Consider the following 72,089-nt stretch of genomic DNA (forward strand, 5'->3'; position numbering starts at 1 on the left):
CAGGTGTCCCCCATTCATTAGTGGTCTTAAAGGAAAAGTGAATAGCACACTGACAAAATTTTCATCTGATAGATTTTTAGGAGGTAGTAGAACACCACTGAGGACAAATAAATAATGTAGACTCTCTGTCAAAGATATATTAAGTTCTTTTTTTTAAATAAATTTTTATTTAAAAAAAATTAAAAAAATAAAAAATAAATTTTTATTTATTTATGATAGTCAGAGAGAGAGAGAGAGGCAGAGACACAGGCAGAGGGAGAAGCAGGCTCCATGCTTGGAGCCCGACATGGGATTCGATCCCAGGTCTCCAGGATCGCGCCCTGGGCCAAAGGCAGGCGCCAAACCGCTGCGCCACCCAGGGATCCCTGATCATAGTATTTTAGATTATTATATCTTCGGGAAATATCTTGCATTTCCCTTCTAAATTAGAACTTAATATATCGGGATCCCTGGGTGGCCCAGTGGTTTGGCGCCCGACTTTGGCCCAGGGAGCGATCCTGGAGACCCGGGATCGAATCCCATGTTGGGCTCCCGGTTCATGGAGCCTGTGTCTCTGCCTCTCTCTCTCTGTGACTATCATAAACAAATAAATAAAATAAATAAAATAAAATAAAATAAAATAAAATAAAATAAAATAAAATAAAAACTATGATCAGAAGAAGCAAAATAAATTTGGTCATAAAATAAAGACACAAAGGCTAGGAAAATGAAAATATATTTGCCGTAACCAATAACTAAAGAAGCTTCCAAACCAGGCAAATGCCAGGAAAAGTTTGATATCATATAACAGTATCCCATGAATCAAGGCCCTGAGTAAAGCCAGTAGTAAGAGGACAAATGACTTCCAGCCTAAGAACCAAGAACAGGTTAACAATTTGGGGGTAGAAGAAATAGTGAGGACACTTGTAATTGTCAAAGTGATACTACTGCTACTACTAAAGACGACAACAATAATGATAAAAATAATAAAGCAATCTGTCTGATTAGCACTTTACAATTTTGAGAGCACTTTCACATACATGATCCTCAAAACAACATGGTGTGGTAAATAAGAAAAGAATTGTAATTCCCTTTTCAGGAAAGAAGATTAGAAGTCAAGGTGGAAAGTGATTGCTACATGGTTCTTTAATTCATGAAGACAGTACCAATACAGAATTTCAGAATGTGATGGCTCGTTAAAAGAAACTAATCCAATACCCTCTTTTACATATTGGGGAAACTGAGGCACAGAAAGATTAAAGTGGCTTTCTCTAGGAGAATGGAGTTAATTCGTTTCAAAGTAAGCATTTAAACCCAAAGGTAAGTGATATTTTCACCAAACTCTGTTGCTTCCAAGATGGCTTTGAAGGGAAAGGATGATTAAACAGGTCCGGGTTGGTTATGAAATTTTGCAGGAAGAGTTCAGGAATGGCTTTAATGTTAGATGAGAAAGATTTTCACTAAGGTGTTTGCAATGATAGTGACACTTGCAATGGAATAAATGAATGCAGTTTTGAACATCTCTGAATCAGAAAGATATAGATCAAATAGGCAGAGGAGCGAAAATGACACCAGCAATGTGGGCATTGATTTATGAAGAGTCTAGGAGATTAAAAGTGCTAAATATGCATGACTTGGCTAATGACTGAGGAAAGACAAGGAAGTCTATAAATATTTGAAGGATACAAATGCTACAGAGGAAGCAAAAATATTTTAAAAGCAAGAGGGAGAAAGCTAACACTGCTAGATTAATAAAACCCAGTGAAGAGCAGGAAAAAAAACGAGTTGAACATAAGGAAATACTTAAAAGTGAGATTTATTATTTTTCCTAGATTTCTTTTCCAAGATCAGAGGTGGAATCTGTCATTTGGGATATTTAAAATCTGTTTGGGCTCGAAATGCCTAAGCCAGTGACACAGGAAGTCATGTTCCATGGGTACATGGGGCTAGAGCCTATGCCCTCACAGTGCTTTTCACAGTTCTCAGTTTTGTAATCTTGGAACCACAGAAGATTTTTTTAATTTTCATTCATTATGAAGGCTGAGGCTGTGGAGCTGTGTGTGGGAAGAATAATGGACTCTATGAGTGTTTATAACTTCTCTGTTCAGTGCAGGGCCCTAAAGATGAGTTTGCCAACTCAACCAAATAGGGGGAGATTCAAATTATAAACATTATAAAATTGCTTCCCAAATAAATGAGAAAATTAAACACAGCAGCTTCATCAAGTAATAGATACGTATGGCTTGTTTTCATTTAGTGTCACCCACATGCCTTCTCTCACATGAGGAATCAAGTAGGACTAGCTCTTACACCAGCAAAGAGCATATAAGAAACACCCTGAAGGGTCAAAGGTTGTGTTACTATCATTGCCCCCTTGCTGGTATTTTACATATATTGCCTAGTTTGTTAGCTCAGGTTCCAAGATCACAGCTTTTTTATGCTCATCAATATGAGATGCCTGCTTATCCTAGGTGTTTCTTCTCTTATTCTGAACACCTATGCCCATCTGGATCTTTATTCTATGGTCGGCAATTGCTCTGTCCTACCTCTTAGTATTCACGTGATTTGATACTGAAATGCAGCTGATATAATTATTGTGGTTATAAAAATTATAGAACTGTGAATTAGCAATATGCCTAAGTGAGGAGACAAAATAGTTAAGTATTCTGGACTCCCTGCATGTTCTAAGCTTGAATGGCTTCTGTCTGCCTTTCCTAAAGCTACGACTCTGGCTACCTGCTTACTCTCCCTTCCCTGGACAGTATCTATATTGCTCTATATTGTAATATATACTTATGAAGCACCAAACCTGACTTGGAGTGAATGTTCAGTAAATATTGGTTAAATGAATGGATGAATTCTAGACTGTTTGGTTCACTGAAGCTTAACCATCCTCATCTTTGTATCTCCAGATCTTGGGGATCTTGTCCCATATCCCCAGGCAGTAGGGGAATCCTGACTGTACTACCTGGAATATTGACATTCAACTCTCTTTAAATAGCATTATTTCCCAGAAATCCTAGTAGTTAGGCCCTACTTACCATATTGGAATTGTGCAGACTCTGACACTAGCCTTCATAAAACCCTAGCTTATCTCATTACTTTAAACCATGTAATTTGTTATGTGGCCACCTCAAGGTTCCCTGTGGGTTAATACTCCAGAGATGACCCCTTCAAACTTCTTCCTCCTCCCCAAATACTTCAGGAATGCCACCCTCATCTCCCAACAGAACCCATGTCTCATATGAAAATTAAACACTTTTTCTTTTTGAAACTTTCTTTTTTCCTTTTCTTCTTCTGGAAACTCATTTGTTCTTTTCCAAACAAAAGGATTACTGAGATTCTCAGTCAGAATTCTGGTTACCATCACATCTCAAACAATTCATTAACAATGTGGTATGGAAAACCACTGAAGATCATTACAGCTGTATTTGGAAGCCAATGTGCCACGATAATGGAAAACAATTCTGCAGTTCCCCATGCTCTGTTAGTTGTGTTTGTCATAAATGAGTTGTGGAGATTTGGAGTGAATGATCCATATCATATTGAACTGTCCTTTTTTATCGCTGACAATTGAAGGTGACTGAGAAGCATGGCCAGTGTCAGACTGTATCTAATTGGAAACCTTCTCCCATTAATGCCCGATGTTGACTTGTATTACTTGATGAAATTAGGACCACAGTAGAATAGATTTTATTATACAGAATGAACTGGTTGAGCTCTCTTCCATTTCAGTGTTTTTTTAACCTCACACCGCCTCTAATTCTGTGGCAGAAGGGGCCCAGTAGAGCAGGAATTTTGAATAAGGCAAGTCTGAGCACAAACACAGCAAAAATGGTCATGTAGTAAAGGAAATTGAAACCATATGGACTTTTATGCCACATATGTTTGAGTAGTTCTCGGGGACTGCCGAGGAACCACAGGACCAAGGGGACTTCTGGGAAGTCACCTTGCCCCAGGACTCGAGGTGGAGGTGCCCCTCACCCACCCCAGGCAGGTAAGAAGTTACCTTGCATGTAAAGGATATAGTATGGAGAATGCCTATATCCTCCCTCCATCCTTCTCCGTCCTTGGCTGCCCTGATAAAATAAAATGCACTTTTGGAAGTTCCCTTTGAAGGTCTGGGTCTTTAGCTGAAGTATTATTTCCAAGAAAAAAATATTTTGATCAAGGAATGGGAATTCTACTGTAGCTATGTTCCCTCTTCCCTGACCCTGAGATCAGAGGAATCAGGGAGAGATGAAAAATCAGAGTAGACTACTCCAGATCCATGGGAGGAAAAACTTCAGACAAGAAAACAAAGAGACAAGAAAACAAACTTGCTTTGAATAATGAAAACATAGCCAATGTTCACAGTATGTTTTTTTATTAAGTGTATGTTAGTGTCATAGAGGTTAAAGGGCTGCAGTCTGATTTTTGGAGACCCGCAGATGAACCAGTTGAATTTTTTTTTTTCAAAGCTCTGTCAGCTTACAGTAAACTAAGACTGACAATGTCACTCACTTTCTGAACAATTAATTGATCATTTTGCTAATGTAAAAATGCTTTCAAAAGCTTAACAACTAGGAAGTTCAAGAATTTTCATCTGGAAACATCACAAATCATTACTTACATATTTATTTATTGTCTCTAAAACCCCTGATCTTAGAAACATGGCTTTTTAGAATATACATTGTATTGACTCAGATATATACACAGTTATTTTCAGTTTCAGAAGATAAAGTAATGGCTGATTTAAGCTATTTTGATGCCTAATTAATACTCAGAGCTTTTTTGGTCTTTGATCCTTCTAACCTCGAGACACTATGATCTAGTAGAATTGAAGAGAGAGAGGGGGCTTGGTCTTAACAAAACTGTGACACCAGTAAAGTTATTCCTGGGAACCCTTCTACCCAATGTCTTTCCATCCCTTTCCACCCAATGTGAGTCAGCAGCACCAACCCCCCACTGTCCCACCACTATGGCAGTGTATAAGAACCACCTTTCCTATCTTAAGTCCTTTTAATATTTCCTATGTCCACTCTCAAACCATATTCATCATATGTTTCTTGGTAAGAGTTAAACCTCTTAACAAACTCACTTCAGAATATCAATGGCACTATCATATGTAATACATTGCCCACCCTAGAAACACTTGGAAATAAACAGAGCTGCTAATTCATTGTGCAATGTCTTTTCTTACCTCTATGGAATTTCTTCCTCAAGCAGCAATCCGAACTCAGTGTTATAACACTGATTATATCGCATTGATCATCTCCTGGGTTTCAGCAAATTTCAGATTGTTAGAACTCCAGCTGTATTTCATCATTTTTCAGGCAAGGAAATGGAAGCCTAGAGAGTTAAACTGATACCCAGGTCACTTAGAGAGTCAATGAATGAACTGGCCCCAGTGCTCAAATCTTGATTTCTTATCTTGATTTCAAATCTTTCTTATCTTATCTATGCCACCATAGCACACTACTGACTTCACTGTGCTTCACTCTGTGCTACCAAGAAACTTCTCTTGGACAAAGGAGAGTTCTTTGGCTAAGTAAAAGATGATAGAAAGGGACACTGCCATGCTAGCACAAAATCTTCACTGCTATATCTTAAATCCCAAATGTCTAACTGATAAGTGATATATGCCCTAAAGAAAACTCAATGCAGGAATAACTTGTGGAATATTCAATACCATGAAAATATACTTAAATATTGTGCTCATGCTAACACATTTTTACATTGCTAGTAGAATCCTGCCATAGATATCTTTATAGAAAAGAGACTCAAACAGGGCCATGAAGACATTACAGAGTAAGCAAAGTAAGCAGGATTCCATCTCAGAATCAAAAATTTATTAATATCAGAACTTCCTATAAACTAGATGTGATTGAGGGCCTCAGGAGAATGCCCTTTTAAATGATCTACTCACACAGTGCTTAGTTGATACCAAACATCTGGCCAGAGAGAAAACCATTCAGTCAATCAACCAGATGTTTAGTCTACCCTCTGCCAAACATCTGGGCGATTGATGGGATCATTTCCTTTTCATTAGGGAGCTTGGCCACAGTGACCCAGAGGTGCAATCACAGTATGAGAACACAGCATGAGGATAATGGATATCTTGACCCACCAGGATCCCCAGAGTGGAACATTTTTCAAGTCTGTGTGGATCAATTCAACATCACTTTAGTTTGAGATTTGTTGGCTGTTTGTTGTTCTGAAACACTTTGATACCAGCACATTTTTAAATCCCTACTTCATAAAAAGCAGAGGCCCTGAGTTGAAAAAGAACACCTATTGACATTCAAGGATAGGAGGCCATTGACTGAAAGCTATACTGGTTTCCTCCCAAATTGTCATTAAGTGACCTTCCTCTGCTGTTTCAGCTGCTGTTGGGGAAAAGGTACAGACATTTTGTTGGCACTGGCCTGGAGAATCATAATGAGTATAGAACTTGGCTCCATTATAAAACATAATCCATCTGACAAAGGGAAATCATTTAATGGGCACTCTCTTAATTATAACAATTTGGAAGAGAGAGAACTTGAGGACAACAGCAGAAAGCATAACAAGGCCACTTAATTACAATTTTGTCTTTGGACTTCCTTCTGGTAGACCAGTATCCTCAAGGGTTGGAGAGGAAAATCAACATTTACCAATATTTTCTTCATTGATTCTAATCAAAGGCAAGAAGGAAAAAAGGAATAAGTGAATAGGGACAAGTGAAAAAAAGGAAATAAAAAACTTAATTCTCTTATATACTGAGAAATAAAAGGATAGCTATGACTATTGTAAATAATTATATTATTCTCTCAAATTTTCTTGTCAGGGCAGAAGGATTTCCCGGGGAAGATCATAGGCAGTCAGCCATGGGTCACATCTCATTCAGGAATGTTACAGGGTCTGATGCATATCTCTTCAGAAAGTTAGATCTACAACTTTGCTGACAGCTTCATAGGGAGACTGTCTCTCCAAAGAGTAGAGTACTCTTAGTTTACCTTCCTTGCTTACAATAATAATGGTAATGCTTTACAGGTGTTCAAAACTCTTGTTTTCAAAGTGCTTTCATACAGATGAAAGATCTTTTGATCTTTGCAGTTTAACGTGAAAAATTCAATTTAACAGAAACAGAAGGAAAAATATACTCAAATATGTACTCTATGCTTATTACTTTCCAGACACTTTCCTAAGCACTTTCACATGGTGCTGTATTCAGCTTATGCAAGCCAGGGCATATGTGTTTTTACTTCCTTTTTAGCCAAAGAGAAGCCTAGGCTCAGAGAGGCCAAATAATTTGCCCAAAATCACTCAGCCAGTGAAGGCCTAGATTGGAATTTTAAGTCAAGTCTCTTCTCAAAGCCTATGCTTTATTACACTATGTTGTGACCATGGTTAATACTTTAAATTTGTCAAGACAAAAAAATGCAAAAACCTTCACAACAGTATTCATAAGCCAAAATCTAATTTAATTTAATTTAATTTATTTAGTAACACACATACACACATATATATGATTAGACCATATCTGACATTAGACAATGGAGAGTTAGCCAATCCTTGAAAATCTGTAGAACAATCATCATGTACTTAGTAATGTATATTGTGTTAAGAACAAAAAAAGAGATGGAGGATTCCTGTCTTTAAGAAACATGATTTGCCTAAAGAGGCTGCTTAATATCCTGTATACAGTGGTATTTAATACTTGAATTTTTCAAATTGACATATACACAGAGTAAAATGGACTAGGAATATAAATTTCAACTAGTTTGTCAAGGTAATAATTACCCCATGAATAGTGATAAAATCAAAAAGTATAGAAGTGAGATCTAAGGAAAAAGAAAGTAAATTTTTAAAGTTCTGTCCCATCTGGGAATGTCTCTAGGATAAAATTGGAGGAGGTCAGTTCTAGGTCACATTCCAGTGCCTATAGGTAATCAATTCATAGCAACTCTGTGAGGGTGATGTAATTACCTTTATTTTACAGATGAGGAAACTGAGGTAATGTTAGAATTCAAACATAGGTCTATCTATCTAATTTCAAATATTGGACTCCTCATAGTCTCAAAAAGGCATAGAATTTTAAAAGATTTTTTTTAAAAAGGAAGTATGGTTTGAGTGAAGGTTTCAGAAAATCTGGGAAGCCTGAGTGAGGCATGTTTGTTACACAGAAGAGTTAGCTGGATTAAAATAAGGGCTTATACTTTGGGAAAATAATGTGGGCTAGTTAGGCCATATCCAAAATTTGGAGGGCCTGAAAGAAAAGCAAGAGTTTGCTATAGGAAATAGGAAAGCCTTGTCAATTCTTGAGCAGAATCTTACTTTATTAAATTGGCAATAGACAACAGAATGCATTGGAGTGAATACAGAAATGAAAGAAACCAGTTTTTGTTTGAAGGCTATTGTAATACTAAATTCTTCTTAATAATGAGGGCAGTCCATTCAGAACAGAGCTCTGCCCACATGTAATACACAACTCAGTCCAGAAGCCTCACTAGCCAGATCTGAGGAGGGAGGTTGGGGGGAACCTCACTGCTGAGAGGAATTGATTAGTATCTTTTAAGTCAGGTTTACTGAGGCATAGCTTATATATAATAAAGTTCATTCTTTTAGATGTAGATTATTAGTTTAAATTTACTCAATTACATGAATGGGAACAGCTTTGTTTCTTTGTTATAATTTTTTTAAATCTAAATTCTAAGTGAGGATTTGAGTCTCCATGTCCAGGAAGATGTTTTCTGAGCACCAATTAGCATGTACTATGAACCCAGGGCAAAAATCGCTGAAGCGAAATCTCCCCTTGACGTTTTTATTTTCATTTTTCTATTCTTTTCAGAACTACCTGGACAGCCCATTACAGCTGGCTTTCAGAGACCATCCCTCAGCCCTCAAATGTTCTGTGATCATTTATTTGTGTAGTATATGTATCCCCCACTACAGTGTAAGCTCCACAAGAACAGTAAAGATATTTTGCTCATAGTTGTATCCCAGCATCTATGTGCCTGGAACATATGAAGCACTTAATAACTTTTTGTTGGATAAACATGAATGAATGAACCTGACCACATTTGACTTTTCACCCCTGTGTTTTCTTACTACTAAACTGCAACATCATGAGTTGGAAGATCTGTGCTGTCATCATGACAAAGAAAACAATGAAAAAAAGGCGAGTGAGACTGGAAGAGTTGACAAAAGAGAAGAAAGAAAATCACATTATTTCTCACAAGTCTTTCAAGGGTCACAAAGGGAGGCCTCAGATAAATACTGAGTGAAGTGGGGCTGGGTTATCGCAGGGTCACTGAACTTGGCCTCATCAAAAGGGTCTCATATCCAGATAGCAGTATTCTCTGTTACTGGAGCAAAGCAGCAGGATCAGCTGAGGAAGGAGGGTTTAACAAAGTTGTTTTCTTCTTCTAGTGCTTTCTTTCTCTGGTCACTGATCTTTCTTCAGCATCTAAGGCATGGTCTGCTTCTGAATGGCAGGCATGATCTGCTGATCACTAAACTGAGAAGAGAGGTGAGAAGCAGGTAGATGTGTTTGTTCTTGACCCCAGCAGGCACCTCTTTATTTGAGATGAATTCATTGCTCCAAGAACATAGGCAGGGCTTCATTCAAGTAACAAAGAGAAAAAAGTTCTTTGGGATGACCAGGAGAGAAGTCTGTACTAAGAATACAAAAGAGAAGTGCTTTAGGATAAGACCCATTAGTGTACCTTCAGCTTCACACGGATAGTTGATACTCCTATTCAACATTGTATTATAAGTCCTAGCTAGAGCAATTAGATAAGAAAAAATTCACCCAAATCAGAAAGGAAGAAATAAAATTGTCTCTATTTGAAGATGATATGATCTTATATATAGAAAACCCTGAGACTCCGCTGAAAAACCTGTAAGATCTAATAAATGAATTCAGTAAAATTTCAAGATATAAAATCAACATACAAAAATCAGTTGTGTTTCTATACACTAACAATGAACTGTGTGAAAAAGAAATAAAACACTCCCATGTACAATAGCATCAAAACAATGAAATAGGAATAAATCTAATCAAAGAGGTGAAAGATATTAAATATTTAAGTCATTGATGAAAGAAACTGAGAAAGACATAAATAAATGGAAATATATCCTGTGTTCATGAATTAGAAGAATTATTATTGTTAAAACAGTCAAACTATCCAAAGTAATCTACAGATTCAGTGCAATCCCTAACAAAATTCCAATGGAATTTTTCACAGAATAGAAAAAAACAAACCTAAAATTTGAATGGAAACATGAAAGACCCCAAATAGATAAAATAATCTTGAGAAAGAACAAAGCTGGAGGCACCGCACTTTCTGATTTCAAACTTTATTATAAAGCTGTAACAATCAAAACAGCAGGGTACTGGCATGGATCAATGGAATAGAATCAAAAGCCCAGAAAAAAAAAAAAAATCCATACATATACAGTTAACTAACATTGAACAAGAGAGCCAGTAATGAGTATTCCCTATTCTAAGTAGGGAAAGGATAGACTCTTCAATAAATGGGGTTGGGAAAGCTAGATAATCGATAATTGTATGCTAAAGAATAAAATTGGACCCCTATCTTACACCACTCGAAAACATTAATCCAAAATGGTTTAAAGACTTAAATGTAAAATCTGAAACTGGAGGCGGCAGCTCTGCGGAGGGGGCTGCGGAGCCCTGGGAGGGCGATTCCAGCAGCGCAGGCCCTGGAGCCCAGGGTGCCGGGGACACAACCCAAGATCCAGCGCTACCCAAGAACAGGCGGAGGCGGGGAAGGCCCAGGACAGTGAGGACACTCCTGCAGCCAGGCGCCCGGAGCTAGGCAGACCAGCGCCCCCCATCCCCAGAGCATCCAGGCCCCTGCGGACTGGGAGCTGCGGTAGTTACTACGGGAGCTGACTTCAGAGTTGGAGAGCTGGCCACCACTACTGTTGTTGTCCTTCCTGGGTGATTCTTGAATCACCTTGTGCCTGGGACTGGGCGGGGCTGCCAGGGAGCAGGGGCCTCACAGGATAAACAGCTCCCACTGAGCCCGGCAACCAGCAGGGGGTGGGGCATCTCCCCAGGTGCACACACCTGAGAACCGGCACAGCAGGCCCCTCCCCCAGAAGACCAGCGGGAAGGACAGGGGAAGAGCAAGTTATTGACCAAGCAGCTTTCCCTGGAAAGTTCCAGGGGAAGTGTAGGGACTTACAGTATATAGAATCAGAGGATAACCCTCCTTGTTTTTTGTTTTGTTTGTTCCCCCCCTTTTTTCTCTCTCTCTTTTTCTCCTTTTTCCAGTACAACTTGTTTTTAGCCACTCTGCACTGAACAAAATGACTAGAAGGAAAAACTCACCACAAAAGAAAGAATCAGACAGTACTATCTCCCAAAGAGTTACAGAATTTGGATTACAATTCAGTGTCAGAAAGCCAATTCAGAAGCACAATTATAAAGCTACTGGTGGCTCTGGAAAAAAGCATAAAAGATTCAAGAGACTTCATGACTGTAGAATTTAGATCTAATCAGGCCAAAATAAAAAAAAAATCAGTTAAATGAGATGCAATCCAAACTGGAGGTCCTAATGACAAGGGTTAATGAGGTAGAAGTAAGAGTGAGTGACATAGAAGACAAGTTGATGGCAAGGCAGAAAGCTGAGGAAAAAAGAGAAAAACATATTAAAAGATCATGAGGATAGGTTAAGGGAAATAAATAACAGCCTTAGAAAGAAAAATCTACATTTAATTGGGGTTCCCGGGGGCACCAAAAGGGACGGAGGACCAGAAAGTGTATTTGAACAAATCATAGCTGAGAACTTCCCTAATTGGGAAGGGAAACAGGCATTCAGATCCCCCTAAAATCAATAAAAACTGTTCAACACCCCAACATTTCATAGTGAACTTGCAAACTCCAAAGATAAGGAGAAGATCCTTAAAGTAGCAAGAGACAAGAGATCCCTAACCTTTATGGGGATAACTATTAGGTTAACAGCAGACCTCTCCACAGAGACCTGGCAGGCCAGAAAGGGCTGGCAGGATCTATTCAGGGTCCTAAATGAGAAGAACCTGCAGCCTAGAATACTTTATCCAGCAAGGCTCTCATTCAGAATAGAAGGAGAGATAAAGAGCTTCCAAGATAGGCAGAAACTGAAAGAATATGTGACCACCAAACCAGCTCTGCAAGAAATATTAAGGGGGACTCTGTAAAATAAAGAGGAAGTCCAAGGAAATAATCCACAAAAACAGGGACTGAATATGTATCATGATGACACTAAATTCATATCTTTCAATAGTAACTCTGAATGTGAATGGGCTTAATGATCCCCATCAAAAGGTTCAGGGTTTTAGACTGGATAAAAAAGCAAGACCCATCTATTTGTTGTCTAAAAGAGACTCATTGTAGATGTAAGGACACCTACAGCCTGAAAATAAAAGGCTGGAGAACAATTTAGCATTCAAATGGTCCTCAAAAGAAAGCAGGGGTAGCCATCCTCATATCAGATAAATTAAAGTTTACCCCAAAGACTGTAGTAAGACATGAAGAGGGACACTATATCATACTTAAAGGATCTATCCAACAAGAGGACCTAACAATCATGAATATTTATGCTCCGAATGCGGGAGCTGCCAAGTATATCAATCAATTAATAACCAAAGTAAAGACATACTTATATAATACACTTATACTTGGAGACTTGAATACGGCACTTACTACAATTGATAGATATTCTAAACACAATATCTCCAAAGAAACAAGAGCATTGAATGATACACTGGACCAGATGGATTTCACACATATTTACAGAACTTTACATCCAAATGCAACTGAATACACATTCTTCTCAAGTGCACATGGAACTTTCTCCAGAATAGACCACATACTGGGTCACAAATCAGGTCTTAACCGATACCAAAAGATTGGGATCGTACCCTGAATATTTTCAGACCATAATTCTTTGAAACTAGAACTAAATCACATGAAGAAGTTTGGAAAGATTTCAAACACGTGGAGGTTAAGGACCATCATGCTAAAAGATGAAAGGGTCAACCAGGAATTAGAGAAGAATTATAAGGATTCATGGAAACTAATGGGAATGAAGATACAACTGTTCAAAATCTTTGGGATACAGCAAAAGCAGTCCTGAGGGGGAAATACATCACAATACAAGTATCCATCCAAAAACTGGAAAGAACTCAAATACAAAAGCTAACCTTGCAGCTAAAGGAGCTGGAGAAAAAAACAGCAAATGAAACCTTCACCCAGCAGAAGAAAGTTAATAAAGATTCAAGCAGAACTCAATGAAATTGAGACCAGAAGAACAGTGGAACAGATCAACAAAACCAGGAGTTGGTTCTTTGAAAGAATTAGTAAGATAGATAAACCATTAGCCAGCCTTATTAAAAAGAAGAGAGAAAAGACTCAAATTAATAAAATCATGAATGAGAAAGGAGAGATCACCACCAATACCAAGGAAATACAAACGATTTTAAAAGCTTATTATGAGCAGCTATATGCCAATAAATTAGGCAATCTAGAAGAAATGGATGCATTTCTGGAAAACCACAAACTACCAAAACTGGACCAGGAAGAAACAGAAAACCTGAACGGGCCAATAACCAGGGAGGAAATTGAAGCAGTGTTCAAAAACCTCCCAAGACACAAAAGTTCAGGGACAGATGGCTTCCCAGGGGAATTCTATCAAACATTTAAAGAAGAAACCATACCTATTCTACTAAAGCTATTCGGAAAGATAGAAAGAGATGGAGTACTTCCAAACTCATTCTGAGGCCAGCATCACTTTAATTCCAAAACCAGACAAAGACCCCACCAAAAAGGAGAAATATAGACCAATATCCCTGATAAACACAGATGCAAAAATTCTCAACAAGATACCTGCCAATAGGATCCACCAGTACAGTAAGAAGATTATTCATCATGACCAAGTGGAATTTATCCCCGGGATGCAAGGCTGGTTCAACACTCATAAAGCAATCAATGTGATAGATCATAGCAGCAAGAGAAAAAACAAGAACCATATGATCCTCTCAATAGATGCAGAGAAAGCATTTGACAAAATACAGCATCCATTCCCAATCAAAACTCTTCAGAGTGTAGGGATAGAAGGAACATTCCTCAGCATCGTAAAAGCCGTCTACAAAAAGCCCACAGCAAATATCATTCTCAATGGGGAAGCACTGGGAGCCTTTCCCCTAAGATCAGGAACACGACAGGAATGTCCACTCTCACCACTGCTATTCAACATAGTGACTCTTATGAAGCACTTTTCATATTCTGCTTATTAGGAGAAGTTATACATTGTTTCTTCAGACAGCCCATTTTACTGATCAAAGCTAAAACCCAGAGTGGTTGCTGGGGATTTACCCCAAAGATACAGATACAGTGAAATGCCAGGACACCTTCACCCCAATGTTTATAGCAGCAATGTCCACAATAGTCAATGTGGAAGGAGCCTCGGTGTCCATCAAAAGATGAATGGATAAAGAAGATGTGATCTATATATACAATGAAATATTACTCAGCCATTAGAAGCTACAAATATCTACCATTTGCTTCGACGTGGATGGAACTGGAGGGTATTATGCTGAGTGAATAAGTCAATCAGAAAAGGACAAACAGTATCTGGTCTTTCATGGGGAATATGAAAATTAGTGAAAGGAAATAAAGGGAAAGGAGAGAAGATGAGTGAAAATATCAGTGAGGGTGACAAAACATGAGAAACACCTAACTCTGGGAAAGGAACAAGGGGTAGCGGAAAGGGAGGTGGGCGGGGGGTTGAGGTGATGGGCACGGGGGGGGGGGGGCATTTGGTGGGATGAGCACTGGGTGTTATGCTAAATGTTGGCAAATTGAACACCGATAAAAAAAATTTTTAAATAAAATAAAATAAAATCTGAAATCTGAAACTGTAAAATTCCTAGAAAAAATATAGGGGAAAACTCTTTGACACTGATCTTAGCAATAATTTTTTGGATATGATATACAAATCACAAGCAACAAAAGCAAAACAATAGGAATACACCAAACTAAGAAGCTTCTGCAGAACAAAAGAAAAGATCAACAAAACAAAAAGGCAACCAATTGAATGAGGCAAAATATTCGCAAGCCACATATCTGATAAGAATTTAATATTCAAAATATATAAAGAACTCATACAATTAAACAGCAAAAAAAAAAAAAAATCAAACACTCTGGTTTAAAAATGGGCAAAGGGCCTAAATAGATGTTTTCCCAAAGAAGGCAAACAAATACCAAAGAACATGGAAAGGTGTTCAATGCATCAAACATCAGGGTAATTCAAATCAAAACCACAATGAGATATTGCCTCACACTAGTTAAAATGGCTATTTCCAAAACAGACAAGAAATAACAAACGTTGACGAGGATGGGGAGAAAAGGGAACCCTTTTGCACTGTTGATAGGATCGTAATTTGGTACAGCCACTATGGAAAGCAGTACAGAGGGTCCTCAAAAAATTAAAAATAGAACTAGCTTATGATCTAGCAGTTCCAGTTGTGGATATACGATCAAAGGAAATGAAGTTACTATCTCTAAGTGATACCTGCACTCCATAATTCTTTGCAGCATTATATACTATAGCCAAGATATGGAAAACGATCTAATTTTCCATTGATAAATGAAGAAAGAAATGTGAGATATATTTATAATTTAGCTATAAGAAAGAAGAAAATCCTGCCATTTGCAGCAACTTGGATGAACCTTGAGGGCATTTGTGCTAAATTAAGTCAGTCAGACAAAAAAGACAAACAGTGTTTGTTATCACTTCCATGTGTAATCTAAAACATTCGAGCTCATAGAAACAGAGAGTAGATTTGTGCTTGGCAGGGGCTGAGGAAGGCAATGCAGAGATAAAGGTCAAAAGGCAAAAACTTTCAGTTTAAGATGAATAAGTTCTGGGGATCTGCTATACAGCATGGCAACTATAGTTAATAATACTGCATTAAATATGTGAAATTTGCTAGAAAGAGTAGATCTTAAATGTTTTCACTGCAAGAAACAAAAACAAAAACAAAAGCATGGTAACTACATGAGATGATAGATGTGTTAGCTAACCTTATTTTGGTAACCATTTCACACCTCCATATGTATATCATATCATCACATTGGGCCTCTTAAATTTAAATATTATTTGTCAATTATATCTCAGTAAATCTGGGGAAAAGAAAATATGTGGTTGGTGAAAATTGTGGTGGGCACCTGGGTGGCTCAGTGGTTGAGCATCTCCTTCTGGCTCAAAGTCATGATCCAGAGGTCCTGGGATCAAGTCCCGCATCGGGCTCCCTACATGGAGTGTGCTTCTCCCTCTGCCTGTGTCTCTGCTTCTCTCTCTATGTCCCTAATGAATAAATAAATAAAATCTTTAAAAAAGAAAAGAAAATTATGGCAATTTTCCTTTCTGGAGATTGTGCCTCAGACATTTCCATGTCTCCAGTGATGGTTGTGAAGACCCAGGGAGAGGAATGGAGAGTTAGAGCTGAGTGTGGTCGATCACAAGCATTCACTGACACTGACAGGTGGTACAACCTTGGACAACCCCTTTCACATAAACAAATCTCAGCTTCAAAATTATAAAATGAGACAAATATGCCATGTCTCACAGAGTTGCTGTCAGAATTAAGCAAAATCACATAGGAGAAATGTCCTGGCACAGATAGGCATTCAACACATATTTGCTAAAATGTTGAAATGCTCCTCAGTGCTGCTTCAAATCCTACCTGCATTAGGTGGAGCCACTGCTTCCCTCCTGTGAGTTACACCCTCCCAGTACTTAAGTGTTTCCTGTTTCAAGGGAACAGGGGGGGTTAGGGAACAGGTCTGAGAGGCTGATAAGATAATAAACAGAAATGAACGTGAGTGAGCAGGAGGTGGGAAGGGAAAAGGGTGTCAAAATCTGCACCTGCGCATTGTCTGTCTGGGAAGGCCTACTCCCAGAGGACAGAGATAAAGGCCTCTTATCTTCCTTCCCTGTATTGCTACTCTGCACCAGGGTCATACAATACATGATGCTACGTCTCCTACTCCTCTCCCTGGGAATGTGAGGACACCTTCCTCTGACATGTTTGGCTTCATGTGAGACAAAACAGTCCTAGCTCCTGTCTCTGGGACACTGGGCAGGGTGGGTTGGGAGCAGCTGTGGGCAGAGAAAGGGAGGTGAGCTGTTGGTAAGCTGTTGGTAGCCTTCCCACTGCCAGCATCTCTGGGTCCCTGTGGAAAAGAAGGTTTGCATTCAGTGGAAGAACAGCCATGGGCCAGGGCAGGAGCATGGAAACCTGAGGACTCCCCATGGACTTCCCTACCCGATGGCAGAATCATTTGAGGAAAGGAGGAAGAGGCTGGCCTACCGAAACACCAACGCTATGACAAAGTTGCTTAGCCAGCAAAAGACTCTTCCTAAATGTGTTAGAATTTCCCAAGATTACTTACAGGGCTTTAAGAAATCAAGGAGAGAGAGGGATTAAGAAGAGAACTGTGTTTACTGGATACCCAGTGTGGACCAAGCTGGTTAGTCCCAGCTTGACATGCAGTCCCCATTTAGTCCTTTTAACTCCTCTGTGAAGTAAGGAAATGTGTTAGTCAAATTTTATTTGGAACTCACGGGGTTTAAGAAACTTGCCCAACTCCCGGTGCATGGAGCCTGCTTCTCCCTCTGTCTGTGTCTCTGCCCCTCTCTCTCTCTCTCTCTGTGACTAACATAAATAAAAAAAAAAAAAAGAAAGAAAGAAACTTGCCCAAAATTACATAATAACTGTACTTTTTTCACCTCAGCCCATCACTCAAAAAATTCAGTATCCTTCCTATTACAGTGAGTCATGTGCTACTCAGAGCAGGCCATGTTGCCTTCTGATGCAGGCCTTTTGGCTGGACTGTTTGCGTGCCACTGCTTGATAATCAAGTGCATCAAAATGGCATCATGAATGGATATACATGGGCAAGTGCTGGGGTCTGCCCCCACTCACAATGGTGGAGTAATCACTAAGAACAAGAAATGCAGAAGAGCTTCTTCCTGAGCATGGGGCAAATTGACATTGTGAAAAAGATGATGATAAAGACACCATCAAAATCTTATGAACTAGGATTCCTTCTTGGGAAAATCTACAAAGCATAAACAGTGGGCAGCTAACCCTGTTAACTGTAACAGAAGACAAGGTCATGCTTACAATACCCTAAGCTCACAGACCCTGAAGGAAATTCCCTTGCCTGCACAAAATGTCACTAGTATAGTCTATGAAAAAGACCAAATATTTCTGATGGGGGAGAGTTCAGTCAGAAAGAGAGTAACAATCTGCTCTCTCCTCCCCGTCCCCAGCTCCACAGCCTTCCACCAGGTACCCCCTCAGGCTCTTCCCCCTGGGTGCATGCTCCATGGAACATAGCATTCAACTACCACAGATTTCAGTGCTGCCAGGCACTACTCTTTGTAGTGGCAAGAATACAGGCCTTGGAGCGGCAGAGCTTCAGTTCAGTCATGGCACCCACCTTCACAAGGAAGGAGAGCAAAAACAAGTCATTTATCCCTCTGAATTTCAGTTTCCTCACCTGAAAGAAGAGGAGATTTCTAAGATAATTAAATGGGATAATACCAGAAAGGCATTCAACACACCTGCTCAGTGAATGGTCTCAGCTATTACACAGGGCTCCATGATCCACGTTAGCTCTGAAGAAGCAGGTCCAGAATTACGCTTGCAGGTAGGTTCCCACCAGATGACTATGGCAATGGGCATGGAGAGAAGAAACAAAGAAATGTTTCCAGAAATTGAGGTAGACACATCATGCACAGCTCCACAATAGCCTGGGTGCCAGTGTGATGTCCAGACTTTGGCCAGCTCCACCATGCAACATGCTGTGAGCTACCAATCTATGGTCTCGCTGTCAAGTGAGACCTGCCTTTTATTCAAATATCTAGGTTTGTCTAGGGCACCAACCCAAGAAAGATCCCTCAGGAACTTCCAGCCCCTTAAGACTACACTAAGTCTGCCTTGTGGATGGAGTGAAGGAGGTAGAAAGAAGCAGTGAAGATAGTTACTAAGCCCCAGATACATTAAGGTAAGAAACAGAGCTCTACTGGAATTCAATAAAATGGGTTCAATTATCAGCCCTCCCACTTACAGGCTGGCTTAAGTCTCTTGAGCCTCAATATTCCTACGTATAAAATGGAATGACTACAGTTCCTTCTACTTCTAAAATTTAGTGAGTCTTAGGGGAAAAAGAATGATAAAATATAAAAAATAAGTGAGTAAGCCAGTTTATAAGTAGTTTTCTTTATGTGTCCCACAGGATTACCTGCCCTGTATCAGAGTATATCAAAAGAAAGACATTGCCTTGGTCCTCAGTTTATAATTCCAACCTTGTGTTAAGGACTGATAGAATAGTCTACTACAATACACAATGACAGAATGAAGTCTGGACTAGGAATCAGAACACCTGACTCAGAAACCTGGATCCTTTTCCTCCAGCTATGTATATTTTGGCAAGTCACCTGAGCATTACTATCCCCTTTTGACTACTCCTCAGAGTTTTATAAAATGCAATCATGCACATATTTTGTAATCTGTAAAATCCTATACAAATGCAAGATTTCACTGTCATCATTATCATTCTTCTGTTGTGGCTTACTTACCAAATCATACTACAATGTTTCTACCAAGACTGAATTATAAAATGTCCCATACCATTCTACTTTAATTGAGCATAACATTGCAGTCAAAGATCAATCTACCTCAATCTCGGACAATTTTCTTAGTTTCAGAGCTGTGAGTCTAAAATGTGACGGGTAGATGAAGTATAGTTACAGGAGAGAGTGGAATCCACTACCCAGGGACTGCAAGTCTATTGAGTAGCAGAGGAATCAACAGAATTCCCAGTTAGTTTGGGCCATGTTTAGAGGTGCTATGCAGCTCAGATATCCAAGAAGTATCTAGTCCCAGTAAGATTTAGACAAAGAGATCATAGTGGTTTGGTCAATGGACATTAGGGAATTCTTGTCAAGGTGGGAGACTGACACTGAACAGCACAATGAAAAACTCTGCCCGTCCTCCTACTCCCAGCCAAGATGCCAGCATGAAGCTCAGAAGCAAAGAAGTCCTCATGGAGTATTGAGAGTCAGGAGCTTTGTTGTACTGAACTTAGAAAACTGTGTATGTCATCCTGAGGTGGTCCTGAAGTGGTCCTTTGCTCTGGTACCAATGGCAAACCTGCTGTCCCTGATAACAGGGCCCCATTAGCTAATCTTGCTCCCTTAACACTGGAACTGGGTGGTGGCCCTGCCCCATCAAGTAGTCAAGTAGCTTATAACTGTAGTTGTGGTGCAGGTTAGTTCACTCAGGTCAAAGACATGATCCAAAACCAAAACCAAATCTATACATACACTAAATCCATAAGCTGGGAAGCTAGTAAAAGCCAGGTTCCTAAAGCCAAGAGGGAAATTCAGCAACTAGCCAAGGAAAACACACAAGCCAAATTCAAGAGCTGAGAAGATAAATTCAATAGCTGAGTTGCCAAACCAATATTGCATTCAAAGCCAGCTGAGGCCAATAGCTGGTTGGAAAGTTTAGATCATCACAGATAGTAAAGCTCTACCACAAAGAGCAGCCAAGAGAGCAGAAGGAGTTATTTTGAAGTTGCCATGTGTTTAGCGTCCCCAAGCTTGCTTTCATTCACTCCTTACATTCATGATTAAAGAGATCAGTAAGAAATGTTGCTATGTGACCAACTCCATTTTCTTCTCTTCCTCCATCACCAAAACCTACTATTCCTAGACTGGAAGGAAATGTATGAAAGGGTTGCCAGAAGGAATGGAATACTATTTTTCATAATGGATAAAAATGTGTAATGTACTTTAAATAAATAAAAAGAAGAATGGTACTTAATGGTAAATACCATTAAGTATGTTTCCCCTGCTAGGTAGATCCAGTAGATATTTCTATAAAGTACTATGGGCAGTACTAACGTGCCCAATTCCAGTGTCACATACCTGTCTTGACTAAACACTGCAATGACCTGTCTCTCAATAATGGTGATTCAAGCTACTGTAGGAAGCTGGCAGGATTGTTATTCTTAAGTAAGCAGGACTTTGGGATCCCTCAAATTGTACTCCAAGGGCAGGTTCTCCATTGGCTGCATATACTCCTTCTCTCAGATTCTTCAGAGGGAGGGAAAAAGGAAAGAAGAGAAATCAAGACATAGTGTCAGTACATGCTTGACCCAACTATGTACTCATGGGATGAATATCTCCACTGAAGGAATGCATCTCTGCAACCCAAAGCATAACTTGAGAACACATGGAGAAGAGCCTGGAGAGCCATTCCTTCATTCAGCAACTGCAGTTAACTCTACGTGTATGACCAATTCCGCTAAAACTAGCTTTTTGAACACTCAAATTTGTTCCAATGTGATTGATATAATCAGGAACAATTCGAGCATAACATGAATTTCACATTTGCTTATGTGTGACTTTACAGGCAAGTAACACGAGGTAAATGCAGAAAACTGTACCTAACTGAACCAAGCATAGGAATACATGACACACACATAAACATACACACTCCTCAAACATCTGCTCACTAGCAGAGTTCATCGTATGTTATGAGCCACACCCACACACATCTGTTGTTACAACTTTCATCCTATTTCTAATCACTTTTCTTCCATCACTTCCACAGCTCACAAGTTGCAACTCTTCTAATGCTCAACCCCAGAAGCAAACCCTAGGTCTTTTTCAAAGTAAAGGGTCATATTTATTATGGTATTTATATGCATCTTTATTAGAGTCTGTGTAAAACTGTGCTGCTACTACTTTATTTGGTTATCTTTCTTTTATATGTCACTGATGAAGTTTTTTAATGTTATATACCTGTCCCCATTCTTCTACAGAAGCCCTATGGTTTTTCTTCCATGATTTTGCAAATTACAGCAATTTGGGGGAATGTAGATGTCACATTATATAACTGTACAAGGCTTTGCTCTACACATGATGGAGAAAACAGACATTGCCCAAGGAGTATGTCCGTGCCGAACTCCTTCCTGTCATTATGTAGGAGATTTATGCTTTTCTGAATGTCAAATCTCAAGAAGAATCAGTTGAGAAATTGGGAGAATAAGAGAAAGTATTATAATTCTTCTGTGAGAATTAAAACTTAACAACTAATTTGGAGACATTACTGACTCCATGGAACCCACTGACACATGGAATCAAAAGATAGCATCAGTGTTTCTAGGAACAAGAAAAATAAAATACATGGGAAAGAAAGGGCAAGGTCTAAACTCTTGGTCCTGCTTGTGGCTGTTGACCATGTTGTCAGAATGTGTATCACTGTCTAGCCACTTACATAAAAATAAATATAAATATTTATATTTATTTAATATTCATTAAGCACAAATTATGCCTGAATGAAAATAAATGTCAGTAAGTTTATATAGGCAGTGTAGTTTATACAAATCCTATGAATGGTGTTCAAAGAAGGAAGTTTTGGAAGAAAAATAAGTCCTTAATTGGCAATTCACTCTTTATGCTGCTAGGAGACACATATACTGTTATTTGAATACTACATGTTAATTGTGTTACTGGTATTTTCCAGTGTTGGGTTATTCATTACAGGTTATATTTTTTTGTAAGTGATACTAAAATATGAGAAATAATATATATGTATTCTAAGAATAACTTATGATTTTAGGCATACCTGAAAATGTCTCTGAATTCTGACTTTTCACTCCAAAATCTTAAAGATTAAAATCTGTATGAAATTTAGAAATCTAAGCCCAGGCATGGTCCTTGGCAACAATAAATCCTCAGTTCTATGAAACCTGACATGTTCCTCTGAGATACATTATGGCCTTGTAATCTGGGATCCAGTGTCCCAGGAACCATATGGTATACCCTATCAATGTTCTGTTTTTCTTGGTCAGTTATCTGAAATAGCTAGGGTTAGAATTCAAGATCTGTTTATTAAAATATACCATGTATATACATGTGTGGTAGCAGGGTAATCTCTGAGGATTCCTCTCGGTTTTGTTGTGAATCTAAAATTATAAAGTCTATTAAACACACACACAATCTCAGGCTTGAAATTTAACGTACAATACACACACAGAGAGACCAAAATTATTAAAATTTCCTTGGTATTTTAAAAAGCAGCTTCCCTTGGTCCACATGTCCCAGTCCCAGTTTAAATGATGGATGGAGGTTTCCATTTCTCACTCACAAACACACATCCAGCTCTTTATCAGTGCCCCTTAATCTCAGAGGAAGGAGGCATTTCTCAGCAAGGCCCTTTTGAGGTTCACAAAGGCTCAGCTGCCATAAATCAAACATTGGTGGCATTAGTAGAGTCGAGGAATAGTGCCACAGGTAATATTTTCCCGACCTTGCTGAGAGAGAGTCAAGTCTCGAGTTTAATGAAATGAAATCTCTTCGTGGGGAACACGAATAAGATTGCTGGGGTAGTTCTCTCTTGAAGTGACATTCAACTGGCCTTTGAAAAGTTTAAGCCCCTTCCCCAAATCCAGAGGCAGAAGCAGGTTTCATGCCCTACCTAGAGAGATAACCAAAGGAAAGCTGTGTTCTAAGCCCAGACCTCTGTGCACAACTGACTAAAGCTGTGATATCCTGAAGACACTTTAGAAAGAAAAAGAAAAGAAAGAAAGAAAAAAAGAAAGAAAGAAAGACAAGAAAAGAAAAGAAACAAACAAACAAATGAACAGTGACTTCAAAAAGAACCAAACCCATTTTTGTTTCCTTGGCAGTACTTTCCCTCCACGGGGAAACGGAAAACCCATCACTGGTGATGAACTGAGAACAGGGTAACATGGTCTGTCTTCAGTAGTCTGGATTCAAAGTTGATTCCAATTTGAAGATGAATTAAATTGTGAGTGGATGGAAAGATGATTATGGTTACCTGAATGGTACAATTATCTGGAGAGATGTTTCAAAATACCCCAAAACAGACAATATGCCCATTGAATTGAACTTAAATTTCAAAACTCTTATCAAAGATGTCTTTATTTATTTTTGTTTTTTAGCCAACAGACAATTTTGATCCTGGATTATTAAGAATTAATGAGGTACAAAGGCAGAGGTGGCTTCTATAAAATATATTTTCTTTTTTCTCCCTTTCTTCTCACTATCTGGAAAATAGTAAAAGAACAAAGAGGAGGAGAAAGATCATATCTAATGTCTGTGACACTACTATTGGTTAAGAAAGGAGTCCCCAGCCTCTCAATGTTCTTTCTTCTAAGGTTTACTGGGCTGGTCCTAATGGTTTTAGTGGGTTTGTAAAATAAATATTTCTGAAGTCAAATAGTCCACCTTGGGAAAACTTGCTCCAAGTTTTTATCCTCTCTTTAGGGTATATTCCTGACCTATGAACTCTATACAAATGGTTCCAGATGTTGAACTCTGTGTGTGGGTAGGTGGCTTCCTATCTGCCTCTAATTAAAAAAAAAAAATTGATTTATTTGAGAGAAAGAGAACAAGCAGTGAAAGGGGGCAGAGTGAGGGAGGGAGAGAGAGAGACAGAGAGAGAGAAGTAGACTCCCTGCTGAGCAGGGAGTGCAATGCCCAATGTGGAGTTCAGTCCCAGGACCCTGATATCATGAACTGAGCTGAAGCTAGACGCTAAACTGACTAAACCACCCAAGTGCCCCTGCCTTTAACTTTTGATAAAGGCTATTTACCTTAACTAATGGTACTTGGTGACTTTTACAGATAATTTTTCTCTGGGCACTCTCTTGACTTCTAACTACATTTAACTTCTTTGTCATCATATATAAATAATAGAAGAAAATTGTGTCAACCTTGAAGAAATCATCAGCTCTTTTTAGAATGCTTCCTAAAACTTTCTTGTATCTAAGTGTTATAAACAATATTGATGTTACTAAAGACTTCTTAAGAGAGATGGAGAATGAATATCATGCCACTAGTTCAATATTGTGCCCCATACAAAAATAAGATCCCCTTTGGGCAAATTCTTCTCTTCTGCTTACCTGGGTCTCCTTCTTCTTCTGCTGGTTTTGCCTGACTTCTCTTCCCTCTCCAACCTGTATTTTAAAAATGACTTCTTCTGAGTGTTAGGGATCTGTGTACCCCTCAGACTTACCCCAGTACATGCTTTCTAACCCTTCTTTTTTACTTTATTCATCTTTCCTCAGAAAAGAGTTTTCATACTACTGCTAATAAGATAAAGATTTCTTCATGTTAGCTCTGATTTATTTTTCTTCCCAATTGGTGATACTTGCCATAGAAAAAGAAAAATATTAAAACCCCAGTCAGCAATCTGAGGCACAGATCTGTGTCTTGAAACTTATAATTCTCTACTCATGGACCTTAACACAATTTCCCAAATCATAAAATTGTGAACTATTGCAAGAGAAAATACACCTAGACCAAAGGAAAGAATGACACATCTGATGCCTACTGTAATAAAAAACATTTAACAATAAAAAACCCAACCATGTGATTTATGAAATAGAGTCTTCACTAAGGCTTTTTAAACTCTAGAGCCTAAGATTTGATGGTACATTTTGCTTTAGGGTTTGGATTTAGTTCACAAAAATCAGATATGGCTGTTAAAGCATTTGAAAAGTTTTTGTTTGTTTATTTTTTTCTCTTGAATTGGCCCGATGGGACTGGATATATACAGTGAAAATTGCTTGTTTGATTGGCCAGCATTCATATTCTCTTTGTGCAGCAATAATACTTTGATTTCTCTTTGTGGCATTCACCTCTTCTCCCACTTTTTGCCATCGTTGTATGGAAAAGAATTGACAAAGGTAAACCTGATCTGAGCCAATTTGCTTAGCCCAGCATGTTGGCCACAGGGATTAGTTCAGAGACTAGCACATAACCCAGTCAGAGCCGATGAGACATTTGTAGAGGCTTCAGGGGAAAACAAACACTCTCTCCTCAGGCCATAGTAAAATGAGTGTCTGCTCTAGCCAGCTCTATCCAATGAGGGGACTTAGGCTATGGATAAAGCCAACACCTAGAAACATCAGAACTCACATATATCTGCTGGCCACTTGGTTTGAAACCTGAATCAAGCCACACCTGAAGCCAGACTTCCCCAGGTTTTTCAATTACATAATCAAGAAATACATTTTTGGCTTAAACTACTTAGAGTTTATCTTGCTTGCAACATAAAGAGTCCTCACAGATACAATGTAAGTCTGTAGAATCTAAGAAAAGAATTCATTTAGTACATTCTTCTTACTCATTTATTTTTTAAGTTTTACAGTCTACTTATTAAGTACCAGGAATTGGGAATTTAAAAAAATGAATATTTCCCAGAACTTGGCCCTCAAGAAGGGTAAGAGAGAGGTGTGAGAATATACAAAATGATGCAACATGGGAGATGGAGGAAGGTGCTATGGGCAGACAGAACAAAGAAACTAATTCAGCTGAAAAGTGTCAGTAAAGAAGATTAGCAGGCAAGGAAGCAACATTCTAGGAGGAGCAAACTGCATGTGCAAAGGTCCATTGGCAAGAGGCAGTATAGATTTTCTGGGGAATTTGTATATGGGTTACCACACTAACCACAGAGAACTGTGGATAAAAAGGCAGTTTGGAATTCAATTATGAATGGCTTTGTACAACTGATCATCAGAGGATGACATGGTCAGACTAGAATTTAAGAACAATGCAGGCAACATCCACAAGTGGCATGAGTGGGCTTTCTTTGTCTAATCTCTCCAAAGCTGCTGGACTCCTGGAGCTTCTTGCTGGAGCTGGAGTTACCCTTGTAAGTAGGCCTTTCTGTCTCCCTTACTCTGCTGCCAAGAGGGATTATAAGGTGGATGCTGACAGTGACCTGTGCTATTGTGCACTTCAGATATTCATCTGTGCTCTGGATAATGGTTTGAAATTCTCCATGGAGAGTGCAGACAGAAAGGTCAACAATTATGCAAAATGAATAATGGGCTTGGAGCAATCAGGCCACACAGCTGCTGCAAGGGATTCTCTGAAACCCTCCTGCCAGGTGTCTTGCATCCCTGCCCAGTGGCCCAGCCAGGTGCCGGCAGCAAGCCTTTAGGTAACTAGTGTTCCTAGACATCTAGGGGAGATCCTGAATGAGAAAAGAAAAGCCAGAGAAGCCACAGCTCTGAGAATTGAGAAACATCTTTTTAAAGTTTCCTCTAAATTTCAGTGAATGACCTGTTCTTCAAAGAGGAGTGGCCAAACAAGGAACGAAGAGTCAAAAGCCAGCCAAGGATGAGCCAAGCTTCAGTCTTCAACCACAAGCTTCTGAGGTAGCTTTTCTTCTAGGAGGACAGGACTTAGCCACAGCTTTTCCTTAGAATGCCAGTCAATCAGGATCACATTGTTGAGAGCCTCCTATGTGAAATATGCTGAGGAAATGCAGAGATGAATCACTCAGTGCATGAAGGCATGAAGACTCTGTATTAGATAAGCCTCAGCACACCAACCACAGTTTCTGGAGTTCTACAAGAGCCCCAGTACAAAAAAGGGCACATCTTTCTATGTTACCTTTACTTGAAAAAGTTACCATGTAATTCTGATGGCCAGTCCAGGGACCATACTTTGAGAGCCACTGTCTAGACAGCAGACAATTAAGAGCATAGCTTTGAAGCCAGCTAGGTTGTTTGAATCCTGCCTCTTTAGGCTACACCCTGAGTAACCTGGGTAACTTCGTTTCTTCTCACTCATCTAGAGAATTAGTATACCAATAGAACCAATTTCACAGGATTGTCCTGAGTTAAATGAGTTAATGCATTTAAAGTGCTTAAAACAGTGCCTGGCACATGATCAGCCCTCAAAAAAATGTTAGGTTTTGTTAAGTGTTAGCTAATGTTGCCTCATTTAATTCTCCCAACAACCTAGTTAGGTAGATCTGCTGGAGAAAGATGGGGCACGAGCTGTGCCCACAGCATAGAGCTGCTCAATGGCAAACTAAGAATGAAGCCCAGGGCCCCAGAATTGAGAGATAAAGCCTTTACTCTCAGCTCAGTTCCTCCTCAGCACTCAAACAGTGTCTCCATGAGGCCCACAGGAACATAAGCATTTGGGAAGCAGGACCTTGTTAGCCTGGATCCCTGCTGTATCCCCGGATCTTTGCCAAGAGCTCAAGTGGGAACCATGCTCTTCTGACTCTAACACCCTCCCATGCTTCCTCTGGCCACAGTGGTGCCAAAGAACAAAGGAGCCCTCCATTTCCATCCAGACCAAGTTACTCATGTTCTTTTGGAAACCCTGGCCTGCACGTGATTACCCTGAACTCGGTCGGGAGGTCTTATGAAAACATTTACTAGCAATAGGTTAGGTGTTTCACACACATTTTCTTATTTAATCTTCAATATAGTTCCATATGGCAAGTGCTACTATTATCCTCATTTAACAAATGAGGAAACTGAGGATGAGGGAAGTTGACCTAAGTCATGAGCAGGTAAAGGAGGATGCCAAGGCAGAGGCAGGTTTGAATGCTTTCCACTTTTATTCTTTCCAATTCCATCATTTTGCCTCTTTAAAAGGTATGAGAAGCAAAAGATTGAAAGGGAGCACTAGAAGTTAGTGCTTAGAGCAAAAGACTTGAAATGCCCAAAATGTGATTTTATCTCCTTGGCAATTTTGGTCAATTTCTCTGAAAAAATATGAATAAGCTTAAGTGAATCACACCATTTATGTACATATGCATTTGCAAATGTACTCTTGACAATTTGAAAGAGGAAAAAGCTATGCAAGACTTGCTTTCATGTGGGTGGCTTTTATTAGAAGAGGGAGGGAGACTTTTATGAGAAGAACGGCAGAGCTGGAGTGGCTTTGACCCCTTATCCTTAAAAATAAAAAGGAAGAATAATCAAATGTACGCTGAAAATGTAACAGCAAACAAGCTCTGAGGTGACATTTGGACTGTGTGGTTTTCTTCTGACTGTGTGACAATGAGTGCCTGTTCAGCTGGCTTTTCCCAAAGCCAGAGAAAGGTCTCTTAGCTAAAATGTCACAGTGCATCTTATTTTCCATTTTCAGCAAATGTTTCAAGGGGAGACTGACACCCTATCCTGCCCTCACGTACCACCTTGAAAATAACAACAGCAAATCACAAAGAAAGGTAAGAAGGAAAGGGACAGGTTCGAACTAGCTCAAAGCATCTGACTTTCATTTGCAGAGGGTGCCAGCTCTGGGTGGAGAGGAGGCAGGGAGGATGAAAGACTGTGACATAATCTCCAAGTGAACACTCCTGACAAATCACAACAGAGACATTTGACCTTTTTTGGCACAACTATGTGATACTCTGGAAAGTGACTGTTGGACTTAAATTTAGAATTTAGAAGATTTTTACCACCCAATTTAGTGGTTATTACTAAAGGTCTTTGGTCCAAAGAAGAGCCAGTAACCCAGACATTTAAGACCTGCCTCAAAGCAAAGTATGGCCCTACTTTCTTCTGACATTGCCCAACCCCCCAATTTGGACATCCAGGACCATGTGTAATCTTGGCCCCTGCCAACATCTCCAGCCTTCTCTCTCACTAGTCATTCCCTGTTCTCTCTGTGCTCTGCTGTTGACTTTGTGGTTTCATTATTACCAACAGAGCATCTACCCACGTGGTTGCTTCTTCCTGGAATATCATATAAATACCCCACCTTCTACTACCTTCATCTTCTTAATTCCTACTCATCTATAATCCTTGTGAATCTGAGCCATGTGGTCTAATCTCACATGTATTTGTGGTCAGGGAAACAGCCCAGAACCAAAACGTATTTCCAAAATTACTTAAGTTTTTCATTTACACAACAAACCCTGATACTGTCATCTTCTTCCAACAGAATTATTACAACGACCAACCAATTGGTTAATCCATGTGCCAACTTCCCCTGTTTTATTCTATATGTGACCATGCTGCCTGCCACTGGAATGATCTTTCCAAATATGAGTCTCATTTACTGTTTTTGAGTCTTATCACCCAGCTACACTAAACACATTTCAATCTCCAAATATTCGATCCATTCCCTATGCTTTTGCTTTTGTTGTTTTCTTGAACTGGATTAACATCTTCCCTTCTTTTCCTGTCCAAACCTTAATCTTTAAAGACCCAGTTCAAATGTTTCCTCCTTTGTAAGCATTTCAACATCAGACATTGTTACTTTCTCCTCTGTTGTTTCTGTTGTCCTCTCTTACAGGGCTTGCAGCATAATTTACAATACTGTCATTTGTCTGTATGTCTCCCTCTTTCACTAGAGGAAGAGTTCCTTAAAGTTAGAGGTTTCTATTTACTCATCTTTGGGTCTCTAGGAAAGTGGCTTGAATAGTTGTTCCTCATTATATATTTGCTAAGTTTAAAATCATATAACATTTTATTATTTACATTGTAGTCTCACATATATTCACTCATTTTTCATTCTGACAGCTTTATTAGAAGTGTAATATTTTCCCAATTTTAAGATGAGAAAAATGAGGCTTAAAAATTTAAGTGACTACTCTGAGACATGGCTGCCTTATTGGGGGCTGACCTAGACATGAAGTAGATTACTCTTGCAGTTTTGAACTTCTCTGATTCTATAATTTTATTCAAAATTGTATGCCAGGAAGGAGAGGAGTATAATTATTTCATTATAATTCTGCAGAGAAAAAGAAGGCTGGCAAATAGTCTTCTCTTATTTGCAAGGTTGTATTATGCCCCATTGGAAATGAACACTATGAACATTAGCTCCAGCAATGCAACATAACAGAAACTTCTTTTATTATCATTGCTTAAACATTTGGATAGTAAGCAGGTACACCTCAACCAACATATGTTCTCAACCAAACATATATCCTCTCTGCAAATTTTATGAGGTTATCTTCATTGGGAGTTATTTATTCTAATGCCAACAAGTGCAGAAAATAATGAACAATACCGACTGTGGAAAAAACAGTTTAATTATGTAGGCAAAAGGGTCCTTAACCAGACAGACAGCCACAAAGTCTCAGTAGCATTCAAAAGCTACTTTACAAAAATGGGCGGGGTGGGGGGACTGGCAGAGGGATATGCATATATTATCTCCTGGTATATTAAAACGAGAACTATTATAAAACTATCTTACACAAAGTTTCCAAGATGGCAAGACCGTTACCTGCAGCTTGAAAATGTCAAAACCAGCACAATAAAGAACACGTTGAAGTATGACAAAAATTTTTCTGTAATCTGCTCATCTTCATGTGAAACCCATCTCTGCTGCCTACCATCTGGGTGAACTGGGACAAGTTAGTTCATCTTTCTGAGTTTCTTCATTCTCATCTTTCTGTGAAATGGGCATAATATTGAACCCACTGAATGTTTACTACTGAGAAAATCAACTAATAAAATCTAAATGACAAGAAAATTCAGAATATAGTACATAGTCATTTAATTAAGACACATTATTCTCACTCTTGTTGCATAGGGATGTAAAGCTCTCCTAAACATGGGTTTCCAAGGGAAGCTGTGGGTAAGTTACAGAAAATTTGAGAGGACATATTCATTCTCTGTTTCATTTCCAGACTGGATACTTCTCATCCTGAGTACTCTTTGGATTTAATTTTCCTTGTCTCTCAAGAACAAAAGTCCTAGTATCTCCAGATACTCACTTCTGCTATATTAGGAACAGAGATATTCAAGATAAGCAGGATGGAGGAGGGGAGGAATTAAATTACAAAGGACCTAAAGCAAATATATGTATCAAGAAATGGGCTTTCTCCCTTTTTCCACTATATAACTCATCCGATTCAACTTAATCTAGATCCAGCTAGATCAGTATTTCCCAAGAGGAAGTGATGTGGTTCCCCAGGGAATGCCTGGAGATATATTCAGTTGTCTCACCAAGGGGTGAAACTGATTTCTAGTGGACCGAGGTGAGAGAGGCGGCTAACCACCTTACATTGTGTAGGACAGCCTCCCTTCCATACCCACAATACAGAATTATCTGATCCAAAATATCACTGGTGCCAAGGGGGAGAGACCTTGAGAGAACAACTATGATTAAACTGGACATGGGAAAAAGTAAAGGGCCTTAATCCAATCCAAGCAAACCTATTGGTAAGTTTTCTTCTACCTGTAAAGACCCTTACTAGGAGCTAAAAAAAAGTGATCTAAGAGGTTCAGAAAAGCTTAAAAGCAAGAAAGGAATTTGGCAGTTGGGGGTCAATATTTATGTGGAAAATTCTTTCCTGATCAGGACACTGATTCCCCTAGAATTAGATTCACAGGATTCTTTTGCAAAAGGATACAGTAACAGTTTATGTCCGAGGGAGTTTATAAAAATTGCAGGTTTTAAGGAGTAATTAAAAGAAGTCTTTATATGCAAATTACCAGCTTCCATTAGCTAGAAGCTATCTCTGGGTAGAATTGCCTAGAGGGGGAACTTTTAACTGTTTTAAACATTAATTGGAAAGGTAGCTACTTCTGAATAGGAAGTAAAAGGACAAGAAGTTTAGTATGAGGTTATTGTCTTATGTGGGAGGATGGGGTTTGGGGATTTATTTTTCTATACTCTAATCCCCAATGCTGTAATGTGATGCTTTGTTTTTCTTTTCTTTAGCTTCTATCACGTTAAAAAACAAAACAAAATAAGTTAGTAAAGGGTGAGAAATGGGAAGACAGCTTAAGTGCAGGTGGTGAGTCTCCATTCCCCCTGGGGAGTTATTTCTCCAGGAACTGGAAGAGGCTAAAAGAGATTTTAAAGATAAATAGCCCGAGGTGCGTCTCTCATATTCCCCAGACTCTCCTAGCTTCAGAACACAGCATCAAGGTGACATACACATAGCCAGTACTACTACCAGCTAGTAGTCTTGGTTAAGGAAGAATTTTGGAGTTAAAGAGTAGGACCTCAGAGCCAAGAATAAAAGTTCAAGTTTTTAAAATGCCAATGGTTGTTCTCAGAAAGCAAACATCAAATAGGCTAGGTATAGTTAGTCACAAAGCACATTCCAGAATCACATTAGGACAGTGTTGGACATGGAGTATCTAAAGGCCTATAGCATCTACAATGGACACAAAAAAGCAAAACACTACTGCCTGCTGGACCTTCTCAGCCAAGCATGCACATGAATGAGGAGGAGCTTACAGGACAAAGTTACAGGAATAAAGGTGTGGCAGATGGACATTAAGATCTGAGCAAATGTTAGTAGAAATGATTTGAAGTTGAAATGGTGTGCAGCTGATGGGATGAGCACTGGGTGTTATACTATATGGTGGCAAACTGAATTTAAATTTTTTTTTTTTTTTAAAGAAATGGTGTGCAGGTAAGAGGCAAACAAAATCCATCAATAGGGCAGACTTGTATCAGATTTGGAGAGCATCTTGGGAGGACAGTAAGGGCCCCCTCCTGTTGCAAGAAGGCCAGCCTGATCAACACTCCAACTGGCCACTGATCATTAAGGGCTGGTGGAGGAAGGAAATGATTATGGGACTCCCACAGAAACCTGAGATATCAGGGGGCTGAGTGAGACCATATCTAGAGACAGGAATTATTAGATAGCTGGGATCCAGAGACCAGGCAGACAAACAGGATAAGTGGCTGAGGTATTTTGTTCACTGATTTAACAAATTCCCAATACTGATGAATACAATCAGATCCATAGAGGACTTCATAGAACCCTAAATATATTGGGTTCTGGGGAATCCCCAGCCTCTGTCAACAGGAAGACATTCAATAGGCAAACAATATAAAGAGACCTAGAAGTAAACCTGTATCTAATCATGGCAGATGGGCAATCTTTCACATTTATTGAGCAACTACAATGTAAAACTCACATAATAATACAATTATTCCATTATACTTCTTAAAAACACTGAAGGTCAGAGACATTAAATCCAAGTTTTCACAGGAGAACAGAGGCAGGAGGAGTTCAACTTACTTTACCTCCAATGTCTATTCTTTCCTTTCTCTGCATTGAACTGCCACTATGGTTCCTTCCATATGAAGGCATCAGGGAGGCATGGAGGCAAATGATAGGGACTCACCCAAGGGATTTTATTTGGGTACAGCATTCCAGTACCTGAGGCATGAGTAGGAAAGGCCAACCCCAATTTTTCATAGAACTAGGATATTATGTAAAGAATCAAAAGTCACTCAAGAAAGTGTGGGACCCAAGGAATTTAACAAAAATCCCCTACCCCTGGACAAGCAGAGCAGGATTAACTCCATTTTGTGCTACACCCGCCACCTCCTGTATGGCCCCCACATGACCTGGTTATTGCTTAAGGCGCTCCCCCACCCTAGTCAAGCCGCTGAGCACATCCTTACCAGAAACCGCTTCATTAGAATGTAAACCCCGCCTTTTGCACACCAAACCTGCGCACCAATTCTGACCAGAGTGATAGGCTAGTTCAAACGGTCACTATAGGGTAAATTGTAATTCATTTGGCCACCTGCGTGTGGACCAACATGACTGTGCAACTTTCTGTGTGTGTTACAATCTCATTGGCCACTGGCCCCTATAAAACTGCTACACCTCTTAGCCTCAGAGTCCAAGTCCCTGCTCCCCTGTGTCGGGTATACTTGGACCCAAGCTGGAGCTTGTAAAAAAACCCTCGTGTACTTGCATCGGTGTCAGCTCCTCGGTGGTTTCTCGGATTCGCAATCTTGGGCACAACAGAAAGAGGGGACAAGGCATGGTCCAGTTACTGAATGAGCCCAGGGGAAAGCCAGCAGAGAAGCAAGAATAAAGCTAAGCCACTAACCTCGTGGCCTAAGTCTTATATCCACTTGAGAGCATAATTTTCTAGGGTTTCCAGATAAAAGGATGCCCAGTTAAATGTGGATTTTAGATAAACAATAATTTCTTTAGTATTAGTACATTTTTAATATTGCATTGGACATGTAATTTAAAATTGTTTATCTGAAGTTCTAGTTAAACTGGGTATCTTGTATTTTTATTTGCTACATCTGGCAACCCAAGTGACTGAACCCAGATGTGGGCTGAGCCACAGATGAAGATAAGGGGCCCCAGCTCTGAAGGAAGTTGAGGCATAGGGATAAGGAACCTAAGAGAACAGCTATTAAAATAACACTCCATCCCCATTATCTTAACAAACATTTCTCCACCATTATAGTTTAATAATTACAAAAAGAAGACATTTGGTAAAACTCCAAATGTATTCTTAATGATTACAAACAAAACAGAATAAAATTTTTTAAAAGAACAGAAAAAATTACCAGTAGAATAGGAATGGCAGGCTTTAGCATATAAGTAGGATGAACATTGATTTGAACAACAGTCAACTCATATTTGGAATCACTATGGAGGGGGTGTGCACTGGAGCTTTTAGAAGTGCAAACTGTACAATGCCTGTTCTACTGAAACTATAATCTGTGATGATATGGCTGTAGTCATATTACAAGTAAATTTTTGCAGGTTGTCCAGCTGATCATATATAATGTTTTTTCTATGCATAAATGTTTTCCAAGATTCCTGCAATAATCTTACAAATAAGTTTTGACAATATGGTTGTCAAAATATACAACTTTGCACAATCTGGTGTGTATTCTGCTGTCCAGCCCCTCCCAGGCCAGGCTCCCCTCACTTAGCCCACTCTGGTCATGCTCTCCTCTTTCAGTCCTAAAACAACACAAGATCCCACCAACTTAAGAGCATTTGTCCCAACTATCCACCTCTGTATCACTCTCTGCCTCTTGCTCCTGGCATGGTTCCTTCTTTTCCTACAGGTCTCCCCAAATAGATCTTCCTTAATAACTGCATTATCTCAATATTACCCATCTAAGAACCCTGAAAATTACCTTCACTTTTATCAATTTATAAACTGATATTGTCTCCACTAGAATATAAACTCTTGAGGGCAAGCACCATCTCTATTTCACTTTCCACTCTATATTCAGAATCTAACACAGTGCCTAGCACAAAATAGATTTTTATAAAATGAATACTATGTGTAAAATGAATGAGTGAATGATCTGATGAGTTAGTGAGTCAATGAATGAGTGCATGTATCTTTCCCCTACAAACTACGTTTTATTACTAATTTATGATTAAAACAAGATCTCAGCTTATTTTAGCGTATCTTAATTGCATTCAGGCATGATCAATTTATATATTCATTTATCTTTCCTTCATCTGAGAGCCCCTCAGATGAGACACTGTGCATATTCTGTCCTCTTGAACTGTGACAAACCAAATTCAACTCAAAGTAATATCAGAAAACATGTAACATGATGGCAAACATCACAGGCTATCATGGGTCAAAACACATTTTACATAAATCAATTCCTCTTCCCATACACACTTCATAAAATCCAAATTCATTAATTAGAACTTTTGCCTCCAGCACCACATGCTTTCTGGCTCTAATTTGAAATCCTTTCAGAAGATAGAATTGCCATAAAAGGCTTCAAGGTAGAAATGTACCAAACAGAGGAAGGAAGTGTTCAGATGAGAGATGAAGAGCAAGTGGAAGGCTAAGTTCCACTGGAAGGAGCTGTACTGTCATTTGCTGGAGCCAACGTGATCAAACTAGCAGCCACTTTCCCCAAACACTCTCTGCGATCACAGAACCTGAATTTGCTCCTTTCTTCCCTCGTGTTAGCTTCCTGGCAACCGCTGAATGTACTGACTGTCTCTAGCCTAATTTGTAGAAGTAATTTGCGCTTCTGTTCTCCCAGCTTTTCCAAACCTGCTGGCCCTCAAATGCTCCTTCTTAGAAGAACTGTAATGGCTTAACTCTAGCCTGCTGCCTGTTGACTTCAGCATTCCGTCAAATAAAGCTACTGCCTACCTCTTGGAGAAAGTTTCCAGGATAAACAGGACTGGCCTCTTAATCTGTCTGAGTCTTTATATTCTAGAATAGGTGATTCAGAACAGAAATGAAAAAGAAAATTATAGAAAAGAAAGTGACAGGGGAAAAATAGAGCTGCTGTCAAGGTCACCAGCATATTTTTGGTGCAGCATCACCCTAGGTGAAATTATTTTAATTTACCAATTTGCAAAGATAAAAAATATCCCACTGTGAGAACCACAGTATTCACAGTAGTGTGTGGCACTGATGAGTTGCACCATATGATAAAGCAAATTGAGATCAGGCATTTGCAAGACCATTTCATGGCAGGGGAAAATCATGTGAAGAGTTATAATATGGTTAATGGCATTGCAAGGCTGATCTCACTAATTTTACAATTCTCTTTTACGCATAGGTTATCATACTAATTAGCTACATCTGGAATATTTGTCATTTTAATAGAGTGATTTTGCATTTCCCTTTGCTCTAGTTCTGCAGCCTCCAACCTGATGTTCAGAGGTTCCAATAAGTTTTAGCACATCAAATGCTCTGGATGATTTGAAACAAATCACCTTGGAGTGAGAAACCTTAGAGGATGCATGGTGGAAAGAGGCTTGGAAACCACATGTGTCAATTATGATGGCAGTATAGATGTCAGCAATTAATCTCTGAAAGTGTTTCATTAGAAATGGAAATACAGAACTACCTGCAGCCTTCTTAAAAAAATTAAAATAATCTCTCAACATACCTAACATATATTTCAATAAATGGTCCACATAAAGTAATAATAAAGCATGATTCTTTTTTTTCTGTTCTTTTGATGGTTGCAAAGTTCATGTAAGTAACCTAGTAAAGAACCAGAAAATTCAGATCTTGGTAAAAATAACTCCATGTCCCAGAAGTCTTAAACCATTCTTTTCCTTTCTACTCCTCTTGGGTAAATCAGAGGCTTTGCAACTAATGGCAGTGTAGTAGAAACTGATGCTTCTCAAAGATATAACAGAGGAAGCCAATAATTTGCCATAATGAGAAACAGAACTTTTAGGTGAGAAAATAAAAACCACTGACCTTGGTTTCAAATCCAAGGCACATTTAAATATGTTACTATGGCCTAGACACTTTATGAGAAACGAGATCCAGGAATTATCTTTTAATCACATGTTCATGCAGGTGGCATGCATAATGGAAACGGGAGAGGTTAGAATGCCAGCCTATAAACCTGTATTGCAATCTGTACAGTGTTCTACTAATGTCAGATATTATTATTGTTGTTGTTGCTATTGTTATACTAAAGATGGAATCTGGGAAATCTGCCAACAATAACAATGATTATTATTCCAAAAGCACTAACAAAAGCAGGAGGATAAAACTGCAAAAATGTGGTTCACTTACATAAAATTCATGCCAATTACCATTATAACCATCTGGAAACCTTATCATTTATCCTTAATATTTCCCTCCAGAAATTAATACCAGCATGTAATCTGAAAATTTGATACAATAAAATAGGGACTGAGCTAAATTCTCAACAATGGTTGCTTATGAAAATCTTGAAACTTTCTGCTGTCTCATCCTGAGACACCACCTGTCTCAGTATAATGTGGATACCCAAAAGCTCTCATCTCTATTTTTGTTCAGGTGTCTCCACCAGGTGCTTATTTTCTTTTCTGGGGAAAAAAAAGGTTAACCAAAAAAAAGAAAAAAAAAAAAGGTTAACCAATGTCCCTTTTACCAAACCATTAATGCATATCTCCTTACATTAAGATAATGGACAGAGTTTTAGAAACATAGCATAGAAACAATATGTAGTAAACCCCAAATGGAGTTTTCTAGGCTAAAAGGGATTAGTATACAGTCTAAGTAGAATGGAACTAACCACTAGACACAAAGATCCTTTATGATTTTGTCCCTTACTGCTTCTGCCTCATGTATTTGAACTCTTGACAGGTCCTGAGAAGCATCCTCCTCGATTCCCCCACCCCCAGACATTTGAATAGACACCCAGTGTTAGACCATTCTTTCTCCTTTCTCTTCAAGTAACTCTTATCTATCCTTCATGTTTCAGCTTAGCTATTCCTCTAGAAAACCTTCTTGAACTACCCCCTCCCATCATTGACCACCACACCAAGACTGGTTTTATTTAGTATTCTTCTATGTGTTCCCATAACAACTATCAGAAAGAATCTAAATGACCTGTTAACAAATCTATTTCTTTTTCTAAACCATAAACTGCTGCGAGCAAGGCTTGAATCTGCCTCACTGTTTTGTTTCCAGCACCTTGCAGAGAGCAAGCACTCAATACATATTAGTTGAGTTAATGAGTTTTAAGAATCCTATCTTGAAAGCTTTTACAACAGATGAGCTGATTCTCCAAGAATACAAAGCAAATTGTTCATCATCCAGCTAATTTCAATGATGTAGGCTACCTAAAAGGATAATTTGGCCTTGAATTACAGTGTTTGCTTTTGATAAAACTTATCAGCCATCACCTTATCACAACTTTTCTTTGCTATGTAGACACTGCTCTGACATTATCTTTTTATGATTTAGTTTCTGATCAAAATAGGAACAACCAAGATATGAGAGCAAGAATGTGCTGGCTCTGCCATTAACCTTGGTGGCTTAGCCAACACCACCAAGCCTCCACATGCTCAGTCACTGTCAGCCCTCCCTAGAGTGTTCCCAGAAGGCAGATGAATGAAAGAATGTAAAGATTCAGAGTGATCCCATGGGGCCATACATAGGACTATTGTGGGGATACATAGGATTATTTTTATAGCTAAATATTATTGACCTTCAATATCACAACCTCTTCACATTCAATCACTTCCCTTGAGAAATATCACATTGGCTCCTACTGTTCCCCTATGGATCTGAGAGGCAGGTTAGCTCTCTGTTTAGATTTTATAACCTCATTCACAAATTCCTGCTAAGCAAACCCAGAAGGTCAGTATCTTTTGAACCCAACTTCAGCTTCTCCCCTAGCAGGCCAATTACAGAGCCCACCTGCTGTAGATTGTGTTGCCTCCCAGAATATGATAACATTCGGCTTCTTTAAAGGGGTGGTGGGGGAGTGATGAATGGCAAAAACACATGTTTATACTTAAACCTGTTATGCGTAAGAGCTTTCAACTCTTGGGTAAGAGAGTTTCAGTGGGGTAATGTAAGTGTCTGCTGTCTGTAAGAATGATTGTCTCTCAAGTGGTTTTGCAGACTGCACAGATTCCCTAAAGGCAGTAGGGAAAAAGCAGAGGGATTGTAACTTGGAAACCAGAACAAGTTGAGGATTCATTCTCACCTTATGACATCTGCAGTCTGGGAAATGGGAAGGCTGCAGAATGATCTCATTCACTTGAAGCCTGAGACTCACACCTCCTCCCCTGCCCCTCTGCCTATCGTCTATTTTTAAAGGCAAAGAATCTGAAATGTACTTCAAAAGTCTCTGGTGATGTTTGCAAAAGCCAAAGTCCCTGGTTCAATGACTGGATCTCCAGACTGGAGAATTGCAGTGCTAGCTTTGCTTTCTGTGTCTTCCACAGCATTCAAGAAAAGGTGTTAATAGCCATTTGAGAACTACCATCAGGGGTTTTTTTCAGCTACTTTTAGTACCTTCCTTCAGGTTCCTGAGAACAGTCACTTTGGTCAGGGGCAGAGGGTACTTGGTCTTTTTAACTAACCCTCTGAGCCTGGTTATCCTAAGTGGGTGATCCTTAGTTTTTTCTTCTCACAGTAAGTTCATCTTGTATTTTGCATAAACTGTGTGCTTTATATAAGTACCCAGATCTACAACTGAGGCAAATCTTTAGTTTCTGCAACCAAATCTATAAGAAAAAAAAAAAAAAAAGCATAACAGCTTTACCTTACCTTGCCAGCAGGAGAAACATTATATAATTTAACAGTTAGATCCACTTTTTCCCCTACTTCTTTTTGAAAGCAGCTTGGAATCTGTTCTTAAAATAAGACAAGTATTTGTTAGGGGAAAACAAAAAACAAAACAAAAAATTTGAAAATTCTAAATAGGAGGTTATATGAATGAATGAAGATGGAGAGACAGAGTGCCTTCCAGTCCCCAGCTCTTCCATTTCCTGAAATCACTGGCTCAATGTCTCAGCCTCATGGTGCCATTGAGGTCTGAGAATGAGTCTCATTTTCTTAATCTATAAGCAAAGGGAGTGAGAGTGGAGGGACTAGCTGGTCCTTAAGGAGCATCCCAACTGCTATACCATGGCACTCTGGTATGTCTCAAATAGTCATAAGTGTGCCAAGACTTTTATCAACCTTTATGATGACTGAGCATGGTCTTGGACAGCAAGAGTCTCTAGACCAGGCATTTCCAACCTCAGGCATGCTTCTTCATTTATTCCAGTGTGTTGTAAAATTATCTTCATTTTATATGTTTGCCATGATGAAAAAAAGAATGTTAGAAAATGCTGGTTTAAAGTATCTTTTAACTATGTTAATTATTCCCTTCAAGGACTCATTTTCATGGAAACCTAACCAGATCTCTTGTAGGAAACAGACATAACACAATCAAATATTAGGGGAAATAAGGAGGAGACACAAAGGCTCCCACTTAACTCTCAAGAAAGTTCCAAGTTGGGCAGGCATCCTGCCCTATATAGAATAAGTTAAGTGAGGAGCCCATGTTCAATAGAAAGTAAATGTTCTATTGCAAGAGGAAAAGATCATTTGATTACAGAACTATTTGGATACTTAAGATTTTGACCCAAGCATCAGGGAACTGGATTTCCTCAAAAAATAAGGGCTATAGGAAATGAAAGAACCAGTTCAAATTAAGAGTTGAAAACACTAGGAGCATTGTAAGAACTGATAATAGAAAAGCACCTTATTCCCAGTAGAATTGTACCCCCAGAGGGAAAAAAGGTGCCTGTCATAAGCAAGAGGAATTGCTAGAGCAGAGATGTGAATATGAGAGAAGGGATATCAGGGTGAAAAAGCAAGTGTAATGAGTTGGAAGATTCACATATGTGCCAATGGGATGAGGTACATTCAGAACTTTGGTGGTCCTCAGTTCAACACTAGCCATCATGAACCCAAACAAAAAAGCTAAAGGCATAGAAAATATTAATTCTAATTATTCTATGGAATTGTTTCAATCTGTTTATTTGTTAATAATTATTACTTTGCTTGATTTTAAAAGTCATGTATACTTATTGTGGGAACCTTAAGAAGGAATGCCTGGGTAGTGGTTGAGCATCTACCTTTGGCTCAGGGCGGGGTCCTGGGATGGAGTCTTACATCAGGGTCCCAAGAGGGAGCCTGCTTCTCCCTCTATTATGTGTCTGTCTCTCATGAATAAATAAATAAAATCGTTAAAAAAAAGAAACCTGAAGAAGATGGAAAAGTGTAAAAAAGAAAAAACATTACCCTTAATACTACACAAGGAGACTGTCATTCTTAATATTGCATGGATATACTAAAATCTATTAGCCAGTTCCCTATGATACTGAACCGGGCTCTGGACTCTAGACAATAGAAATTGATGAGAGGCCAAACAGAGTTCCAAGGCAAAGCTTTATCAGGGCTTATATTCCAGCACAAGGGAGGCAGCACAATAGAAAGTATTCTCAGCCTGGCTCTCTTGAGGAGAGGTCAGGAAGAGTATTTTAAAGAAATTTAGGTGGGAAAGGGGTCATGTCTAAGCCTCCTATAGAGGCAGGATTTATTAGCACATGTGTCCTTAAAGGTCATGCTTCTTCCTGTATCTCATGTCTAATTAACAGGTTAAATCTCCACCCTTGGGTGCAATTTTTGTATTATAATGAGGGGGAAAGTCCTTGAAAGATCAATGGTGGGTTCCAACTTGGTTCAGACTGCTTTGGTCTGGTTTTTGTGAAGTCTTTGTAGTAAATATCCTTCTTTTAGTAAGCATCCTCCTTCTGTATTCCTGTAAGATATGCTACTCAAGAGGTGTAGTGTTTTTGCTTTTTTGGTTTTCTTTATGGAGACACTCAAGGAATACTGGATTTTTTTGTCAGGCTTGAGGGGACACTAGTCCAACCTCTGCTCTGTCTCACCTATGGTTGGACATTAGACTCAAATTTTTTATTATTTTAAATAACACTTCCATAAACATAATTCCCCCTACCTTTGACCATTAGGAAACAACTATCCTTTGCTCCTATCCCTGGTTATTTCTTTAGGATGAGTTCTTTTCTAAAATAATCTGCAAGATTACTCATAATTTTAAATCATAAAAGACTATGAGCTTAAAATCTTTGAGGTATACAAATAAGTGAAGTCCTTTCTGGAAATGTACCAATTTTCCACAATGTGAGAGAGCTCTTTTTGAAGTGTCCCCGATTTAACATAGATTGTAACCTCTTCTATAACTTATCTTTGCCAAATTGGTGTGACATCTTGTGGTTTTAGTTTGTTTCACATTGAATCTTCTTTTACATGTTAACTACTAGGAATGGAATTTTAATGGCAATAAAGAAATGCACTGAGGCCCCTAAAGCCCCTAGGGGAAGGAAGAGGTTGTGGGAGAGGGAGTGAGGAAGGAAGAGCTTGGATTTACTAGTCAGTAAACTATAGCCTTAGAACCAAAATCAGCCTGCCCATTGTAAGGCCCAGAAGCTAGGATGCCTCTTATATTTTTAAGTACTTGAAAAAAACACCAAAAAGGAATATTGTTTTGTGACATGTGAAAATATGAAATTCAAATTTCAGTCTCCACAAATAAAGTTTTATTGGAACACATCCATGCTCATTATTTATGTATTGTCTATAACTGTTTTCACACTGCAACAGCAGAGTTGAGTAGCTGTGGCAGAGACAGCATGGCCCACAAAGCCTAAAATATTTACCATCTGGCTCTCTACAGAAAAAAGTTTGCTGACCCCTGGTTTAGGCAATCACTTGCTGCCTGCTAAGAAGCACAACAATGTTCCAGTGAGTAAGAAATGGTTGGGTTCTCAAGTGTCTGTAAAAACATTGGTTCATCTAAGATACTCCTACTCTTCACCTTTTAGGAGTACAGGATTGCAAAAGAGCAAACTAAGCAGAGGTAAGCATAGTTCAGATGTACAATGATGAAATAAAGAGGAAAACTGTATTTTTCTTACTAGGTTGTTACAAAGCACAAAAGAATTTGAAACTCACTCTGAGACACTGAATTATTTGTTTGCCTTATTAACATAAACGTTCGAATTGAATTTACATCATAAGTCTTGCTAGAAAGTCACAAACATATACATACATATGTAATATATATTACCATAATTATTATTATATTCTAGAAGAGAAAAAAGCAAATCCATAAATTTGCTGAACAGCAGAGCAATGAATGTAGAAAGGTCCCAGTCTAAGTGGACATTACAAAATTTAGAGTTTAAGGTAGAGTCTGCCATTAATTTGGCGCGTAATGTTGGGCAAACCATCTGACATATCTAAGAGGGGGCTGGAGACATGTTCATTCTTCCTCCAACTCCAACATACATGGATTTCTGTGGGTCTAATTCAGCTCTGCCTGGACCAGCAACATCAGCATCATCTAAGAACTTGTCAGAAATGCAAATATTTGGACCACCACAGTATCAGGAAATCTGGAGTGAGACCCAACATTCTATCTTGAGTGCTCCAGATGAATCTGTTGTATGCTGAATGCTGAAAAGTATTGATCTAAACTCTGTGTTTCTCTCTTAAAGAAAACTTTCTGACTCTGAAAAGAGCTTTGGAAGTTTGATTTTAAAATCTCAGTGACACATTTTACATTTGCAAACAACTTATCCCACAAAAAAAAAAAAAAAACTCCTCCATATGATTCCTTTTTCTTCTTATATAGGAAGTATTGATTTATTTGAAAACCATACCAAGAATATTCTGTTAAGCAAAATCATCTCACCTGAATAGAGACCATGGTCTATAAGGAGGGACAGAGAGAAGAAAGAAACCCCAACATACCTCACACACTTGGTGCACGTACCACTATAAGGTTGCCACCTAAGCAGAGGCAAACCCTGCTGGTAATGGGAGACCAGAATGAAACCTATTATTCTGGGTGGCTATTTATATTTAGCCATGAAAAGTCTCTATCTCAACAGTTATATGAGCTTTATTCTGTGGGTTTGAACTGAGAGTTGGTGAGACCATGTGGGTAAACTTCTGTTTAACTGCAAATATGCATACCTCCCTATCAGTTGGTGGTGTGGTAATGCACTGTACGAGAAACCTGGACATGTGGGTTCATGTATCACTTTGCCAAAGACTGGCTATGTGACCCTGAGAAAAATCACTCATCTGTCAAAACTTAAATAATGTCATTCAGAAAATGAGAACAAGGGGCACCTGGGAGTCTCAGTTAAGTATCGCCTTTGGCTTAGGTCATAATCAGAGGGTCCTGGGATCTAGCCCTGGGCTCCCTGCTCAAAAGGGAGCCTGCTTCTCCCTCTTCCTCTACCCCTCTGCCTGACTCATGCTCTCTCTCTCTTGCTCTCTCTCAAATAAATAAATAAAATCTTTCTTTAAAAAATGAGAAAATTACCAAATATTCACTCACCTCAGAGTTTTGGGGAAGATCAAGTTTAAAGGGGGATGGTGAAGTCTTTGAGCTCTATCAAAATGCAAATTATGATTCATTAATGCCTAATCATATTTAGAATATATTGCTTGTATTAGTTGGGATTATATTCAGTTGAATATAAGAGAAACTCAACCAGCATGGCTTAAACCAGACATTTTTTTTTTCTTTTAACAAGTCCAGAGGCAGGCAGCTTAAGGCTAATTCCATTGCTTGAGGAATTCAAAAGGACATCGGCTCCTTCTAGCGTCTTCTACTATCCTTAGCATAGTGACCCCCACCAACAGACATCTGTGTTCCAAACAGGAAGGAGTTTTTGTGCCTTTACATCAGGAAAACAACAACATTCCTAGACACTGCATCTAGTAGGAAGCCTATGCAACTACAATATTAGTGAAAACAATTGCAATGAAATAGCACAGTTTAAAATAAATATTAAATTTCTGGTAGTAAAATAATATAGTAAACATAGAATTCCACTTTTTAAAATGGGGTGAGGAGGAGGGAAGTAACATAATGTCAGAATGGACAAGGCTACTGCATAATCTAGGCAAGAGTCATGTACATGAAGACCAGGAAACCTGCACAGGTCAATACTGTTTTCAAAAGACACTGGTCACCTGAAAAGCCAGCACTTGCATCTTTTTTAAAGTGAGATAAGGGCTCTGACATCAAGGAAAATGGCTGAGAAGTACATCTAAAATGACTGCTGACTACTAGGCATTTACCCCAAAGATACAAATGTAGTGATCTGAAGGGGCACCTGCACTCCAATGTTTATAGCAGCAATGTCCACAATAGCCAAACTGTGGAAGGAGCCACAATGTCCTTCGACAGATGAATAAAGACAAAGAAGATGTTATAATATATATCATATATATATATATATATATATATATATCCATCCAATGGAGTATTAGCCAACAAAAAATGAAATCTTGCCATTTGCAATGACATAGATGGAACTAGAGGGGATTATACTATGTGGAATAAGTCAATCAGAGAAAGATAATTATATGATTTCACTCATATGGCAATTTAAGAAACAAAACAGAGCATAGGGGAAGAGAGGGGAAAATAAAGCAAGATGAAATCAGAGAGGGAGACAAACCATGAGAGACTCTTAATCGTAGGAAACAAACTAAGAGTTGCTGGAGGGGAGGGGGTTTGGGGGAACTAGGTGATGGACATTAAGAAGGGCATGTGATGAAGTGAGCACTGGATGTTATATGCAACTGATGAATTCCTGAATGCTACCTCTGAAACTAGTAATACACTATTTAACAAACTGAATTTTAAAAAATTTAGATTAATAATAATAATAATAATAATAATAATAATAATGACTGCTGAGTAGCCAATCAAAAGCTATTGTCATCCCTGGCAGATCTTTCTATACTTTTTGTTTCCATCAGTGTCACTAGCTTGCCTCTTGCAAACATCTTACTAATGACTTGGTTTTTCTTTTTGTTTGATTATTGAATAATGTAAGACATTTTCTTTTAATATATGAATTCATATAATTTGCATTGCTTTGGTTCCTAAATTATTTCATGTTTTCTATTCACTTTCATTTCCTTTGCTTCTTTCTCTCTTTCCATTCTTCCTGCTAGAATGATAAAATTTATTTATTCTTTTTACCTTCTTTATTGGTATCAAAACAGACATTCTATGTTTATTTTGAGTTACCCTTAATTTTTTATGTTTGACTCAATAATTTGAGTCAATAATGTCTTTTTGACTCAATAATGTCTAAAACTAATCACTATCTTCTTATAATATAAGGACTTATGAATGCTTCATTTCAAGTCACTCCTTCTTCCATGTTGTTTTTTAGTATTTTGGTTCCATCTGGTTTTCTATCCCTAAAATGAGGATCCCTTACAAGATTTCTATTTTTGCATTTAACACTTGTTGAGATTTATTTATATATTTACAATTGTTATCCTTACTATATTTTCCTACTTGCCACTCCTTTTGGAATCATTTCTTTTTTGTTTTTTTTTTAGCTAAAAGGTAATTTTTAATAATTCCCTGCAAGAGTCTATGAATAGTAAACACTTAATTCTTTCTCTGAAAATATCTTCATTTTATCCTCATTTTTAAGTGATGTATGGAGTTTACCCTGAAAACAGGAAGATATTATCCCGCCATGTTCTGCTATTGAGAAGTATACCAATCTAGTTATGATTCCTCTATCCAGGAAAATTCCTTTTTTCTTGGATTGATTTTAAGATCCTTCTCTTTGATGTCTTTAGTTCCCTACACTGTGTGTATGCTTTTATTTATCCTGTTTAGGACTTCGGGTGCCCCATCGATTGGAGGATTCAATTCTTTTTTCAAATATGGATAATTTCTTTTAGACTTTTTTTTTTTGGACTCTTCTTCTGTTCTATCTTCTGAGAACTCACATTAGATTCACTATATTTTTTCATGCTCTCCCTCAAATCTCTTAGCTGCTTTTTCATATTTTCTATCTCTGAGATTTGTATTGTGGGTAATTTTCCTCTTATTGATCTCTTAATTCCCTTAATCTTCCTTTAGTTGTATCTAATCTATCATTTAACTCACCCACAGAGATCTTAATTTCAAATATTATTTTTTATTTCCACAATTTCTATTTAGCTTCTTTCAAAACTGTTTTTCTGCCTATCCTCTTACTATATGCTCTATTATTTTACACTCATTTTTATTATAGTTTCTGGTCTTTCTTTTATTTCTTTATTCTAAGTATATTAATGTATAATCTTTTCCAATATGTTCTATTATTTCCCTTGTGTTACAGTATTGATTATCTTCTGTCATACCATCTGTGAACTCAGATTTGGTTGTTTTTGTTTTGTTTTATTGTGAACTCAATTTCACTATAGATTACTGACCTTTGGGAATTCTATGAGCCCTGTAATTTGAGTATGTCTCACAGGGCCATTCTCACTTCTTTCTGCCAGGATCCCTAACTTACCAAATTTTTTGGTTATGTTTTTATGTTAATTTCTTGTCTGGAGTTACTATACCATATGAGCTATGTAAATTCAAACTTTTAGTTCACACAGGCTAGAAGCCTTGGATTCTGATTTCTCCTGGAGGATAATTGTTTAGACACAACAAATCCCCTTGAAAAAAAGAGCCCAACAAGCATCTACTTCTCAGATATTTACTAAGTAACTTTTTGAGGCTTCGGTCCTTATGTATGGGACACAAATCTATGTTATTTGTCTTATGTAGGCCAAGGTCATCTGTCCCCATGTAAGCATGCCCCACTCGAATGGTCTATATTTATACCTGCTTTACTTATCATCTGGGTTTTTACTTCTCTCTTTCTTTTTACTATTTGAATTTGCTGGGCAGTAAATTTGCACTTGGAAAAAAAAAAACAGGATTTAAACACAGGATTCTAAATAAAATACCAAAATTCTTTCCCCCTAAGCTTTGTTGTATTGTTTGCTGAACTGATTTTAAAGTCAACTCTGTTTCTAGCACCTATTCCCTTCAGCCTGGTTGGTACTCACAGAGATATTTGCCCATCTCGGTATCTTTTGTGGGTCTCCAAATTAATCACCAGCAAATTGTCATTACTTCAACCCAGTTTTCTCTTTTCATTTTTGTTCTCTATCTCACTCTCAGTCCCTCTTATACACACACACATTCAAATTGGGGAGAATAGCTATAGTTCTTACCTTTAGTAGCAATTAGGGGTGTATATATTTTTAAGAAAGAGATTCTCTTCTTCTCTTCCCATAATATCCCCTTTGGCTCATACCCTTTCTGATCTTGCTTTCAGGCATAGAATGCCACTGCCTCTATCTCAGCTACTTCTCAATACCATCCTGTTCTCTTGTATTGTTGCTATAAATGGTGCTGTGGTTCCTAATCAGTTGCTGGATCCAAGTTCTCATATCTCCAGCAAAGACAGAGCTCTTTGCATTTCCAGTGGAAAGGGACTTAACCTCTGATACTATAAAGATAATTTGGCCACCCAGTGACTCCAGTTTTTTAGGTTCTTTCAAAGGTAACTGATTGTGGAGGTTAACTTTTCCTCTGTCATGAAATTTCTGCCACATCCCCCAGTAATTGGCCCATTGGCCTTGGAGGGAACTAATTGGCAACATTACTAGCTTCCCTCCTTTGATTCTAGTGCATCCAGAGGTAAGATGATCATATTACTTAGCTCCCAAACTGAGATCTTTTTAAGCATGAAAGAGGGCACTACTGTCATTACATCAGGTTGGCAGGCATAAGCCAGGACTCTACTGACTAGCTAAATTTTTCTTCAATGAAATGGAAATTCTATTCTTTACCAATAATTTTTCCTCTCTTTCTTTTTAAACTGTTGTTATTTTGATGACTTCAGGTATATAAACCCTATTAAAGCAATATCCTATTCCAAGATACATTATGGTACAGATTTGGAGAGGACTTTTCACTTTGTGAATGAAAGCATGGCATGCAAAAAAAAAAAAAAATTCAGGTATATGTGTCAGCAGGCTTAACTCAAACAGCTCTCCTTATCAAAGATTCTTCATTAAAAAATCTCACTTGACTAATTTTACTTTCAAATGCCATGAACACTGTCACAAATCATTTAGAGTTTCTAGAAGTAAGAATCTATTATGAGAAACATACTATAATGATTTGGACACCATCCTGACATTTTATTCCCTTGGTATAGGATTTCTTACAAGCTATGCTTAATGGGGAAAAAAAGTTTATAATAAAGCTGAACACTGCAATAACTGACTATAGTGTAGATAGAATTTCCCAGTGCACTCTATTTCCACCATCTTTATTTTTCTTTTTCTGAAAATTGTTTATTGGCCTTTAGATTCGAATGTGGAGCATGGCCTTTATTACCTTGCAGAAAGATATTTCAAGATGTGCTATATAAAAAACCCCTACTGTCCCTCTGTTTCCTCTTTCTAGCAGCTCAGTCATCTGAATGATAAATAAGCTCATACTGGTGTTAGAGTTTAACTAGCAATGAATTTCACTTTATTGCAATATTTATGAAAGGTTTTTAAAATGTGGTTAAGTGAAAGCCTTCTTGTGGGTTGCAATCAATATTTCTTAACATGGGGTAGAGAATCCAAATCTTCAGAGTTTCTTTTCACTCATAAGATTTACACTACCTTCTTTTTTTAAAATTTCATTTATTTATTCATGAGAGACATAGAGAGAAGCCGAGACAAAGGCAGAGGGAGAGGCAAGCTCCCCGTGGGGAGTCTGCATTGGCAGGACTCAATCCTAGGATCCAGGACCCGGGATCACAACCGGAGCCAAAGGGAGATGCTCAACCACTGAGCCACCCAGGTGCCCCTCTACACTACCTTCTTGACAAAGGATCACAATTTTAGAAATCAGGGACTCTTTATGTCATGAATACTTGTATGGTTCTGTATTATTATTATTAAAGTTGGGATATTTAGTGTTTTACTCTTTTTAAATTTTTTTTTTCCCTTTGGCTGGAAGGGAACATTCAGCCAGGGAATTTAGGCCAACAAACCTGAGTCACAATAATTACCATTTCCAGGCTACAGCGCTGTGTTTTCTATTAAGCCTGTAGAGCAATTAGCAATGTTTTATAACAGCTGTGAGAATTGTTGCTTGACCTCATCTGATTACAGTTCTGACACTTCTAAGAACAAATTGGTAAACAGTGTTGGCTTCAGAGGCCCTTTCAGAGTTTGTAGGATAGGAGCTGGCCTGTAGGGAAGGAGAGTCTTTGTCAGAAATGGGCTCAGAGGTGGCCCAGGTTGGAGAACAAATGAACCAAGAAAAATGTTGTCTTGTTAGCATGCAAGGACAGCTGGTTTCCTTGGGCTGTGAGACTCAAAGGCAGAGCCCATGTCAGCATTTGACAAACCTAAAAAGATTCTAGCCAGGCAGGTCCAAGGTAAAAAAAAAAAAAAAAAAAGACAACCTTCTTATTTCTAGAAATAAATTGAGAAAATAATTCCCAGGTGGAAGAAGGACCATAACTTAGCTCTTCAATCTTCAATGAGCAGATTGAAATTTCATTCTTCTCAAGGAGTCATTCAGGTGTCTTTGCTGTACCACCACAGTGGATTTCTGGTTCCAACATGGGCCTGTTCTGATATGCAGAGAAGGGCCCAAATAAGGTATAGAGGCAGAGTGTGAGGGATGGCTTAGGAGCTAACCAGAACTGGGGTCAAATCCCAGATTTCAGACAAGTCACTTAATTTCTAAGCTTTAAATTCCTTATCTATACAAATCTATACTATTTTTCAAATACCAGCCAGAGAATATGGAGTAGTAAGGAAGAAAACAAATGGCAGATTAAAAAAGTAGTTAGCAAACTATATCCCATGGGCCAAAATCAGCATACTGTTTACTTTTGTAAATCAGGTTGTATTGGAATACAGCTATGTCCATTAATGATAATCTGTAACTTTTTACAATCCAAAGGTGGAGTTCAGTAGTTGTGGCAGAGAACTATATAGCCAGCAAAGCCAAAAATATTTACTATCTGGCTTGTTGCAGAGGTCTGCTAACCCCTGGACTAGACTTAGAATCCTTATCTACAAGGCTAATTTGACAACCACAATCTATGAGGTGATTGTTTGTATCAGAGGTTTCAAACACAACATTATAGTGCACTGATGTTTACACTCAGTAGTAAGATGTGTCCCCACATCATTTGTCACTTGTAGCATTGAAAGTAATAAAATTTGCAACTAATTTTCTTGTTCTTTAAATTAATGTAATTGCGAAGTGATTCATGCAATAGTGTTATTCTCACTTTCATTTGAATATGTTTTTTTAAGAGGGAGAAGAAAGGAAGGGAACCTGCAGGCAGTGTGGTAGGTATTAGCACAACCTTAGCCGTGCCTGGGGAGTGTGAAGCTTGTCATTACAAGCTTACACATATCTTAAGTATCAGAATTCTTTCTGCTGCAGATAAGAGAATGCCCAGATAAAAGTGAATTAAACAAAACAGATCTATATAATCCCACTTAATAGGAATCTCCCAAGTGGATGGTTCTAGGACTGGATCAAATATAGCAAAGCTATTGATGCAATGTCTTCAACTCTCCTAGACATCTCATCCCATCCTCTGATGTTTGCACATGCTTACCCAATAATGTTCAAGGCAAGAAGGAGGAAACAGGCAGAAGTGGGATTTGCTCTTCCCAAGTCTATCTTTTTAGTGAAAGAAAATATTTTTGCTTATACCCAAGAACACTTCTCTTTGCCGTAGTGGCCAGAGCAGTGTTCTATGACTAACCTGTATCCAGTGCTTACACTTGGAAAGAGGACTGCTACTACTTGATTAAACTCTTCATGATTCATCCCCTGAAAGAGAGCACACTGCTGACCTAACAAGAGAAAAAGAGGAGAAAGTGCTGCAAAGGCAATCAGTGCCTCCATATACAGTAGCTTGAGAGGTGTTTTAAAGGGATTTGCCTTGGTAGTATTGTGGAAGAAATTTCACAAACTTTCAGAAAATGTGTTTTCTAAGAACACAGCAAATGCTTTTCAAAGTCTCAAAACTCATATCATTCTATATCAGTAGCCAATGAAATACATTAGAGCAGTGTTTCCCAAAGTGTACTCCCTGAAGCAAAAGTCTCTACGGAAGATAGATTTGGCAAATATTGCCAACTATACCTTCACAATGTAAATTTATCTAATACAAATTAACATAGCAAAGTCTCTGAGAAGCCCTGTAATAAAGAACATGTTCAGTTTGGGTTTGATTTGTACATTTAAAGGGGTTATATAAGGGCCTATAGGGATGGGAATACCAGAAAACTGACCTGAGTTATTATGCCTAAAGATGAAGTGGGAGAGTATGTCTTTGATAAATGAATATAGAATTCACCCATTTACCTCCAGAAGTACCTGAGAGATTTTTTCCCTTCAATGAGTACGCACCTGGGTGTCCAAACTTCTGCTCCATCTTCTCTGAAAATGATCCCAATAATAATAGCACATGAAAATTCCAAGTATACCATTAAATTTGACCCATGCCCGAGAGTCCCAGACAGTAGATTGAACACATTAGAGGTAGAATATAAACACAAATACAATTGCATGCTAATTTTGAAAAGATCTTAACTCTTGTTAAGGTACATACTCTTCCTCCCTTGTTGGCTTAAAGGCCCCCCCTCTAAACTATGGGTTAAGATTAGAGGTTGATGGTAAAGGTTTGTGTCCCTCTTCTCTAAGGCCCTTGTTTTGAGTTCAAATAAATTCCACTCTCTTGTTCGGGCTTTAGCTGTTTCTTCTGTTTATCTGCCTCACCTCACCCCACATTTGTTTTTCCCCTTCATTTGTATGCTTAGTAGAAATAATATGAAGTTTGGAATTAAATAAACTTTGGCTCAAATCCTGCTTTCCTATATCCTAGCTAAGTTACCTCTCTGAGCTTTAAGCCACTCATCTATAACAAGCAGATAATACTTATCTCAAGGTACTGTTTTGAGAATTATATGGTAAACATGTGTAAATTGTCTATCATCAGTTTGGAACTAAAGTAGGTACAGAATAAATGTCAATTGCTTTCCCTTATTTGGGTTATAGCTATGAAGAATAATAGCAAACATTTACTGAATGTTTATGGTTTATCATGCACTGTGCTAAATGGGTTATATTAATTATCTCACCTAATCCTCATAGTAATCTTATGAGGTAGATGTTACTATTATCTCTATGCTATATAAGAAGTTACTGAGGTTTGTACAGAGCCTACATAACTGACCAATATCACCAGGTAAGAATTCTAAAACAGATCTATTGAACTCTATGGTTATGCTCTTACTCCCTGAGCCATGGTGGCAAAAACCATAAGCTGTCCATGAAAACCTATTCTTCCCTCATTCCACAATACCTGGACTTCATTTGAGCCCCAGCTGGACTATATTTCCCTTCCCCCTTACAAATGTAGGCCACATGGCTCAGTTGTCTCCCACAGTGGAATGTGAGAAGTCATGTGTGTCCCTTCTGGGCTGGAGTTTTGGTTTTTTTTTTAAGATTTTACTTATTTATTCATGAGAGACACAGAGAGAAAGATAGAGGCAGAGACACAGGCAGAGGGAGAAGCAGGCTCCATGCAGGGAGCCCGATGTGGGACTCGATCCCAGGTCTCCAGGATCATGCCCTGGGCTGAAGGCAACGCTAAACTCCTGAGCCACTCGGGCTGCCCTGGGCTGGAGTTTTTAAGTGAGCAGGTGCCTCTCCATTCTCTTTTCACCATGTGGGTGCAAACAATGACTAAATCCCAGGGGATAAATGGCAGAACCACAAAAAGGAAGGAGTCTGGGTCTCTAAATTGCCAAATGAAGAAGAGCTCTTTGCCTACTCAAGCATCTACTTTGACCTGTTACATAAGCAAGAAATAAGTTTTTAATTTGCCTGGGCCAATTTGTGTTGGCATCTATTTGTTGAGCAGTTTAGTCTACCCCAACTACTGTAGCCATAAAGATTTTTATCTAGTGTGCACTTATTATGGCTTCTTATAATTGCCATTGGCATAATAACTTTCACCAACTAAACTTGTGTCCCTTTGTTATGTTTTCATCTAGGAAGACCTTCATTTTCCTACTCCTTGTCTTCTACCTTTGCCACAGGTCCTTCCAGGCTCCCCCAGTCCATTTGTTTTCATTTACCTTGAGGCCAGTGTTTTCTTCATCGCTCTCTCCTTTCCTCCTACTTAGCTTGTACTTAGCTTCAACCCATTCCAAAGCATCATCCTTTCTTTAGTATGATCAGCTTGATCCCTTTACAACACGATAGAGTATTTGACAACTGTGTCACAATAGCATCCTTCTATTGTTCCACAAGGCCAACTGACAGCATTTAAAAGTCTTACAATGGCAATAGTCAAAGAAGGAAATATGTGGGAGAAAAGTAAGCAAGCCATGAAAAAAAAAAAAAAAGATGGCCAAAATGTGATCTCTCCTTACACGTAATTTTATAGTCTAAAGAATGCAGTAAAGACTGCCAAAGGCTTTCACTAAAAGATGAGGAGCTACTAAAAAGGATATATAGAGAGTAAAAGAGTTCAAAGAGTAGGAAATAAGGTTTGAAACCTCATCTTCAGTTCCACTGAAGTAAGATAAATTCATGGTATGCGTGTGGAGCACTTGCAACACTAAAAAAAGAAATATACATGTTTTTTAAAAATCTATTGTGTGTTAACAGAAACCACAGTATATTGTCGTGGGCTTGGCCCTCGATGCTGTTCTCCTTTGACAGAGGAGGACAAATGGGCATTAACTCATTGAAAGTTTATCTTTATAGGAACACTCTGTGCTGGTAGCTCCATTTGGGAGCTCAGCTCAGGGCTGCACACTGGGGAGCTGCCATGGCACCTCCACTTTGGGTAGGAATAAATATTGTCCTTCCATTCATTTTAGATGGAGGAAACTTAGCATAATTTAATATTCTTTTAAAACAATGGTGACTGTCCTGTGGTTTAATAACAGTGAATCCCTCTGGGTCTATTGAAATACAAATGACATTTGCTCTTAGGCTTAATGAGGCTCTTAGGCTTAAGGTACCCTCTTACTGTCTTTTGAGTTCTGATGTCTGATTGGATCCATTGTTCTCCCAGGCCAGCATTATTATTATTATCAGTTTTTGATAATGGCTGATTCAATTAAGTCCACTTCTGAAGTTAAAATTTGGTTCTTCTAGAATCATGTCAAATATAAGGGGACCCAGAGTGAGGCTTTATAGGCCTCTCCTATGAAAAAAAAGGCATGTTGATGAAGCATTTAGTTGATAGGACAAAGGGATATTTCAGCTCATAAATCCTTGTAAGTGCCTCCTATTAAGTAACCAAACAAATCTGAAGGGAGAGAAGAACATTTATAATGTCCCTAAAATCATCATTATCATCATCATCATCTCTACTAATTAATAATTAGTAACATGAGGTGATACATTCCCAATATGCATAGTCATTCACCTTAGGTTTGAATCCTGGTCCTAGTCTCTCATTTTTTGTCACCATGGAAAGTTTACTTACTTCTCAGAACTTTTTTATTTTTAAGGTATTTATTTATTTTTTTTAATTTTTTACATTTTAATTCCAATATAGCTAACATAGTGTTATATTATTAGTTTCGGGGTGTACAATATAGTGATTCATCAATTCTGTACATTTCTCAGTGCTCATCGAGGTAAGTGTGCTCTTAATCCCCTTCACCTTTTTCACCCATCTCCCCATCAACCTCCCCTCTGGTAACTATCAGTTTATTATTTATAGTTAAGAGTCTATTTTTTTTGTCTCTTTTTCTTCATTTGTTTTGTTTCTTAAATTCCACATATGAGTGAAATCATATGGTATTTGTCTTTCTCTACTGACTTATTCACTTACCAATATGCTCTCTATATCTATCCATGTTGTTGCAAATGGCCAGATTTCATTCTTTTTATGGTTGAGTGATATTCCTATATGTGTGTGTGTGTGTGTGTGTGTGTGTGTGTGTGTGAGTTTTCCATAATTTGGCTATTGTAAATAATGCTATTGTAAACATAGCGGCATATGTATCTTTTCAAATTAGTATTTTCATATTCTTTGGATAAATACCTAGTAGCAGAATTATTGGATCATATAGTACTTCTGTTTTTAATCTTTTCAGAAACTTCCATACTGTTTTCCACAGTACCTGCACCAATTTTCATTTCCATCAACAGTGCATGAGGGTTCCTTTTGCTCCACATCCTTGTCAACACTTGCTTCTTATGTTTTTTATTTTAGCCATCCTGTCAGGCATAACAGGTTTTGTGGTTTTGATTTGCATTTCCCTGGTGATTTGTGATGTTGAGCATCTTTTCATGTGTCTGTTGGCCATCAGTATGTCTTCTCTGGAGAAATGTTTATTCATGTCTTCACATTTTTTTCACTGTAATTTTTGGTTTCTGGGTGTCAAGTTGTACAGATTCTTTTTCTTTTTTTTCTTTTTTTTTTCTTTTTTACAAATTCTTTATGTATTTTAGATACTAACCCTTATCAAATATGTTATTTGCAAATATCTTCTCCCATTCAGCAGGTTCTCCTTCAGCTTTCTTTATTGTTTTCTTTGCTGTGCAGAAAACTGGTACCACATTTAGGTCCTTAATCCATTTTGGATTTGTTTTGTGTATAGTGTAAGAAAGTGGTCCAGTTTCATTCTTTAGCATGTTGCTGTCCAGTTTTCCCAACATTATTTGTTAAAGAGATTGTCTTTTTCTCATTGCATACTCTTGATTCCTTTGTCAAAGACTAATGACCATATAATTGTAGATTTATTTCTGGACTTTCCATTCTGTACCATAGATTACTACGTGTCTATTTTTGTGCCAGCACATACTGATTTGATTACTACAGTTTTGTAGTATACCTTGAAATCTGGGATTGTGATACTTCCAGTTTCGTTCTTCTTTTTCAAGATTTCTGTAGCTACTAGTCTTTTGTGTTTCCATAGAAATTTTAGGATTACTTCTTCTAATTCTGGAAAAAATGCTATTGGTATTTTGATAGGGATTGCATTAAATATATAGATTGCCTTGGATAGCATAGACATTTTAACAATATTTTTCTTCTAGTCCATGAACATGGAATATCTTTCCATTTGTTTGTGTCATCTCTGATTTCTGTCATCAGTGTTTTATAGTTTTTATTTTATTTTTTTAATTTGTTTAAAGATTTTTAAAAATTTATTTATTCATGAGAGACAGAGAGAGAGAGAGAGAGAGAGAGAGAGAGAGGCAGAGACACAAGTAGAGGGAGAAGCAGGCTCCATGCAGGGAACCCGATGTGGGACTCAACGGACTCTATCCCAGGTTTCCAGGGTCATGCCCTGGGCTGAAGGCAGCGCTAAACCGCTGAGCCACCCGGGCTGCTCTGTTTTATAGTTTTTAGAGTATAAGTCTTTCACCTCTTTGGTTTTGATTCCTAGGTATTTTATTATTTTTGGTGCAACTGTAAGTGGGATTTTCTTAATTTCCCTTTCTGCTGCTTCATTATTGGTGTGTAGAAATGCAACAGATTTCTTTACTTTGACTTTGTATCCTGTGACCTTACTGAATTCATTTATCAGTTCTAGTAGTTTTTTGGGTGGAGTCTCTAGGGTTTCCTATATATAGTGTCATGTCACCTGCAAACAATGAGAATTTACTTCTTCCTTACCAACTTGGATGCATTTTATTAATTTTTCTTGCCTGATCACTGTAACTAGGACTTCTAGTACTGCAGTACTATGTTGAATAAAAGTGGTGAGAGTGGACATCCTTCTCTTGTTCCTGATCATATGGGGAAATCTCTCACTTTTTCACCAGTATGATGTTACCCATGGATTTTTCATATATGCCCTCTATTATGTTGATGTATGGTCCCTCCAAACCTACTCTGTTTTTTTTAAGATTTTATTTATTTATTTATTTATAAAAGGAACAGAGAGAAAGGCAGAGACATAGGCAGAGGGAGAAGCAGGCTCCCCACAGGGAGCCCAATGTGGGACTGGGATCTGCCCTGAGCCAAAGGCAGATGCTTAACCACTGAGCCACCTAGGTGTTCCCAAACCTACTTTGTTAAGGCTCTTTATCATGACTCAATGTTGTACTTTGTCAAATGATTTTTCTGCATCTACTGAAGTGATACTATGTTTGTTATTCTTTTTCCTATTGGGGTGATGTATCATTGTTGATTGATTTGTGAATAGTGAGCCACTCTTGAATCCCCAGAGTAAATCCCACTTGACCCTGATGAATGATTTTTTAATGTATTGTTTTATTTGGTTTGCTAATATTTTGTGGAGGATTTTATATGTATGTTCGTTGGAGATATTGGCCTGCAGTTATCTTTTTTAATATTGCCTTTATCTGGTTTGGTATCAGGGGGATGCTGGCCTCATAGAATAAATTTGGAAGCTTTCCTTCCTCTTCTATTTTTTGGAATAGTTTGAAAAAAATAGGCATTAACTCTTCCTTAAATGTTTGGTAGGATTCAACTGTGAAGCCATCTGCTCCTAGACTTTTGTTTGTTGGAGTTTTTAATTCAATTTCATTGCTGGTAATCAGTCTGTTCAAATTTTCTATTTCTTCTTGCTTCAGTTTTGGTTATATATTCCTAGGAATTTATCTGTTTCTTCTAGGTTGGACATACTTCTTTGTTGGCATATAATTTTTCATAATATTCTCTTTCACTTGTTTGTGTTTTTGTGGTGTCAATTGTTATCTCTCCTCTTTCATTTCTGATTTTATGTATTTAAGTCCTTTCTCTCTCTCTCTCTCTCTCTCTCTCTCTCTCTCAATGAGTCTGATCAGAGGTTTATCAATTTTGTTGATCTTTTCAAAGATTACTTTCTAGAGCTTTAGTTTCTTTCTTTGGAAAGCAATGATAATACACACCCCATAAGGTGTGTGTTCATGATGAGGGTTAAACGAGATAACATATGTAAACAAGCCTGACACATAGTTGGTGTTCATTTTCAATTGAGAATGTCATCTGTCCTACTGGGTGCAATCATGGTGGAATTGTCAATAAATCTGTCCCATGTGCCTAGCCAAGGGGTGGCTATGTGTGCAGTATGAGGTAAACCACACTTTGCTTTCCTGGCAAAACATGTGTGTCATTAAAGATGAAAACAGTAGAAAGTAAGTCTTTCTAATGAAAGTTCCTGGAAGAAGAGTTTGTCTGTCCTTTAGTTCCTTACACCTGGTTCCAGAGAGCAATCTTGGATCCTGCCCTTGACAAGTTCCAACTATTCAATTCTGTTTTAGAGTCTGAAATTTACCTAGTTTCCTTTGCTATCAACATCCCCTTTCCCTTTGAGTTAACCACTGGGGAGTGCTATGCTTAGATTCTGGTGTCTATCCAGCATTCATACTACAAATACTCCTTTCCCCCTCAGTTAACTGCAGCGGCGTTTTATGCTTGCATACAAAGAGTACCAACTAAGACACATGCTACCCTCTGTGAAGATATACAAATACTCATAAGGAGACATAGACTATGAAGATATTTTATTTACCCACCCCTCTAGGCCAAGGAAAAATAACCAAACTAGTCTCTACCATCATATAAAAATATTGACTTTTAAAGATAGTGGTGATGGATTTCCTAATGGTATAAATATGGTTCCATGTTGACACCTGGAGCTAAAACAAATGTCTTGCGTAATACAGATTTTTTTCTTCTTAAAGATCAAAAACAATAGGACTATTAACCCAAGAGAAACACTAAGTGGCCACAGAATGCAGAGGCTTGCCCTCTTCCAGAGCAATGTTCAGAGGGCCTCACAGAATATGCTAAGGGCTATTTTGTTGCAGAAACAATTTATAAGAGCCACTCAGGAATAGAGCCTGAGTAAAAAGGGTCAATGCTGCAGTGTTGACAAATAAGAAAGTTCCAGGATATGGTTTCCAGCATGGCCAACCCCGAGTAAGGTCTACCCAGTTACATCAACTAAAGCCTGCCCTTAAAGTTTGTTTTTTAACAAGCAAGCCTCATGAGCCAAAGAAAGCTGTTAGTAGATGCTATGACCCACAGTCCTTGGAAATTCAACCAAGATAAAGCAGAGTGAAAGGCTGAGATCCAAAAGGACAAATTAGGAATCCACTGAAATCACGTAAAATTTTAAAATAAACTTAAAATTAAAAATTCTTTACTATACTGTGTTTACAAACAGGAATTCAAGTAAAACTTTAAAATAATAATTGGTAGTATTGATGAAACATGTGCGCACTAGAGATAAAAACAAAAAGGCAACTGAAAATCCAAATAAAGAGTATTTAGAGCCACAAATCCCCTCCTTGGCTCAGCTCAGGGGAAGCCTGCCATGTCTATTCTGACCCCAGCAGAAGCCTGGATTTTGATTCTCTGGGGAGGCCACTGACTTGGTGGAGTCAGGCTATCTTTGAATCCAAAACCTAAATACAGTGCATAAAACTAAACTGCTGAAGATACTAGGAGTCCCAGTGCAGGCACATGCCAAGACCCAAACTCTAACCGTACACAGACATAACCCAAACCCTACACTTAATCCTAATGTTAACCTAACCCTTAAACAAGACCTATCACTAATCGAAAACCAAACACAAACCCCAAGACCGAAACACATTCACTGAACCTTCCTGCCAACCCTGCCCTAACTCCTAAACCTATTCTAAGCCCTTAACCCTGACCCCTCCCTTAAATCTAACCCTAACCCTCTAACCCTAACCTTAACTTAATGTACTCCAATCCTATTCCTAACCTTAACCTGTACCCTAACCCTAACCCTCTAATACTAACCCTATCTCATACCCCAAAATGTACCCTAACCCGTACCCTAAAACTAACCCCTAACCCATTCCCTAACCCTATCTCTTACCTTTTTTCAGAACCGTACCCTGACCCTGACCTGACCTTAACCCCTAACCAAACACTAACCCTAACCCTAGCCCTAACCCCTATCCTAACCCTAACCCTCACCCTAACCCTAAACCTAACCCTAAATTTAACCCTAACCCCTAACCCTCACACCCTAGCCCCTAACCCTAACTGCAAACCTAAGCCCAACCCTAACTCTAACCATAACCCTAACCCCAACTCCTAACCTCCTGCCCTAATCCCTAAAGCCTAAAGCCTAACCCTAACTCTAAATCCTGTGCCTAACCCTAACCCTAACCCCTTTCCCTAATCCCTAACCCCCATCCTAACTCCTAACCACTGACCCTTACCCTTATCCCTCACCCTAACCTCTAATCCGTACCCATAAGCATAATCACGAACCCCTAACATCTCACCTAACCCTAACCACCAACTGCCTCCCCTCCCCTGACCCTACCATTCATTCTACCCATTCACGTACCCTGTGGTTCTGAGGAGTCCCTTCTGAAGTGGACGTGGCCCCCAACGGCGCCTCCAGAGTCCTCCAGGGGGTCCTGAGGAAGCCGGGCTCCTGTGAGTGCCGACGTGGCCCCACGTGTTCCTGAGTCACAGTCAGCGGGTCCTGAGGACGCCGGGTCTCCTGTCACCGTGGACTCTGCCTCACATCCTCCGGAAGCCTCACAGCAGGTCCTCAGAGGCCGGGGGCTCCTGTCAGGCTGGACATGGCCCACGTCCCCCTGAAAACTCACCGCGGGTCCTGAGGAGGCTGTGGGCTCCTGTCAGCATAGACGCAGCCCCATATGTCCCGAGGCCAAAGGGCAGGTCCTGAGGAGGACGGGGTCCTGTCAGTGTTGACGTGGCCCCACATTTTCCTCAAGCCTCACCATAAGACCTGAGGAGGCTGGGGGTCCTGTCGGTGTGGATGCGGCACCCACGTCTTTCTTAGGCCTCACCACAGCCCTGACAAGGCTGGGGTCTTCTGTCCGCATGGACGCATCCCCATATTTCCCGAAGTCTACCCCGGGGGTCCTGAGGAAGACAGCGTCCTGTTGCGTGGACGTGGCCCCACGTCCTCCCGAAGCCTCCCCGCGGGGCCTGAGGCGGCCCAGGGGCTCCTGTCAGCGTGGATGCGGGCCCACATCTTCCTGAAGCCTCCCCGCGGGGCCTGAGGCGGCCCAGGGGCTCCTGTCAGCGTGGATGCGGGCCCACATCTTCCTGAAGCCTCCCCGCGGGGCCTGAGGCGGCCCAGGGGCTCCTGTCAGCGTGGATGCGGGCCCACATCTTCCTGAAGCCTCACCGCGGGGCCTGAGGCGGCCCAGGGGCTCCTGTCAGCGTGGATGCGGGCCCACATCTTCCTGAAGCCTCACCGCGGGGCCTGAGGCGGCCCAGGGGCTCCTGTCAGCGTGGATGCGGGCCCACATCTTCCTGAAGCCTCCCCGCGGGGCCTGAGGAGGCCGGGCTCCTGTCAGCGTGAACGCGGACCAATGTCCCCCTGAAGACTCCCCGCGGGTCCTGAGGAGGCTGCGGCTCATCAGTGTGGACGCTCCCCACGTCCTCCTGAGGCCTCCCCAGCACAGGCGGGCTGTTGTTAGTGCAGGCGGAAGAAGCCTACTGCGCATGCGTGTCCCCTGGGCGGGGCTTGGGCTCGGGCGCCCCCCTGCGGGACCCTCAGGCAATGCAGGAGGCCCTGTGCCCGCCCCGGGGCCGCCCCTGCCTCCTTCCAGGCTCCAGCTGAGGCCTGTGAGCTTCGGAAACGTCTCCCTGAAACGGAGCCCAACACCCGCCTTCCCCAGAAATACTTAAGGACAATGAGTTGGAGCCCACAGGACGCAGAATGAAATGTGGAGCAGACTTTTACCACGTCCTGCAAAACTCACTCAACCATTGTCCACTGTGGGCGGGACCGCAGGCTGGTGCAGCCGCCCTGGAAACAGTGTGGAGGCTCCTGAGGAAGTTTCAAATAGAGCCGCCCTGCGACCGGCAGGTGCACGGCCTGGAGCTCACTCCCAAGATACAGATGCAGTGACACTCGGGACACCTGCACCCCAATGTGCACAGCAGCCGGGTCCACAGTAGCCACACTGCGGGAGGAGCCGCGGTGCCCTCGGGCAGATGATGGATAAAGAGGATGGGAGATAGATGATGGTCATAGATGATAGACAGATAGATGATAGGAATGGTACTCAGCTATCAAAGAGAAGGAAATCTTGCCATTTGCAATGACGTGGATAGAACTAGAGGGATCCTGTTAAGTGAAGTAAGTCAGTCGGGAAAGAGAATGACCGTGTGGTGTCATTCATAGGTGGAATTAAAGAAGCAAAGCAGATGGACATCTGCGAATGGAAGGAAAAACAAATAAGATGAAAACAGAGGCAGGAAATACAGACTCTTAATCATAGGAAACAAACTGAGGGTCGCTGGAGGGGAGGGGGAGGGGGGGGAATAACAGGGGACCGGCATGAAAGAGGGCACGGGAAGTCATGAGCACTAGTGTTATCTCCAGCTGGTGAATCCCTGAATGCTTCCTCTGAAAGTATAATACACTATACGTTAATTAATTGGGTTTAAATTAAATTAAGTTAAAAAAAATAAAATAATAAAATAAAAATAAAAAAATAAAAATTCTTTAAGCAATAGATATTCCAAAGGAAGTGGTATCACATGGAGTCTGTTGAAACAAAATTACTTCTAATACATAAAAGGTGCTGGTTCTTTGTAGTAAGCCTAGGATTACCCCTTCTTTAAAATCAAGAAATTGTCCCAAATAGCAAATAATCCTTTCTAGTCTTTTTTATTTATCTCCAGGTTGTCTCTTCTCCCATTTCCCACAGCTAAACTTATCCATTTTGGGCAAAAGACATTGGCAAAAGAAAATTTCTTTGGTGAACAGAAATTTCACCAAAGAAGACATACACATGGCCAACAAGCACATGAGAAAATACTCTGCATCACTTGCCATCAGGGAAATACAAATCAAAACCACAATGAGATACCACCTCACACCAGTCAGAATGGGGAAAATTACAAGACAGGAAACAACAAATGTTGGAGAGGATGTGGAGAAAGGGGAACCTTCTTGCAATGTTGGTGGGAATGTGAACTGGTGCAGCCACTCTGGAAAACTGTGGAGGTTCCTCAAAGAGTTAAAGAGATCTGAATCAGCAATTGCACTGCTGGGCATTTATCCCAAAGATACAGATACAGTGAAATGCCAGGACACCTTCACCCCAATGTTTATAGCAGCAATGTCACAATAGCCAAACTGTGGAAGGAGCCTCGGTGTCCATCAAAAGATGATGGATAAAGAAGATGTGGTTTATGTATACAATGGAATATTACTCAGCCATTAGAAACGACAAATACCCACCATTTGCTGCGACGTGGATGGAACTGGAGGGTATTATGCTGAGTGAAATAAGTCAATTGGAGAAGGACAAACATATGGTCTCATTCATTTGGGGAATATAAATAATAGTGAAAGGGAATAAATGGGAAAGGAGAGAAAAAGAGTGGGAAATATCAGTGAGGGTGACAGAAATGAGAGACTCCTAACTCTGGGAAATGAACAAGGGGTAGTGGAAGGGGAGGTGGGCAGGGGTATGGCAGGCTGGGTGATGGGCACTGAGGGGGGCACTTGACGGGATGAGTACTGGGTGTTATGCTATATGTTGGCAAATCAAACTCCAATAAAAAATATACAAAAAAATAAACATCTATTTCTTCTATTCACTAATTGCCAATCTTATTCACTTTCATGCAACCAAAACTAAGAAATAAAAAATATATACCCCAGCTACCCTTAAAAATCACTTTTATTTTCATCCATTATCACTTCCTTCCCTTCTTTCTCTGAAGGAGCATTCTCATCTCTATGCCAGATGCAAACCTTTTCCCCCTGCTCTTGGCCAATGTCCTTTTTCTCCTTTAGGTCTTTGCACAGGAGGTGAACCTGCTTCTCCCTGAATCTTCTGTCTCAACTCTTTCTCTGTCTTCTTCTCCCTCATTCTTTCTCTGCCTTCACACACACACACCTACACACCTACACCTCTGCACACACAAAGTCTACAGATAAAATAGAAGGAATTTTATTTTCCTCTTCTCCCACTGTTTTTGGTAGTATAACACGTCCTGATATATAAGGCAACTGAAATCTGCCTTATAAGCCACAAATCCTTTATAAGCCAGAGATTATTCACTGCTAAAGGTCAGACTTTTTTTGTAGGTGCTGTACCTAGAGGGAGGGCCAGCTATATTATGTGTGGAGCTCAGTGAAAAATGAAATGTGGATACCTTGTCCAAAAGGCAAGGGAAAAGTGCTATTAAAAGTCGTAAAATATAATTTTTTTCCTTTCTTCAGTGTTGTTTGTTTGTTTGTTTGCTGACCTGTATGATAATATTTATTTGTTATTTAATATAACTGTGTGTTAGGCACAGTAATAATTGTTGGGAGTGTGCACAACCTACTAACTGCAGGGTTCCTCTCCTCCCAGTCACTGGTCTGATCTTGGGCTGGAGGCAAAGAAGTCAATCCTCCCTTCCTACAGGAATAGACATGCTATACCTTCCATGCCAGCACACACTCAATACCTGAATAGGAGGTGGTCAAGAGGCTCACCCCTCTAAGTTGCCCACAATATTATCATGGCACCTTGCATACCAGACTCCCATCTTCCTTCAGTCCAGGCCCCCAAGTAGATAGGTATAGGAGGTGGCAGCAGCAGCTGAGCAGTAATGAGGAAGCAAAAGATGAGTAGGTCTTGGGCACAGGAAGCAGGAAGATTGGGCAGCCAGGGCCCTATCCCAGGGAAGTGAGAAGACTCAACACGAACTGAGGCTTTGAGGCTTTCATGCTCCATTGTCTCATCAGACTTCACTTGTAAAACCCAAACTCAAAGATGAAAATCACTAATAAGGGGCAGCTGGGTGGCTTGGTGGTTAAGCGTCTGCCTTTGGCTCCAGTCATGATCCGGGGGTACCAGTATCGAGTCCCACATTGGGCTCCCTGTGGGAAGCCTGCTTCTCCCTCTGCCTATATCTCTGCCTATCTCTCTCTCTCTCCCTCTCTCTCTCTCTCTCTCTCTGTGTGTCTCTCATGAATAAATAAATAAAATATTTTTTAAATCACTAATAATTTTAAGACAGTGATAACAGGACATTAAACTGAAGCTTGGGGCCTTCTATGCACGTAGTCCTATGTGACAAGTCCATGAGGCTGGCCCTTCCTGGAAGTGCACCACTGTGTTAGCATTTCACAACAGCTTCTTGATCATGCTCATGATATACAACCATGTCTTAATAACTCCTTATCCAATTTTGTTCCCATTTAATCCATACTCTATTCTGTCAGTAGACCAAGCTTTCTGACACACAAGTCTTGTTATGTCATTCTTACTTGAAAATCCTTCAATGATTTCACTCTATCCTCAGGACGAAATTGCATGAGAATTGCAGGACATGGAAACCATACTACCCATATTAAACAGAAAGAATTTTAATCCAGGAGATTAGAAGTTTACAAATTAGTTAGAAGGACTGAAAGTAGGCTCTACCCCAGTTCTACAGGAATGCTTCCCAGAAATACAATAGAATTTTCCCACCAAAGCTACTGCTGCCTCAGTCACAAAGAAGAACACAGATAGTCAAGGCTCCAACTCAAACCATTGACTTTAAAATATATTAGTGTAATTTCAGGATTAGACAATCACTACTACCATGACAATCTCTCAACATCCACAAAGAGCTAGAGACTAGACTCTGGGAAAATGCAAAACCTTCCCCACCGTGATTGCAAACAGATACAGCCAGAAGCAGCAGAAAGATAAGCTCTATGTCACTTCTGCTTTAAAAATTTCATGGGAGGACATCTGATGAAATCTATCTACTACAAAAGATTCAGGAAATTCAGACTTTTAGGTTTTTGGAATCTGAAGTAGAGAGAGGCTAACTAAAGGAAGTTAGAATTAAATAAAGCTATGCCCCATATGTACCAAAAATGTCAACCTAATTCTCCAGTCTTCTTAATCATTCTCCCCTTCATTCCCTCCATGCATCCTTCAGTTCAGCCATGCTAGTAACTTGCTTTTCTCCTAAAAAGCTTAGCACTTTAGAGTCTCTCTAAATTTGCCTACAATATCCATGAAATGCCCTGCCCTTTCCTTCACTTTTATACTGTACAACCTCTACTCATTACTCATAGCTCACCTCTTCTGAAATTCTCAGAAATAACTACTTCCTTTGCTCTGTCACTAAATCTATTCACCTTGTGTTATGGTGTTGGATCCTCTGCATCTTTTCCTTTGCATCTCTTCTACCTAGCCCGAGGTCTTATATATACCACATAAGTATACTGGTACAATGAACCCGTTGACCAGAGGTAAAATTCTTTCAAATAAGACTTGCTAAAAGTGAGGTAGACCTATATATACTAATACATTTATTTATAAACAGGTTATGGATGCTGAATCCACTAGAGCAGAATGAAGTAATTACAGAGCAGAAAAGATAGTTGGTATCTCATAATAAAGGGGTAATATAAAGCATAAAACCTCTCTCTTACTCTCTTTTCTCAGAGGACTCTAGAATGTGGAACTCATCAAGCTTAAGTACTAAACAGAAGCAAGTCAAGTGCCTAGCCTGTTATTTATATATCTCCCTCTTGTGGCAATTAAAGAGACTTCATTTTCTTTTACAGTAGTCAGAATTTAATAGAAACAAGGCACACTTCATTAAAAAAAAAAGTAACATTCATGTGGTCTTAAGTATGTTAATCCAACAAGTTTCAGCTATCTATGCTCCTTAAAGTCTTAGTCATGAACAATATGGACAAGAAAAAATATATATAAAATATTCTAGTGGGTCTTTGCTCTCAGTGACATTTGGTACTTGATTATTTTTTCCTTTTTCAGTAAAGACAGATATTTCAATAAAGATGCAGAGGGCATGTCAAATATTTTATGGTATGAAGATCCTTTCATAGAGCAGCTTTCTCTGAGGAAATAAGATTCTTTCAATGCCTTAACTACTCCCTTCTGAAATTAGCCTTGTAAGGCAGACTATTATATTGGAGTTACATTCAAAAGGGATAGTGGGGATGCCTGGGTGGCTCAGCGGTTGAGCATCTGCCTTCAGCTCAGGGCCTGATCCCAGGATCTGGGATCGAGTCCCACATCGGGCTCCCTACATGGAGCCTGCATCTCCCTCTGCCTGTGTCTCTGCCTCTCTCTCTCTCTCTGTCTTTCATGAATAAATAAATAAACCTTTTCTTTAAAAAAAAAAAAAAAGGGATAGTGATTTGGAATTTACCACCAAAAATAATATGGTTTTTGGTGAAGGTCAAGTCCATTATACCCCATGAAGCCCATGTACAGTTACCTCTGCCAATTCAGGATCTCCTTTCTCTGAATTTTTCTACTGTACTTAAACTTTTCATTCAAAAAATATTTACTGAATATTTGCTATATTCAATACATTTTCCAAGACAGAGATAAAATAAACCAACTTCTGGCCCTTAGGAGTTTACTATCTAGTAGAGGCAATAAGCCATGCACCTAATAACTGTAATATTAGAAAGAGAATGATAAAAGACAAGATTCAATGGTTCTTAAAGTAGGTAAGAGGTATATATGTGGAGGATTTTCAAATATGTTCCTACTACCTTAAGAGTGTAAAACCATATTTTGAAAGAGCATCCCAAATGGTTCTGATATGCATATGTCTCTTCTCCTTTAAGAATCACTAAACTGAGAGGAGTTCAAAGAATATAGATTACTTTCTGAATGGGGGAATAAGGACTGGGCTGACTTAGGGGAGGAAGTGACAAGTAGTTCTGAGAAACAAAGGTACAATCTCCAATATCTACAGGGACCAGGTAAATCATGTAAATAAATGAAGCATTCTAGGTCAAGCTGATGTGAGGGAGCACTGGGCACTGTGGCCAGCTAGAAAACACTTGTTCCTTTTTACATGTAATAGCCACTTCTCAGCTTCAACCAACTGTTTCATGCAAGAGACTAAGCTTAACACTGCTGTATCTTCCCATTTTTCAAGTAATATAAATTTGGATCTTTGTGTTGAATTGGCAATTAATTCAAAAAAAATGTAACTCCTGACTGTTCAGATAAAACCAAATGTGTGTGAGTTACATTAGGCCTCTAGGCTGTTGGCCATTAACAGAACTGACATTATTTCAAACTCTGTGCCAGGTGCTTTAGTACACAGAGGAAACTGATAACAAAACAGAAAATAACTGGAAGGTCTAACTAGGGCCTGCCAGCACTGTGAACACAAAGAAAAAGGCATTTGCTTCTGAGGGGATTGTGGAAAACTTCAAAGAGGAAGTGACATGAGGGTTCAATCTGGAAGAATGAGTAAGCATTTTCCAGGTGGGCAGCTGGAAAGAAACAGTGTTGGTAAAGGCTAAACAATATCAAAGCATCTCAGGGAGACCATAAAGTATGCTTATTTTTCCCCTTTAGTGTACTTTATCCAAGACTATGCATAGAAAATTCTCCATAAATAGTTCTTGACAAATTTTGAGGCTCACAAATATAAGATATATTAACAATAAATAGTTCTCTCTAGTGATCTGTAGGAATTATCACAATCTCCAAAGAGCCCAAACCCCTTGATTCATTCCAGTGCTCCATGATGTAATAAGACGCTTAGATTAAGAAGAAAAGGAAGTTAAGAAATCATGAAATTCCCTCCCCAGAGCCACATGTAGGTAACCTTTAATTGCTCACAGGTTGATTATCTACTAACAATAAATTCATATTCTTTGCAGTGCTCTCTCCTTCCTCTTTTATCCCTTTTTGCCTTGTTCTCTGATCATATCATTTCCCTCAGAAAATCTGTTAGGAGCCAGACATCCAGCTCATCCCTTTGTGGCATATTAATAGCTTTGAGATAAGAGCTGAAGGAGAGAGTATCAAACTCATCAGTGATTTCTGCATTTTCTGAGAATTCTGGCCATCATATTCTTCTGGCCCCCATGATTTTATGAAATGAGTCAAGTAAACATTTCAAAGTCTGAGAAGATGGATGCTTCAGACTGTCTTGTCAATAAAATGATATTGAGTCATAATTCCCTCTGCCTTAGAAGTCAAGACTCCTAAGCAGAAACACAAAATCGTCACTCAAGCTGTGGACAACTGCACTCACTCCCATAAGGGCCACTACAGCTAAACACTTTCTAAGAAGAATGGATGTGATTTTAAACCATGCTTGTCTGCAAACAACAGAGTTCAGAAATTCATATTATTTTGTGTGATGAACAAGAAATGAAAACAGGAAAATATATCGCCATACAATGGGCTATGGAGAAATGGTGAGGAGCTATGCAAAATCCTAACAGGTGAAAATCATTCTCTACCTCAGTTTTCCAAAGGCTATTAGTTTTTCAGTGTTAAGGGAACAAAAGGAAAATTTTTCTTTCCCAAACTATCTATTTCTTGGCCCGTAAATCTCATACAGGGAAAATACTTTTCTCGCTTTCTATTTCCTCTCCAATTCCAATTTATATAGTCCTCTGCAATTTCTCTCAACATCATTTACTAAATATATCATAATATACTCCTACCCTCAGGCCACCATTTCAAGAGATACCTTCCCTCAATCTGGGAATTTTTCAAATAAATCACCACATTTGGATTTTCTTCCCTCAATATATTTAGTGGAACACATTGGTGATGGTTTTTAAAAGCTAAAATTGTACTTTGAAAATCAATATATTTGAGGTGTAGGCTTAAGGTGCAGAATGACTCCTAAGGGCAAAGTCAATCACCTTTTTGGTTTGTTGAGTCTCTAGAACTATTTCACAAATGTTTTTGTTAAAATAATAACCTCTTCTCTCCCTCAAAAAGCTATGTCAAACACTCTCCCTTCATGTGGTTTTAGAGGAAAATTCAATCCATATATTTTTGTCTTACTTAAACTCAGATCATTACAAGTTTTAGGTACTTCTTGTCCCACAGCCAAGAGCCTTAGCTATCTTCATGAAAACAAATCAAATCAAAGAATGAGAACTTGTTTGAAACTCAACTCCTCACATGTGAGGCAAGGTTATGTTGTGAAATTAGCATCTCCTTATTTCTATTTGTTTTTCTCTAGGCCAGGGTTAGCAAATGATTGTGGGATAAATCTGATGCACAGTCTGTTTTGTATAGCTTATGAACTAAGAATGATTTTATTTTCTTAAATGGTTATAAAAAATACTTTAAAAATTTTGAACACACAAAGAATTATATGTGACACTATGTATGTAGCTTACAAGCCTGAAATATAAGAAATATAAGCCTGGCCTATAGAAAAAATGTGCCCAACACTGATCTAGCCAAATAAACATCCCTCCATTGTTTAGGCCCTTAGCAAATGTCTAAACACAATTAGGATCTATCTACCTTTACTTGGACAACTTATAGTATAAACACATCATAAAATGGAATAAAGCTATTTTATATTTGATTTTGATATATATATATATATATATATATATATATATATATATATATATATATACTGGGTATTATCTTAATTTGGGTTCACCCAGAAGT

This window comes from Nyctereutes procyonoides, unplaced genomic scaffold (assembly GCF_905146905.1).
Source record: "Nyctereutes procyonoides isolate TBG_1078 unplaced genomic scaffold, NYPRO_anot_genome, whole genome shotgun sequence".
In the NCBI taxonomy this organism is placed as follows: Eukaryota; Metazoa; Chordata; class Mammalia; order Carnivora; family Canidae; genus Nyctereutes; species Nyctereutes procyonoides.